Here is a 72,089-nt window from a genome sequence, read left to right as displayed (position 1 = left end):
CGTCTGATATTTTTATTATTGTCTTAATATACCTACCTACTTAATTAAATGATTAAATAAATTATTTAATTTATTTTATCTATCTAAACCTGTCACAATTTTAGAGATATATTTATTATTATTATCCAAATAAATAAAGCAATAATTGTAAATTATGTGATAACATACTTATGATGATTACACGGTATTAAAATAACTTATTAAATTAAATACGCCCTATTTCACGGTGACACGTATGTACAAATTAAGAAAGCTATGGCGTCTATTTTTTGCTGATCGGGGTTAGTCAGTCCTATCACGTCGCTGCGGTACAAATCTCTTTCTACAAAGTATGTGAATGCATTAGCGTTACATACCCATACTCGGGACCGAATCAAATGACCCCATATGTTAGTAACAACGCTCGTTGTGTGTTGTTTAAAACTGATTATGGTAAATTTATAATAATTATTATTATTAATGAAGTTAATATTTTTAAGCATGATTGTTAGATGTGATTAAGTAACGACTCACATGATCATATTATTATTTTTTCTGAAAAATTACTCATTTCCTCTTTAATAAAATCATATATTATTATAAGTTAATGTATAATAATATGAGAATGTAGGTAGGTATGTATATTTGATAATAATTAATGGCTTAACCCCACCACCTAGAAAGTCGTCGAGCCGCCACTGGGTGTGGGCCTATATAATAACACCTAGTCCTAATTTATTTGACACATAAAAACTGAACACGTATGCGCAACATGACGTACATTTTTTCGCATTGTAGGTATAAAATTAACTTGAAGATCATAATAATTGCTACTTTTATGGTAGGTTGATAGTTAGGTACATACCGAATATAAGTATCTCTAACTTGAATGATATAAATACCAAATATTATGTTTTATAAATATTTGCATAACAATATAAATTTATAAAACACCTCAATACTTATACTTATAGGTAATAATACCTATATACCTAGGTATAAAGGTACCTACCTATCTACGTCCATAAGATAAATAACTATAGATACATAATGATTCTTTTCTATTGTAAGCTTTAGTTTGAATAATATTTATGATTAGATCGTTGCCTAATTATAAATGTGATATCATGATTCGGAATGAATGTGTTTATGTATTTTTTAACATACACAACCAGTAAAATCTTTTATAAACAAAACTCACATCTTGCTGGCACTACCCAACAAATATGGATAGATACCTACCTACTTAAGCTGAGCTGGATGAATAAGCTTGATTGCATGCATAAAAGTAGGTATACCTTGTAGCTTGTAGGTATGTTATATACTGTGGGTATTTACATTGGAGTTATTTACTTGTTTATAATTCCTAATAGCTAAGTATTACATAATTTAAAAGCTTTCGGGCATTTATTGAAAGATATAAGCGATTCTCTGCCGAGTTAATAAGTTGAATGTATTACTTATAATACGATGTACCTACCTATGTAGGTATATTGTATAGTGTAGGTACTTATACTCATCATCATCACTAAGCCCAATGTAAGTTTTTCCCGCCTCGAAAATAATATGCAGAATGAAAGGCAAGATGAAAAAGCATGCTATTCATAATCTCAAGAACAATAAAGTAACTGACAACTATGGTATTCTACCAGAAGTACCGGCGAGAAATGAATAAAAATTATATAATCTAATATATAAAAATTAATATTTGTGTGTTTGTTTGTTCGTATTGAATGCGCAGCCATACCGTTCATCCGATTGCGATAAAACTTTGTAAACTTATTGCTTGCACTTGCGCGAAGAGTATAGGCTATACTAATATATAAAAATGAATGTATGTCTGTCTGTCTGTATGTCTGTCCCGTATGCGTTCCTATACCATTCATCCGATTGCGATGAAATTTTGGTAAGTGGTTATATGCACACCCATAAAGGTTTCTGAATTAGAAAAATCATCATCTTCTTCTTCTTCTTCTTCTATTCTATATTTTTCTATTCGTATGGTTCCTATACCATTCATCCGATTGCAATGAAATTTTGGTAAGTGGTTGTATGCACACCCATGAAGGTTTTTGAATTAGAAAAATCATCATTTTCTTCTTCTTCTTCATTCTATCTTCTTTTATTCGTATGGTTCCTATACCATTCATCCGATTGCGATGAAACCTTCGTCAGTTGTTGTGTTAACACCCGCAAAGGTTTCTAAAATAGTACAATCATCTTCTTCTTCTTCTTCTTCTTCTTCTTCATTCTATCTTCTTTTATTCGTATGGTCCCTATACCATTCATCCGATTCCAATGAAACCTTCGTCAGTTTTTGTGGTAACACCTGCAATGGTTTTTGAATTAGTACAACCATCTTCTTCTTCTTCTATTCTATATTTTTCTATTCGTATGCGTTCCTATTCCATTCATCCGATTGCAATAAAATTGTCGTCAGTAATTGTGCCAACACCCGCGAAGGTTTCTGAATTAGAAAAATCATCATCTTCTTCTTCTTCTATTCTATATTTTTCTATTCGTATGGTTCCTATACCATTCATCCGATTGCAATGAAATTTTGGTAAGTGGTTGTATGCACACCCATGAAGGTTTCTGAATTAGAAAAATCATCATTTTCTTCTTCTTCTTCATTCTATCTTCTTTTATTCGTATGGTTCCTATACCATTCATCCGATTGCGATGAAACCTTCGTCAGTTGTTGTGTTAACACCCGCAAAGGTTTCTGAAATAGTACAATCATCTTCTTCTTCTTCTTCTTCTTCTTCTTCATTCTATCTTCTTTTATTCGTATGGTCCCTATACCATTCATCCGATTCCAATGAAACCTTCGTCAGTTTTTGTGGTAACACCCGCAATGGTTTTTGAATTAGTACAACCATCTTCTTCTTCTTCTATTCTATATTTTTCTATTCGTATGCGTTCCTATACCATTCATCCGATTGCAATGAAATTTTGGTAAGTGGTTTTATGCACACCCATGAAGGTTTTTGAATTAGAAAAATCATCATCTTCTTCTTCTTCTTCATTCTATCTTCTTTTATTCGTATGGTTCCTATACCATTCATCCGATTGCAATGAAACCTTCGTCAGTTGTTGTGTTAACACCCGCAAAGGTTTCTGAAATAGTACAACCATCTTCTTCTTCTTCTTCATTCTATCTTCTTTTATTCGTATGGTCCCTATACCGTTCATCCGATTGCAATGAAACCTTCGTCAGTTTTTGTGGTAACACCCGCAATGGTTTTTGAATTAGTACAACCATCTTCTTCTTCTTCTTCTTCTTCTTCTATTCTATATTTTTCTATTCGTATGCGTTCCTATTCCATTCATCTGATTGCAATAAAATTGTCGTCAGTAATTGTGCCAACACCCGCGAAGGTTTCTGAATTAGTACAACCATCTTCTTCTTCTTCTTCTTCATTCTATCTTCTTTTATTTGTATGGTCCCTATACCATTCATCCGATTGCGATGAAACCTTCGTCAGTTGTTGTGGTAACACCCGCAATGGTTTTTGAACTAGTACAACTATCTTCTTCTTCTTCTTCTTCTATTCTATATTCTTCTATTCGTATGCGTTTCTATTCCATTCATCCGATTGCAATAAAAATTTCGTCAGTAATTGTGCCAACACCCGCGAGGGTTTCTGATTTAGTACAATCATCTTCTTCTTCTATTCTATCTTCTTCTATTCGTATGTGTTCCTATACCATTCATCCGATTGCAATGAAACTTTGGTGAGTTGTTGTGCGCACGCCTGCGAAGGTTTCTGAATTAGTACAACCATCATCTTCTTCTTCTATTCGAATGCGTACCTACACCATTCATCCGATTGCAATGAAACTTTGGTGAGTTGTCGTGCGCATGCCCACGAAGATTTCTGAATAAGAAAATCATCTTCTACTTCTATTCGTATGCGTTCCTATACCATTCATCCGATTGCGATGAAACTTTTGTCAGTTGTTGTGCGCACACCTGCGAAGGTTTCTAAATTATTATTATATAAAATACAAAGTTTGTTGTTTGTTTGTTCCATCCAATTTTGTTTTTTTTTTACTACATATTAATAACATTAATAACGTTTTCATATTTTGGATTCGATTTTAATTTAGTGTTCTTATGTTTGACCTTTACTCCTATTAGAATTATTTTCATATTGCCATATTGTATTACACTGATATTTTAATATTAAAAAAATAATTACCTTTTATTATTTTTCAAATATCTAAGATAAATATAACCACGAAGCGACCCTGTGCGAAGCCGGGTACTTCAGCTAGTAATATATATTTTGGTGAATACCAAAAAACATTCAATAAAGAAGTGCGAAAATTACAGGACAATTCAGTAATTCGACATAATATCAGGAAAATATTACTCCATATCATAAAAGTAGAGGACCATTAACGGATTCTATTAAATATGTGACCCAATTATAAATATTTAGAAGCATGGTTCAATGAGAAATGTGACCATTACCTAGATCTGAGACTGTGTATGCTTCGATGCTATGATCTCTCAATTCTTTTCCATGTTATGGAAGTATATAAGTACGCTGAAACTAGGAGATATCATGAAGAGTTGAGGCTTTCGAGATGCGGCGTCTATACTGCCATGCTAAGTAAAAAGATAGTGTTTTTGGTTTTGATGAAATCGAAATGAGAACCCAAGTTTTAAACTATCTTTTCTCTTACCTATATTAGGTATGTAAAATTATTGGACTCTTTTGACATAATCTCTAAATATACACTATCTATCAGAGATTATGACAGAAAAATCCAATAATTTTACATAAAGGGAAACGGTAGTTTAAAACTCTCATTTCACTAACATCAAAAACACTGTCTCTTTACTTAGTAGGGCAATATAAGCATCCTCAAAATTCCTTGGACTGACCTGGATGACAAAATTTAACATTCTCAATTGTATGGGAAAGGACCTACCTCGGCTACGTTATGAGACAACAAAATTACAGCAACTAATCATCTGAAGAAAGATCAAAGGTTACCATATTAGAGGACGACATTGCATTTTGTAAACGGCACGTGTGCAGCTCTAACGAACTGTTACTGTTAGCAGATGGTAAAGCAGAGATTGCCCTGATGGTGGCCGACCTTCATTTTGGGATGGCACCACAAGAGGATGTTAAACTACTTACAGACAAGGCGCACCATGTTTGAGACCAACATGACGTGTTTGCAGCTTATCAGATATTATATCTACATATTATTTATTAAATAATAGGTACCTATTGATTATTGTATAGATATACCTACCTACTAAAGACGTTGGCAAAATGATACATATAAAAATCACTAGTTACTTAGATACCTACTTCGATAAGTAATTTCTCTCCAATCTGAAATTATTATTGAGACTCTCCCCTCCGAAGAAAAACATACTTGAAAACTATCATAAACAATATCCATTTGTAGAGGGCGTATGTACGACCGCTACGAGTATGTAGCTGAAGCACAAACAATAAATGATTTACCGTCTATTTACTTATCGGTTGACGCATAAACATTTTCTGGCATTTGTTTTGTTTTATATACCTATGTTCAGGGTCCACGGATCGTTAATGTCGGCAATACAGGCTTTATGTGAGCGCTCATGAAATATTTACCAATATTTTATGTATGAATATCATAGAACCAAAACAAACGCAGTATTGTCTTCAGAAGATTTAATATGACAAATGTAGGTAGGTACTAAGATTACTACCCTAAATTAATACTGAATAAAAACCTAGCTATTTTAAATACCTATTAGATTAGTAATAGGTCGGTACTTACACATAAATTATCTATGTTGTAAATAAGTATCCTAATGAATAATCATCAAGTATTTAACATGAATAATTAAAACATACAATATACCTACTTAGGTACCTACCTAATGATCGTTGGCATTTTCAAGAGCTTCAGCATTTAGTTGTTGATAATTTATGATCATTTTATGAAATGTGGGCACATTCCTTCATTCAAGACCTTTAGTGGATATTTAAACAAATTTACACAAATAAACCAATATTCAATCTACTTAAGAATTACTAGTTCCTACCTATAATATCTTGTGTTAATGGGATCAATTTACTGAATTGATCGGAAACTGTTTCAAAATTTGTTTACTCAATGCTTCGATGTGTTATTTTTCAGCTATTAACCCATAGCTGGGATCACATCATTGTGATTGTAAGAGCAACCACTAAAAACCACTGCGAAGAGAAAAAAAATCCTTATGTATAAGACGCGAATGCTTCCTCGGGCAGGCTCCATATCAGATATCCCAACCCGTAGAGAGAAAATAACCAAAAATGGAAAGGGCGTCGTAGATATGTTTATGTAGGTTGTAATTTACTTATTATACTTATAACACTGTTGAACACTTATCTGTATTTACGCAATAATTAATTATATATGTATAGTATATGCACCTAGATCCTCCTCCTTATACCTAGTCATAGTGGTAAAAATAAATATGGAACAAATAAATACACTGACTGCTGCATACGACCAATAAGTATCTACTACCATAACATAACAGCTATATACTTAAGAATAAATAAAAATACTGCTATCTTTATAATAAATACCTGGCTATTTTCCGAATATGTACCGATTACTTGGGCAAAATTCATAATATTATTTCTTTAAATTGTGTTTATAGATTACTTACACTCAAAATGACAAAACATTTTAAAGTAAAGAGTAGGTTTTTATTCACTAGATAGATATGTAAAAATTAGGTAAATGGTTATCTACCTACATATCTGTTCCGAGTGTATTTATTAGTATGATTGGATGTTTATAATGAATGATTTGAAATGGAAGAGTATAAAATAAATCGTAAATACAGAAAGTGTTGCATGAACAGTACCTATCCTCATTGATAAAATGACGCCACCACGGTGATGATTTTTGTGTGATTATTCATTTAGAAATGTTGTCTTTCAGGCTCCCCTGCCCGTTTGCTCAAAGTACACTCGCCAGCTTGCGTCAAGGTAAGAAGCAAAAAATATTACAAAATATTTTATTCATAAGAAATGCAATGAATCATTCAAACCGATCCTCCTGATATATTTCCATATAAATCTTGGATTTCCTTGTCTTATAAAACCCTTTCGGTTTGAAGTTTAAAAATTTACATAGATATACCTACCTACCTACAGCAGCCCAAGATGTAGAAAGTAGGTAGGAATAAATGACTTTCAAAAAATAATTTAAATAAACTTATTCCAATAAATGTTAAACTTACAGTCACGAGTATCTCAATAGGTACCTAAAATAAGTTGATCAATTAGTTGTATTTTATGAGATTTTATTACAATAAATTTGAGAGAATACGATACCACGTACTTATGTAGGTACCTATATACTAATTTATGAATAATATGTTTAATTTACGCAAGTATGTTTTTTACATCAAAATACGTAGGTAGGTATCGAAGGTTTGTAGTGTAGCTTCCTAAATAAAACATCTTTCAAAAATTCAAAAACCTATTTTTCAATAAGTAAAATAAGTGGTTAGTCATTATAATACCTACATACCAGAGAAGGTATTTACTAATATAATTAAGTAATTTAAAAAAAAATACTAAGATAAAATAGTAAAAAAAATAATGAGACGCATAAACAAATGAGCTGGCTAGATATTCTACTGTACCTATCTAGGTGTGTTTTTGTAAATTTAAGTTGGTACTTACATTAAGTTTAACACGAATAAAAAATGTTTTATTGTAAAATTAGTCAAATATTTGGATTTTACAATGTCCAACAAATCATTTTTAACATTGATGAAGACATAAATGCATGCTGCCACACTTTATTTTGAAATTGTTTTATACTGTTGTAAGAATACGTTAACATTGATTTATGGGGCTATAAAATATCTATTTGCTTTTAATGGTTTAAAATAAAAGCGCGCCAAATTTGATAAGCCGACGCACACATACACACACATATTAAGCAGAAATATTTTGTTAGATCCATTCCGTTGGTTAAAAGTTAAAACATTCACAATGTACCTAAGGTACTTACCTGCACTACCTATACCCACCTATCAATAATGATTTCAACAACGTTTTCCATATAATGAATATAATTATGTAGGTAGGTAGGTACCTACTTGATTATGAAATGCTATCAATAGTACCTGATAGAAATAAAAATAAGTAGGTACATCCGATGTATTACAATTACATCGTCACATTGTCAGCTGTGATTAATACCTAGGTAACATACCTACATATTTGAAATATATTATTTTAATAAAATTAGTAAGCAATGACAATGTTTGGTTAATGTTAATAACCTAGCTAATTAGTACCTAGGTATAAGTACCAACCTAATTACTTACTTTTACATTATGTAGTCGATTTGTGCAATTTTCAATAACTTGGCAATAGAAATATAGATTTAATCATACAGAACAATGACATTAAAATAAAATTAACTACCTAGGTAAGTATTATAATCTTAAGTGGTCTTTATTGGTGATGATCGCATAGTTGGTAAGTAGGGACATGCATAAAGATAAACTAAGACACCATCAGTGTATGACTTATTTGAGTGTATTATTAAGTAGGTAGATAGATGTATATTTCCATATTTCTAACGATTCCAGTAGGTATCTACGAATATATCAATAAAAATGTAGGTACATTTACACATTATTATTATGTATAACCTACCTAAAATGGGTACCTAGGTACCTATCTAATGTGTGGAAATTTTAAACATAAACAATCAATATGTGTCAAAAATTATCTATTTTTTAGTTTTTATATATAGTTTACACATAATAACACATACCTACATAACCATGTCACCCAACTTTAATATCTAATTTTGTTTAGATTTAACAAAAATATTCCAACTGCTTTATCATCACAACGATACGCTGCTTATAGTCGAGACGACGTCGTTGGTTTGAAGGGCTTGAAAGTTAGTAATTTCTTAATAAGTAGGTAAGTAAGCCGTTTTCATTTTATATTTAATTTGATTACACATATTGGTTGCTTACATTGTTTTGGAGGATACCTACCGCTTTGTTTATCTGAAAAAATATTACTTCAAAGGCTCTTTACATTTTACAGTCTATACAATTATTAACGTTGTCGTTGAATGTATGTACCCATTTCCATTGTTCATTCTTCCAAGATGACATTTAACTGACATAAATGTAAATAACTCGTCATTGGTTTATAATAGGATTACATTATGGATTTAATAACTTAGTGTTTTAGGGCAGTTAAATATACCTATATAATTATATATAGTAGGCACTAATAGGTATACCTTTTGGGTAGAATAAGTGGGAAACCGTAATAATCTTCATCAATAATCCTAATATGTAGGTACCTACTTACTTATACGTGGGTACCTACCTAAGTCTACAAAAAAAAATATTGTTATGCTAGAATAGCTAGATCATCAGGAAGTACCTAGGTTCTTACTGTTGGCATCTACCATGATCGCTCCCTATTTATGTACCTATGTCTAAATCCGAAAAATCAAATAAATAGGTACTTATAAACAGCTACGTATTACATAATTGCTAACAAAAATCTATTTACTGAGCTCATTTGCCATATATATATATATAAGTATACTTACTTATATATTGTAGGTAGGTACCTACTGATTATAATTATTATGCATTAAAAATTAAGTCATTATAAATTTTAGTTTATTAGATTCCACCATCATTTCTTATCGAAAGATTTCTTCATAACAAGGGCTCAAATAGAATATAATATATAGGTACCTACTTAACTATCTACATACATACATATGGAGTAAAATATAAGTATCAGCCTATTTAAGTATCTACATGAATAAGTTTTCTCTCTTATGTGTCACGTTTTGTAGATGGCCGTCGCTCTGCCATGCCAAATTTAATAAAACGCTAACAGTTTTGGTAATCCACCCCCGCCTAAATCACCGACTTTATCCGGAGACACAACCAGAAATCACGCAGCGGGGATCTAAACCACCCCTAGGAGCGTTCACCCACCCTGACGGGGAGTCAAAACTTGTCGGTTTTCTCATGTATTACGTTAGTTTAGAGAGAATTTTGCTGGATCCCAAATACGTGAGGTCTATCCACTGAAGGGACAGGATCACCCCCTTTCCGCCCGTCAAGGCTTTATGTTTAATACCCTTTCAGGCGTGTGAGCTTCGCGCGAAATCGGAATGAGGCATTTACTTCCTCTAGCTAAGATAGCTGCACAGATATATTATATACCTACCCATACCTAAGCGTGGGTATAATATACCTACATATCTTATATTATATGCCCTGCTTTTAATGTTGATGAAAATAACTTTAGAAACTTTTAGTATGTATGCAAACATTTTAATTAAAAAGTGTTTCAATTTTTCACGATACCTATCTTTAACAATATCTAGATACCTACCTGCCGACAGATTTTATTGCGATTCATATCTACACAATATAAGTACATATACCTAGGTACCTAAAAAGACAGGTACCTACCTATCTACCTAAAGATTTATTGAATATGCTTCGTCATGTTTCGATGTTATATATTTGCCTATTTTCCACGGTACCTACCATTTACAGATAAAAGTTAGAAACTGTGATATCTAGGTGCCTATCCTACTACTGTATTATACCTAATATAAGATAATTATGTACCTGCCTACCTTAATACCTACATACCTATTATATGAATAGTAGGTAGGTATAATAATTATGCAGTTGAGTTCATCTAGGATCTAGATACGTGTCTATAAATTTTAGTGAAGGTAGGTATACGTACCTACTATTTTACCCACGGCGGTTTAAGCGTCGGTTTATAACGTCGTGGGTCCCAGGTTCGAATCCTGGGTCTGGCAAATACACATATTATTTTTCATTTTCAATAAAAGAGTATGGACCTAATAGGTTGGGCAAGTGGCTAACATCCATTTCTCGTAAAAACATAATCTGTTAAAACAAACATCTATTGTGTGGACACGGTCAGTAAAAAAGTAGCTAGGTACCAAATTTATTACTTATAGGTTCTTATTTATAAAAATAAGTATTTTAAGGTAAATTTTTGCTTAATTAAAAGATCCACCGGTTTAGCTAGTAGGTAAGTAGATAAAATTCTTCAAAAATACCTAATTAATGATATTGTAGGTACCATGTATAAAATATTAGAAAATAGAGATTGTTTAAAATACTTTTTTGCGAATAAATAGATATTCATATAGATAAAAAATGAAATGAAGTAAGCATTTAGCCGAATTCACGTGGCTAATTTAGTCATTGTTGGTCCCGCCAAACCCCACCCGAACCGCACCACATCCGGTCTTAATTGGGCGTATCACGAGACTTACGTTTGGATGTAAAGCATCAGTATTTTTTTTTACGAGGGAAAGTCTTAGTAGCAGTTACCCAAGACATATGTAGGTATATCGCCATGCATTCAAGTGAGATTTGACTGCATTTACACGACTGTTAAAAGAGACTATGACAGATAGGTGCACATAAAGGCAAAATTAAAAAAAAGGTGAATAACAAAAACTATTATAACACTGCCGAAAATTTAGTCAATCAACCTACTACGTTATGTAGGTATCTACATGCTTCAGCTTAGGTAGAAAAATGGTAGGTAGAAATGTACAATTTAAAGGACAAAATGCTAAATTAATGATTTATAATTTGTAATCTTGATAATGGTGTTTCAACCAAAATATCTATCGATTTAAAGAAACAGCCTCTAGAGTTTAATATAATTTATATTATCATTTTGTAAAATGGAATTCTACAAAGTAGGTACTAAATGCTGACTCAATTAATAATTCAATGTATCTTGCGAGCTTTGTCTTTTTTTTTGTTTTCAAGGTAGGTAGGTACCTAGATATGATTAAAATTTTGAAAATTTGAATAAAAATATCTAGGTAAATATATCTACCTATAGTTCGGTAGGTACCTACATGCATAAGAAGGTACGTACCTACCTACTCGTGTTTTTTTAATGTTCATTATGTTTTGCTTAAAATATATTACGTAGGTTTCTAGTAGGTACCTACCTAGGTAGGTACTAACTTGTTAACATAGCGCCAAAGAACATGCGTGCGATTAAAGAAAACAGAAATTCATTACAATTTGTCAATTCTTCAGTTACCTGCTTATAAAGGGCATTTTTATTGCCTAGATAAAGGTGTCCCTATCGAAGGGGTCGCTATTTAAAAATAAAAGTAAAGTAAACACGCATGGCCTACAACAAAAGGGTGTGAAAATTTGTTAAGTTTTGTCGGTTGCATTTGTGTCTGTTTATTACCCTTCACAAAGGGTGCACCTAGGAAAATATTAAGAGGCACACAAAGGGACCAGATTTATCACGGTGTAACACTGTTTGAGAGTTGTAAATATAAAAGATGTGCATATTATGATAATGTTTTTTTTACATTGTGGAAATATAATGCGGTTTAATAACATCAATACCTATCACACACAGAAATTTATACATGATCAGAATACGGATTCACATCGAATACCATTAGGTATAAAATATTGATAGATTAAATAACATCTATAACAGCTACATAGGTAGGTACGTACCTTCGTAGGAATTGATATTGTTCCAACCCATATTATCCCTAGTACTTATGTAAACTAAGTAGGTAGATACTATACAAAAAAATCTTAAGTAAGTAAGTACCTACCTTTTACAAATTAAAATTATTCAATGAACCTTGGCCTTTAAAAAAGTACACACATACTTATTTAAAAAAAATGTATTTCAGTGATTTGTATTAACCCAAAGATAAAAAAAGTCTCATGAATAGGTGGTAGGAGGTACCTACTTATTGGTACATACTGTATTTATAGAAAGTATTTTTATGTTTTTCAAACCTCCGTTCGACTTAGGTACCTTCTTACGACTTAAATGATATGATGGTTTTCTAATAACTATTATATTTCATATAAGTACTTAATTATTATATGATAGATAATAAAAGTAATCAGTAAATAATATTATGTACAGAATACGACTGATAATGAATAGCTCAGTGTAGGTATACCTATATAGATTTGAATCGGACGATTGTTTCCTATCAAACTGTGTGGTTTCATTTTCGTAGTAAAATCAAAGGACTTGTGTAGGCTTTTCCGTAGTATTTATTCTATTCCAACGATGTTGGAGTGCCAAAGTCTCGGCTTTGGCTCTCCGCCGATAGATGTCAGTCGCGCATGCGCGGATAAGTGGACAGGGAAAGAAGGAAGGGATCTCGACCGAGGGGGGAAAGATCGCGGGGTCCCGGGCGACGGGAGATTTTAGTCTGTGCCACACAACAGGCGAGAATAGCCGCGTTGTATCAAATCAAAAGCCCGGCATCCGAGTACGCGACGTGGTTACGAAAGAAAAATAAATAAAAACAATATATAAATATCGCGATATCTTCATCCAATTAAATCACAACACTGAACTATGTGCATGCTTAGGCTCGAGCATCTAAATATTTCAATAATAAGTCAATAGACAAATGTTACTAAAATAGACGTTTCGCGAAAATAAGCCATAAGCCTTGGAAAACAAGGAATCAATCTGAATATTGAATGACTCATAATTTTCCGCCTCCAACCGGTAATGGATAGGATACAAAAAAATAAAAAGGCCCAGGCAAAAGTTTTGTTTTGTTTTGTAAACATAAATAAAAGTGCACCGAATTGACAGTTGTTTTCCAAGAGGGCATTGTGTGGGACAGACAGATCTCGAATTATATTGAAATTTTAAATAAGGAAAAAATCATGCAATGAATTTTTATTTAAATAGAATATTCCAAGAGAAATGTGTTTATAAAAACGTGGGTACAGACAACGTCGATACCATGCATTTGCATTCACTGTGACAGTTCGTTGTGCTTAATTATATTGGACTAAAAAAACTTTTCAAGTAGCCGCTCACACCCCGGACAGCATTGTTATTGTTTCTGAAGAAACAAAAAGGGTTACGATATTGTAAAAAAATGTTCCAGATATTTAATTGTTCTCGTGATCGTAAATCATTACGAAATAGTAAATTTGGGTCATTCGAAATTTGAATATTATTAATAATACTACTCAAATTTACAAAAAATATTTCAAAAGTAATAAAAGTAAACTGCTGTAACAGTGCATTTCGTGAACAATACGGGACTAAATTCGAAAAACTCGACACAAAAAAAAAACGTTTGAAAGTATGAGCGGATTATGTATATTTATTGCTACGTCAGTGCTTCTACGCGTGTGTATGTATGTGTGAACTGTCGGCTGTCAAAAAATTGGCTTAACATTTTGTGCAATCGGTGTCTCGAGACGAGTATCATAACGTAATCAGAAAGATCTTTTGGGAAGGTGTCTCGACGCCGATCCACCTGCAGCATCATCAGATCGACGTCCGCGTGACAGTTCGTGGGTCATCGACCTCCGAATGCGCTGGGCACTATCGCCTCCCTGTTCGCCGAAGTAAGCGGTCATCATTTACTAACTCGTGCTTTTCTTTTTCTTTCAACTCTCTTTACATGCGGCTGTGCGTCATCTGCGGCTGCTACCCTTCGACTGACGCCCCTTCGTCCCTCGCCTCGCCCTCCTCCCGACACCCTTTCGACGCCTGACGACCCTCTCCCTCTGCACCGTCTTCCTGTACGTCCTCTCTCTCTGGCGCTTCCGGAACGACGTCACTTATTCAAACAATTCCAACTTGCAACACATTGTTTTATTTTCATGACCAATTCGTATTTATTTCATTATTTATCAAACACAATATTTAATTTTATATAAAACAATTTAATTTTAATTCTAATTTTGAATTATTTTTTGCATAAAACTATTTAAATCCTTTCAAAACTTTTCTATATTTGTCATAATCGGTCTAACACACACGGTGCTGGGTGAAATCTCTGACCGTTTCATTTTGATCGCGATCGACGTCGCGCGCTCCCCTTCCCCGCGGGCCTCCGCCGCTCCACCATCACCATCCTCACCCCCGGCGACCCCGTGGCGTGCTCCACCGCCGCCCCGGCCCTGTACCCTGACAATGTCGGGGGCGCGGGCGGCGCCGGTTCGCTCTGCAACATGGCGGGATCCCCAGCGGCCGCATCCGGCAACTCCTCCGGGCCGGCCTGGTGGACGATGATGAACGGGGGCCTCTACGAGGAGAGCCCTCCGTCCGTGATGCCACAATCCGGAGCCCTCAGTCCGAGCGGGCAGGGAGCGGGGGCCAGTCCCGCTGCCGCACCCCCCGCCGCGGCACCCGCCTCCACCGCATCCACATCCCCTGCCTCTGTCGGCTCCGCAGGAGCCTCAGGTCCCCTTCACATCCCCGCAAAGAGACTATCCTCTTACGGCGACTGCGTGGAGCCAGGCGTCATCAGACACGCTCACCACGGATCGCAGGCCTGGAACTACTCTCCTGCCGAAACGCATCACACCGGAGCGGCGTTCGAGCCGGCGTCCCTCAACCACCACCAGTATTCCAACACACCGACCTACTATAACCTGGCAGGAGATCCCTCCAGAGACCGGAAGTCTTCGTCGTTATCTTTCTGGTCTCCCGCAGCAAGCGCAGCAGCGGGAGGCACAGGAGACTACGGAAAATATTCCGCATCGGGAGGTGCTGGAGGCGGGGACGTCGGAGCAGGATGTCACCAAGGCTTTGGCGCACAAGCCTGTTGGAACTACCCCTACGGAGCTGGGAGGCACGAGCATCCCGGTCAGGTCCCCTACCTAGCAAGTGAAGACCGCGGGAGGGTCGCAGGAATGGCCGCAGCGGCGATGGCAGCGGCCGAATCTGCTGCAGCGGGCTTCGGACACGACGCCTACGGCCTAAGAAACTACGCTCCCGAGCCTGTGCCGGCAGCACCCTACCCCCCTCCAGGTAACTGTTAAAGCTTTTGACACAATGAATAATTTAATAACTATAATTACCTGGTTGCTTAGAGCGAATGTGAATATTTACTGGATGCAGCGATTTTACTATAAAAGGGGGCGTGGTAGATTTTCCATTTTACAAAAATCTTGTTTATTTTTCTAAGTAGGTAGGTACTATTTTTGTACCCACGTATAGTTATCTTTATAGTGTAACTACTGTAACTAATCACTAATGTAATTCGAGTATTTTTGGTTAATTAATAGTAATGGATTGACAGGTAGGTAACCATGTGGTACCTGCCATTTAATTTTGCATCTTAGATTTATCACGTTGGCATGCTCAGCTCAGCATTTACAATATTTGGGTATGTAGACCAGATATAAATGTATTGCTTTGACTTGATATGTTTAATATTATTCAATAATACCAGGAGTTGACATTTAGACCTCAATATATAGGAGTAGATAACAGAAACTATTTACTTATTTTATTATTTTGTTCGACCTTCCTACTACTTACCTAATAGATACCTTCATAATATTATGCTTATTACCTACCTAATATAATTTATTACGTTGTAATTTTAAATATTTTTTAATTAAGTATTCAGGGATGATAACTATTATCTTATGACATTTATTTATTTGGGAAGGTAAACAACCAGACGTTTATTTCAATAATATGTATTGATAATTATTTTAATTAAATTTGTAGGTACCTACATAGATAATTAAAATATGTAAATATGATCAATGTCTTGTACCTACCTATATAAATGGTTACCTAAACATGCATAATGTAGGCAGAAGTCACAAAAGATTCGATAATCGTTTATTCATTAAATAGTCAAAGGTTACGAATTTTTATTAATTTTCTCTAAACACCTACATAACTAATTGGTTCAGTAAAAATTATTAATATTTCCATTCCTTCCAGTGCAATTAATATGGTAAACAATTATATATTATGTTCTTGTATGATTAGATAAAGGTAATATCTATACCTACTTACTTACTTATAGGTATAATATTATTTAAAAAATCTGGTACCTATTCGAATTTTTTTTGCTATTTTGTTGCATCGCTGTACCTAGGTAGATAATGTGCCAAATAATACTTGATTTATAAAATGCATGAAAAAATATTAATTTCATTTTAAGCATGTACCTACTTAGATATTTAATTAGTACCTACTTGCCTAATAAATTTTATTCGATGCCCACTATGTAAAATAAATTCCCAGGTAGGTACTTACTCTACTAAGGTTTATAATTATTTATATTGATAATAAAATTGTTAAAAAAACTCCTAAAGGTTAGTTTGTAATATTCTTATTGCAAAATAAATTAAGTATCTACAAATTTCAAGAAACCTACCCACATACTCAAATAATTCAACTTTATAATTGGTGGCCTAAAAAACGACTTTTCACAAATTTATTTACTCAACTCAACAAATAAAATATATAAATATGACTTACTCTCTTTAGGTAGCAAGTTGAGGAAGTCAATAGGTAATAATTGTGCTACCACAATAACGTTTATCGAGTCATATTGCAATCATTTAAGTATATAATAACAATAATAAAATACCGCTACTGCCAGCCGGTTCGTATCAGAGTTACGTCCCTGCGATGGAAAACCTTTTTTTGTTTCACACACCTAAAAATAAACTCCCGGATTATTCCACAATCCGTATTGTCTTCCTGTTTACGATGTGTAGGTAATATCTATTGTTAATTGAGTTAGCATTTATATAATAGAATTCTATGCTACATCATGATAGCAGGTACCTACTCATAAAATATACCTATTACCTATTACTAGGTATAAATTACATTGAAAACCCTACATTAGGCTGCCCGTCCATTAATGGCGTCAGGTAGTTGCTGTTCCATTTATCCCCCGCGAAGGCATACTGCACCGACCGGCTTCTACATTTTCTACAGCGGAAAGGTTGACAGGTGAGCGGGGGGTCAGACGCAGCGTTCTGTGGTTCATGTATATTTTTTTTATAAATGAAAATTATGAGAACCAATATAATTATACTTAAGAAGACGTATATACCTTCGTACCTATCTATAAAATAAATTGATATTCACCACATATAAACATTAACAATACGTGATATCGTAATTCGTAATAGATAGGTAGGTAACTACTTCACATAGCTTACGTTTTCACTCAATTAAATTTGAAAGGATTTTCCGAAATAATATTTGAAAAACGTATGTAGTAAGTATTAAAAACACTAGACTATTAAAGTGATTTTTTTTTAATTTTAGTGTAAAGTCAATGGCAGGTGGCCTTTGCAATTACATGGAAAATAATAGAATTATTTAGTGTACACATTGAGGTAGATACCTACTATTATTGTGGAACCAACACGCCATGAAAAAAATATAGCCCCAGATTACGACAGAAATCTCAAACTTTTTTGAGTGAAAAATATGATATCATTTTCCAATAATTTCGAGTTTCCCATAGATATCTCAAAAATAATAATAAATTATCATGTAGCATTTTCAGCCCGTTTCAGAATTAGTTGTCAGCTGGCGAAATTCATTTTTTTGTGTGCCGCTTGCAATAAAGCGCGCGCCGCAAAAGAGGCCGTAAAACGCCGTTACATTCGGGCCGTTCCGATCGCGACAAGTGCCATTTTACTGCCTGTCGCCATCTCTTTTTATTGCCTTTTAATTCGGTCGTGCCAGACAAGGACGCAAGGCATTCCGCGTGGTTTTCGCGAGAAAACTTTTGGCGGGAATTACTGATTGACACATAATAATATTATTATTCATACATACCAGCTGATTGAAAAGGAACTGTTTGTATTTCATTAAAATATCCAATAAAATTGGTCTAATCGGAAAATTACCTACGTTCCTCTAAAAATAGGTACGGAAAACTTAGGATAAGTACTAGGTACTTATTTCATAGGTACTTAGAGTCTGTTTTCTATAAGCTGGCGTGCCGGTCCCCCCCCCCCCCCCCCCACTTCACCATCCATCTCGTTCCCTCCCATTGAAAACTGCGATGGCACAATGCTTTCCGTGTGACGTGTAGGTATGCCAGTTTATAGAATACAGACTCTAGGTAGGTACTACATACTGTAAAATAAATTTACAATATCATCATTTACAGTATCTACGTACCTATTAACATCAATCCATTAATTATTGTATTATTCATTAGACCATGTCCGATCCTAATAAGATCATATTTAATATGAGCCTCTTGAGGTTTGTATTAACAGATTTTTACGAGAAATGAATTTTGGCCACTTGCTCAACCTATTAGGTCCATACTCTGACTCCAAACACAAATTGAAAAACGATATGTGTAGGTATTTGCCAGACCCAGGATTCGATCCTGGACCCCATGAAATATAAACCGACCCATAAGCCATTCGGCCATCGTCAGCGTCATTCATAATTCATACGTACCCACCAGGTAGGTACCTAGTTAAGAAGAAAAATTTAGCCAATGAGACACTTTAATTAATTTTGCCTGTTGTAGGTAATAATGTAACACATACATGTTATTGTTAACTGCATATTATTAGGTACCTAGGTAGGTACCTGCCTATTAATTTATCAAATTTGTATAGTGAATTTTGGTAGTTGATACTTACATATTTATTAATAATATGTACCTACCTACCTTTCTATAATGTACTTAGGTATAATTAGGTATAGTTAGGTCTTCCAGTTCACAAAGCAATTCTCGGAAGGTCATAGATATATTTGACTAGTATTGTTACCTTATCATATCTTATTCGTTCATCAAAATTACGCACATTTATTTAGGGAAGTATCTAATGGTTAAGTAGGTACCTATTTAATTTATGGTTGCTATGGATTGACGGTTTGTTTACCTAATTGCGTAATAATTTTTTTATAAATAGAAAATATTATAACAATTATAATGGAGATAAATTATTTCGTAATTGGCGGAAATAATATTAAAATCGCTGTCAAAAATACCCAATCACTCAATAATATACACAATGGGACCGGTATTATTAGGCAATAATTTAGCAAAATACAAAACATGGTCACGGTCTATGGAGATGTAAATAAATATACACGTGGAACCTACTTATGTACCTACTTACCTACCTACATTTACATATTTCATTACATTCAGTAGATAATATAATATTGAAACATTATTTATTGTTAATTAACGTTTTATTGGATAATCATAAAATCTGTATTCGAAATATGAAAAACTATCATTGAGTTTTTTTAGTTAGATGCATCGTCATCCCAGCAGGTGCAGTGTAAAGCACTTTTCTAGGACAATCGATAATAATGCTCTCTGCTTCTGTAGGATAATGCAATACAGCGACCCTTTTTCTGAGCAGTAGCGTTGACTAAAAATCAACGGAATAGGGGTGGATAGAGGGGGTTGATTAGTACATACGTAGTATGCCAGTGTCTGCACCACGCGTGCTTACTTTCTGTTTGAGATAACATTGAGACGCTTGATTTTATTTACGCTTTATGGGTGTTTCTATAAAAAAACGAAATATAAAAATAAAATAATCGTATTGGGTAGTGCACAGGGACTTATTTATGACCGTCACTTGTCTAGATGTAAGTATTTATTTTTGAAAATGGGATAGATATTTTTTTTAAGCTTTGATATTTTTTCACTCAATCTTATATGTAGGTACAGGTACATATATATTATATACCTACATATATTTATTATCGCAAAAGTAAGATTTACCAATAATATAAAAGAATAGGTAGATAGGTACGTTCTTATACATAGGTCAGCTTCAATTTGCGTAGATATTGATTAAACGTTTTCAAAAAAGATTGAAATAAGTAGGTAGGTACTGGCTTAGTTGATTAAATATTAGGTGTTTAGTATAAACGTAATATTAATTTAAGTATTTGATTGTTATTCTTTATTGGAATACCACTGTAGTCAAAATAACCATTGGCACCAATATTAATTTTGTTTTTTAGTACCTACGTAGGTATAATTATCTACTCTTATTTTCTTCACAGTATTTTCAGTTATTTGTAAAAAAAAAAATAGTATTGACCTCGTCGTTCCGTAGGTAGGTACGTTCTGTTACCGATTGGTAATACAACGTGGAAGAAGTACATTAATTAATAACAAAATTCCTTCGTAAAATATAATCATTAATTATGTTACAAAATAAAAATATAATGATATTATTCGTTGAATGCTTTTTTCTATTTTGAATATGGTCCGCTAGATGTCGACTCTAGTCCGTTTTTACGCGGAAGCAAACAAACGCGGTCTCCCCACTCGCCTACGAACGCGTGGAATAAAAATTATACCAGCTGATACCGTGATAAATAAATAGCTGGCAGCCAGCTCGCTCGTTCCACAGGAAAGCGTTCGGCCGCGAGAAAGGCACGACATTGTAATGTGGGTGCAAATAACAATAAAATAGTAAATTATTATCAGTAAGTAGGTACATACCTATATTAAGTAGGTATATTGTGACAATTTATTATATACTTTACGAGCTCTCACGGCCGATGACATTAGTATCGTTAATTCATTGTTTTTATTATAAATATGATTGTATTAAAACTAAGAATCACAAGTCATTACTTACTAGGAACGACATGGGCCAGTTCTTTATCATGTGAACTAATTTATTATAATAGGTTGCCAAATGTCACATACTGATCTTATTTGGATCGAATATGGTCCAAAAAGGGTATCTACTTAATTAAATATGTGTGTTGGTAATGTTGGTATGTAGGTACCTAGATAATATAATCCTACACACTTTGAAATAGGAAGTCCTATAAGTAGGTACCTACCTAAACATTTAAAAAAAAAAAACAACATTTTTGGTAATTTTTAATTATTGATGAATAAAAATACAAAAATAGGTGGTAGATAATTTTCCGAGTTTTTTTTATTTATAGTGCAATACCTATACCTTTTTTTGCGTATGGCTAGGCTATGGTGATCCTACAAATATTATAGATAGGTACTAATTGCAGATGTTGTTGATTACTTTTTAAAACTCAATGGAACACTGCCTAAACCAAACCACAATGTGCCCTAGTCATGTAATTTACTACAAGTTATTTATAATACTCTCACAAAACTGCTCATGAAAAATGATATTGGTCCGACCTTTCTGTCAGAATTTTAATTCCTATTTTTGGGGGAAAGTTTTTCTTGGAGGATTGTTAGATATATCTATGTGTTAGGTTTTATAGTTTGGTAGGTAAATACTTACCTTCTTTCAGATATATCTACATATATTATATATGTTTTAACATGAAAAACTTATTTTCCCTGACGATACAGTAAAAATTGGAGTAGGTGGTGATAAAGATTATCTTTTAGTGAAATAGGAATATAATTTTGGAAAAGTAATAGATACTTCATAATCCTCTTTTATTTGAGCAATATAAACCTATTAGGTAGGTATATAATAATATTATGTACTATCGGTTTTAAAAGCACGATTCTTAAAAAAACTGATTTCAGTATACTTATACCTACTCCCATTACTTTCACCAGTATATTTTGCACGTAAATATTTGGTTCCAATAGCTTGCCCTATAGGTATTTTCAAAACAATTAATTTACACGAATAAAAGATTTCTTTCCATCTCCACAGTGTTTTCTTATTCATTTTTAGGCGTTTTTTATAAATTAACCAAAGAAGTTATATATTATTAAGTATAAAAAATATTCTTATTGGAAGTTTTCTCCATCCCACAGTTGCACTTTATTTATAAAATCGTGTACACCATAATTTGCGTTAATGAGTTACAAGGTTTGTAAAACATTCCTCCTAAAAATAAAGTCATTGTTTTAAAGGCGCTCATGCTTGTTGAAGAGCGTGTTAAAATGTCATTATTAGTTCGTTGTACTCGACTGCAGTCCGGAGTAACCTACTTAGACCGGGTGCTGGGATCGAATACGTACCTAGGTATACATAATTAGAAAGACTCACTTTCTTTGTGATTAATCTACATGAGACGATGGTATACACAAAAACTCACGGTGCCATACCGGGTAAAGGTCGTGACTTCAACTACTCACCTCTGTAACATGGTAGGTACTTGATGGGCACCGGACACATGCCTAGGATTCGTCTTCATAATACCACATACGTAGTTACTTTTGCAATTATTCATTTATCTGAGACCATAAAATACACGAAAAGTCATGGTACCATTCCAAGACGTCGTCGTGGCTTCTATCCACGCCATAATGACGCCACGTACTCGTCTCATTTTTTTTATAGTAAGTATTATGATATTATATCTACGCACTTTGACTTCTGAAGTGTTTTAAGTATAGACATTTGTTCAGCGCTCGAAATGGAAAATTTTACGAACTGGAACGCTCGATAATTTTATGAAAATATTAACGTTGTTATCTAATTGTGTATGTATTTTATAAAAATAAGTCTGTTAGAATTTTTATTATATAACATATCTAGCTCAGGAGGTCAAATTAATATTTCCACGAGACGGAGGGATAATTTTGGAGATTTTATAAACCGGAACGGCGCTCCGGTTCGTTCCGGTCCATTTCGAGCCCCTCATTTGTTAGAAAAATTCTTCTTCATTGGAACTTCGTGACACTGACGAACGTGGCCCAAACGATTTAGCCACCAAGAAAAAGCCCTCTCCACGACTGATCTCTACCCCTCTGGGCATCCAGCGATACTTTGATCATTGTAAAGGTGAGAAGTGGAAGCTACAAATACTTTCGGGCTTCGCGCCACGATTTTTTTTCTATATTATGTCGTAAACGACTGACAAAATAAAGTGCCTCTCTCAATTATGTAGGTATACGGATACGGTCTCTCCACCTGGACTCACTTATGAAAATCAGCGTTTGTGACCAGAAAAATTAAAATGCACCATTTACCACGAGAGTTGTGTTTCAATTACATAATTTTTGACACATGCTTAGGTATGTAGTTTCTTCCAGACTATGCATACAAATATCTGTTTTTCTTAATGAGTTTAGATAATTACCCACAACAATTTAAAATATAAAATTATCAAATTATTGTCTCAAATTGAAAGCTTTATAATTTTCCGCTAGGTGACTTTTGATAGGCTGAGCATTCTCCCTAAGACCTTGTCATGTAAAATTTAAAAAAAAAACACTGGAAATTAAAAAGTGATACTATCGGTAGGTAGGTAAGTAGGCACTAACATAACTTAACTATTTTCCTATGCTTTCTATTAGGTAGGTACCTCGGTACCTATTACTTAATATAAATTACCAAAAATATCTTGGTACCTACATTTTTTATGTAGAATTGGACGAACATTACATATTTTACTGTAACGGTTAAGGAAATATTATTAAAAACCTCATCTAGCTGCCTGCCATTTACCAAGATGGCATCGTTTACCCAAGGATGCGAAAGTGGCACCCGACAGATTCATAATCACAGCCATAATCGATCAACGAACCCTTATACCTCGACAATATCAGTTCTGGCTACCTGCCTATATAAATATAATATGAGTAGCTTGATATCAAAGCAGGCCAAACACCGTTTACCCAGGAACAAAATTTTACAGGAGACCCACAAAAATATCTATGAAAACTACCGTCTTTGATACTTTTGGTGGATTTTTTGAAAAGAGCATCACTTGCACTACAATAATCAATTAAAACATACATTTCGTTAAAAATGGCGTTTGGCCTACTTTGATATCATATATACTTACAGAAGTATATTTAAAAGAGATCTAAATAAGGTGCGTGTGTATGTTTACCAATTTGTATCATATTTACTTTCTCTTGCGAACATGCGAACGTAAGTGATTACATAATTAAATTGTAAGTGTGTTACGCTAACTCATACATATTGTATTCTTTAGCATTATAACAATCCCACGTGTACCATTTGGTCGGTAAGTCATGATCGTTTACCTTGACCTGCATTTAATTCGTCGGAATGGTTTTCCAGCGCTAGAAACGCGGTCCAACGTCATATTATCATCATAAAAGATTGCACCTCGCAGCCGGGGCTTATTACCGTTTTATGGACCCGACTCGCGTGCGTTGACTGAAGACCTGGCCATTTTATGAATGAACTTGAGGTATTTTTATAGACGACGTATCGGTTTATAACGTCGGCACTGTCTCATACGAGTATATGTACCCGCTGCGCGACTTCAGCCCGTAATGCGCTGGTTAAAGCGCCGATAATCGCGCGATACAGAATTATACGTCAAACGTTTAACGTTCAAAATACGTAGGAAGATTTTTTAGTGAGCTTTTATTGCGTGTGGATTTATTTTTTATACATTTTTTTTGCTTTCGTCAATGCGGTGTTAAATCATTTAGCCTGTTTGATCAATAAACGGAAGTTCTATTTTTATTGGTCACCGTCAGCGGTTGCTTTAAAGCTTTTGTTGCTTTTTTTCATTTACCTTCAATAAATTAATAGTAAGCAAAATCAATTTTAGTCTACATACTTTTCGGTCTAGTTATGACGAGTTTCTTCTTACCAAACTGTAGGTTAAGGGGGAGTGTGGTACTATTAGGGAATATACTATCGTCATGGCCCCCACATTCTGAAACGGGCCCCCAGGCTAGAATCTTTGAAAGGCTCCCCTACGTATCGCTAAGGTTAAAGGCAATGTGACACTATACTAGCATTTTCCAAATTTTTAAAGTGATTTTTGTTTTCTTGAAAACATCTAAATACCTACTTGGATTATGGAGTTGTCGAGTAGGTACCTGTCGAGTACACACAATAATCAAAAATTGTATCGCATAACCACATATGTATTTTAAAATGTTAATATCTTTGAAGTAAAATAGCGCCGCATGCGACTTTTTTACTATTAGAGCAAATTTTTTGTGTGCGTTTATCTCACTTATCTGGTCGACCCATCATGCCGGGCCCATCACCTAAGCCCGGGCACCCAGGCCAGAGCCCTGTCAGCCTCTCCCTTGTGGGGCCCATGACTATCGTACATATATGTAGATATTATCATAACAATTAATACGTATCGATAAACATTGAAATAGGTATTTAAAAAACCAGTAAGTTGTAAAATGAGCGTTCGTTGAAGGTTTTTTTTAATCTTATTAGGTACTGACCAAATTACCTAAGTAGTTACTTATTTTGTATACTATAAGTAAATCAAACATGTCCAACGAGTTGATTACGGAATGGATTTTGTTCGTTAGGACCACGAATTAAGTCGTGAAAATGTAAAAGGCGTATGCATTCAGATTCTGAAAGGGATAAATTAAAGATTCCTCTTTTTTTCATGTAGCCTGCCAGCTCAAGTGAAAATTTTCAAATTAACCGTGAGGAAACCCGTTTGACCGCGGCGTGTCACTTAATTCATATTAAATCACTCACATCTTGCCGCAGGAGTTAAAGAAAGAGACGGCGTGAATCTCTGCGCTTTAAACAGATATGTAGTTTCCTCTTACTGTCGCGCAGTAGGTTCTTTGCACACTAGAATAATAGTTCGACGATGAATGCAACGAGTGCCCAAAAACCAAAACTTATCATTTTAACGATGAATGGGAATTTGAGTATTTCTTCATGGTCAAAAACTAAACGCTTACGTATTTTTAGCCGAATGGGTATAATGCGTTTATTCAAATTAAAGAATGGTAATGAGAAAGTGTGATAGATCACTGCCAGTTTTGATACTGGATGGTAGATTACAGCCTATTTGAAGTTGGACATGCCATGTGTAGGTGCCTACTTAGTATAAGTTGTCTCTAAGATATAGAAGACATTTTATAATAATACACAGTTCTTGATTTACGCCTTATTTGGGGGATCTGCGGGTTTATTCTATATTATCAACCGCTAAATTGATAAATACCTATTATCAAACTTAGGGTAGGTTTGTATCAAAGTATTAGCTCTTCTTGTAACAATTACAATAAGTCGGTTGTAATTATAGCACTTATTGCAACATTTACAACCAACTTATTGTAGTTGTTACAATAAGTGATAATACTTTGATACAAATTTACCCTAAGTTTGATAATATCTACGTATCACGTTATCACTTTAGCGTTCGATAAGTATAGAATAGACCCACTGGGCTAATGCGTAGGTATGGGGGCCCCAGGAAAACAACTGCCATTATACAAAATGTTGAATATATTCAATGTCTTGCTTTTTAATTATTGCTTTTTGCTGTATGATATCTATTGCGCGTCTTTCAACCTCTCTACCAGCTACTACAAGGCTAATTTCGTAAATGTTTTCAAATTTTATTTTAGACCCCGGTGCCCGACCAATTTGGTGGCCCTGATGTATAAACCCCTAACCCTGTGGTAATTCCGATATTAATAATTCGAAATGGTTTAATTTAAAATTGATTAATGAAATCTGAAAAATATTACTAATGTTTGACTTAAAATCCTGTACATTGCTAAGTACCTAATTGATCTTCAGTAGGTATAATGTCACAATGCCTAGATACCGAATATCGGTTCAAAAATAAATAAATTGCATTAGAAGAAATCAATGAAATTATGATATTAAATTGATATCTATCAATAATTATTATTAATCTGTGTAGCTTCGGAAAAATAATTAATATTGTGAATTCAGTGTAAACATTTTCATATATATTGTATATTAAATGCAGGTTAACGGCATAATATCTGTAATCAAATTAACAATTTATTAATCAAAGTAGCTGATAGGTATCCAATACACCTGAGTATGTTTTTGTTGAATTGTGATTAATCAGCGTAGTAAAGCGAGTAAGATAGATTGTTTTATGTAACGTTGAGTGCACGAGAACATATTGAATGAAAAGCCAAACGACAACCCGTAATAAATTTATAAGGCAGTATTATTATATGCCTTTAACGACTGATACGTAGGTAACTGGGCCGTTTCACAGTTAGTGTAGGTATTACACGGTCGATCGGTGCCTCTGGCTTCAGCTCGGCATTGCTCGCTAACTCCAGAAGTATGCATCATAAAACTTTAAACACATTTACAACTCTATGTGCGGTGATTTTTTTATGGACTGTATAATCCGTCTAGACTACAAACTACTTCTTAATTGATTACCTCATAATAAACGAATAAAATAACGCTAACCGCCAATAAAAAAGGAAAACGTGTTATATTTTTACAGCGTCATTTAGCAGTCTTTTTAAGTTTTATGCCGACTCAAAGTTTCGTCTCTGTGACGTCGTGTGACGTCACAGAGACACTACAATCGCGTGTGTGTGGCGCGCTACTTTTTAAAGTTTTATAGTCTTTTAAAAAAATATTAACTTTTCCTTGTCGCAGATTAATGTTCATTCACGAGGCGCACACGCTAATCGTAATTTTATATCCCGTATGTTTACTGATTTTAATTTATAGGTCTGTGACTACAATTCACTCATATTGTAATGACATTTTTATATTATTCGTTCACTAATACGGCAGTTTTATGAGCTTCTTGACATTGTTTTATATTTTATTATGCAATACTTGTCTTAGGTCAGTTTAATGTGCAGCTGGCAAGTTACCTACCTACATACCAATCATCTTTTTAGGACTACTTGAATAAACATAATACATGTTTATGGCTACGCCAATTCGTATTTTTAACATTTATTGTGTTATAAAAGATTTATGTATCCATAAAGCTTTGCGGTAATTACTACATGACCAACCTATTATGAGTTATGAGGAACATAGTGTAAGTCATAATATGTAAAACTAAAATAAATGTATTATAGTAGTATGCACTGGTGTTGCCAACCGTACTATTATTACAGTAAAATTCAAAAAATGTAAATAGATGTAAAAATACTAATTTTTTTAAGGATTCAAGGCGAAAAATATTGGCGTTAGGACTTCTGGCATTCCAGTCACAACGAAATCACTTTGGAACGGTGTTAGTGTCGTTTTAAACTAACAATACCAACACCCAAATGAGTCGCCTGCACTGCCATAAGAATCAGACACCAGTCTACCTACATTTATTACCTATATTTGCTATAAACACGAATTTCAATAGATAGGTAGGTATCTACCTACCTAATTATTTTACAAACAGATATACTATTCAATGATAACAAATTAGTATACCTACCTAGCTGACAAAGTTTAGTGTACACTATTTATGTCGGATTTACACCGCCTACCTCCACCCTTCGCTAATAATGTTACCTATTAAACTCAATGTTGAAAATGTCCCTTTGAAACGAACAAAAACGATCCTGATTATTATTAACTTACCTAAGTGGAATTAGGACCACATACAGTCCTACAATATGTTTTGTTTCATTTTAATTACCTAATAGGTAGGTACTTACAATGTATTTCCACCAAGAATTGACATATAATGGGTAGTCAGGTAGGTACATACTATCTACCGACTTCATATCTAATTATCAAATGTGGTTTGTCATCTGTTAAATTCGACCCTGTGTCGATAAGACTGCCAATTGTATGGACGTAAATGGTGGAAAATGGTTGTCCATACTTGAACGGTTTCAAGCAGTCATGTACCTAAATACTATTTAGTATTTATAAGTAATACAAGATCATAATATTTATTTATATTGTAGGTACTAATAAGATATAAGTAGGTATAAACACATACCTACCTATATAGGTAAGGTAAGGATCTTGATGTACCTATTAAGAAAACAGCTAAAAATTCTATTTGCATGACCATGTAGGTACCATAAAATCTTGACAATATTCAATTAAAAGTAGTAAAACAAATGGTACCTATCTAGTATCTACTTACTTTTACTAAGTAATTTTAATCTGCCTACCTAATTCAGTTTCAACACAAAACAATGTTTCTAAAAAATAATTTATACTTATAAACCTATTAACACATAATTATAACTAAGTAGGTAGGTATTAAGTAGCTATCCTGTTTATAAAATGTAGTATTTAACAATATTTTCCGCTAGGTGGTGTGGAAGATTTTCATACGTAGCCTTAAATTTCTTAACTAAACTTCTTCTGATCTAAACTTACTTGCATGAATACTAAATATTGTTTCCCTAGAATTTATGGAAACGACTTGTTCAATTACTGACTTCAGCTAAACATTCTAATCCTTAACCATGTAGGTACCCAACGTATAATAATATTAGGTATATATTAGGTTATACCTAAGTATATAGGTATTTAATTATTGAATAATCATGTCTATAAATAAATAATCAGTGCACTATAATAATGTAGTAGGTTATTAGTTGTACCTACCTAACACTAGGGCCATCAAAAAAGTATTGATACTTTTCGGATAAGTTACCAGTGTTTGTTTGTTTTTCAATATGACGCCCTACTTATCAACATAATTTAATTTAAACTTGTATTTTTCTATGTTAATATTAAATAATCATTTAGTAACGAGTCTTCACCACATGGATTAATATGTTCTGTGGCCACTAATATAAAAAAAATGCCTATTTTATTTCATATTTCCTGTCTCCTTGTTTTCGCATTGCCTACCTAGAAGACGATTTAAAAAATGACCCCTTCGTAAAACAAAGCGTTGGCGTTGTCAGTGCTCCAAATTAGTATTTCTAACTTTTATATGCTTCCTCGCACAGATTGTTATCAAATTGAAAATAAATTGTTCTCACTCAGTAAAGTAGGTAGGTAGGTACCTACCTAGTATAGAAGTCAATGTTTAGTGGGACAGGTCAGTTTTTATTACGTGATTATGGTGGGTTTATTGGAGTAGATTTTATGTGTTGTTTGTAAGTGCATAAAAAAGTAAACGTTTTGTTAAGTTGGTGTTCGTGTTAAATAAGACTTTATATTATGTTATTTGCATAAACATTAGAACATCGTGTAAGTAGCTTTGATTGCTTTGTTCGATTCAGAAAAAATGTAGGTACCTATTTGCACATAGCAAGCGTTACATTTATAATGTACTTATTTTATTTTAATAGTTTCATGTATGATAGTATAAAATAATTATAATATATATGTAGTTATATATATATATATATTGAGTATTTTACTATAAAATGTTCCTATCCATTTAATTTCCTCAGATAAAAGTAGTGGGTGCATATAACTACCTAAGTCCTACCCAGTAAAAAAAATAAACTGGAACCTTTCTATACACAATGTGACGTCAATTTTACCAAAATATTATACCTATATAATATATCTAACTAGCGAGCTTGCGTGGGCAATAATTATTATTTACAGTTTTTCTATTAATTTATATTTTAGTACGTCTCTCTAATATTCCAATATATTTCTATTCTGTTATTATTTGTAAGACAATTTCATTTCATTTTTTCAAATTATTAAAATAAAATTTATCACAGACTGTGATTGTAATTCAATGTAGGTTCACATTAATAAGTGTACCTACTACTGCTTAGATATTGACATTGAAATATTGTCTCTTGATGAAAATAAAAATGATATGAAACCCAGTAATGCATACTAACTTTTAAAAGTGATGTGGGGTTCCTCCCCATCTGCTATTTTCCCCGCAGGATCCCTGGCGTCCATGTCGGTGGGCGTCGGCGTCGGTTGCGGGTCCACGAATCCTCTGGAGTGGGCGGGCCAGGTCACCGTGCGGAAGAAGCGCAAGCCGTACTCCAAGTATCAGACCCTCGAGCTGGAGAAGGAGTTCCTTTTCAACGCATACGTCAGCAAACAAAAACGGTGGGAGCTGGCACGCAATCTCAACCTGACTGAAAGACAGGTGAAGATATGGTTTCAGAACAGGCGGATGAAGAACAAGAAGAATTCTCAGAGGCAGGCCGCTCAGGCACAGAACAACAATAATAATAATTCTAATGCTAATAATCACAATCACCATTCCGCCCATCACCATGGGCACGCACAACACCATGGCATTAACCACCACGCGGCGAACGGTACCGCTGTCAAACACCATCAGTGACCCACGCCCTTCTCTGGGGCATTTCCGCATCACTATAGTCACCAAGGAACTGTGAGTTAAGCGCCCAAACTGAGAGAATAATCAACAATCGCAAGTCTACTTTGTTATTTTCGTTAATTTTAAATCCTAGTACCTATATTAAAGAATATGTAGGTAGGTAGGTAGGTACATTCCTACCTATAATCAATAAAAACCTATGATAACATACAGGCGATACAAAACCTCATAATCGATTCAATAAAATATTTTTTACAAGTGGGACAGTTGGGTACCTGCCTAGTGCCTACATCATTTTATAATTAATCTAAATTTTATAAAAATCATGACAGACGATTATAGTAATTACGATCATATACAATTTTTAACATTAAAGTTTCCTCCAACTCGTTCATTATGTACTTTTTTATTACATAAGAAACAATTTAATTATATAAATTCTATGTAGTGCAGTTTGCTAAATTGATTAATTATTATGAAGTAGGTATGTATTATTTATTTGATTGCCATCTTACATTTTATAGTTCCAATAACAGTTCGAATAATTATTACAATATTGCGGTAAACTCAAGTACTTATTACCTATGGTCTAAATTTAAACATAACAAAAATTAACGAACAATCACAAAGTAGCCTTGTAGATTTTTGCCACCGCCCAGTCAGGTGGTATATAATGCTTTAACAGTCAAGTATGCAACTGAATCGGTGAAGACTTATTCTATGTACCAGTGGCGAAGGGTGGAGGTAAGCTGTTAAGATTCGCTATAAATAGTGCACACTAAACTTTGTTAGTCATATGTATTTGTTTTTATTGAACTAAGACTACAATTTACAGATGGTATTAGTTAGTTTTTAAAAATCAATTAAACCCTGCCTAAACGAAACCATAATAGATTTGGTCTAATTTGGGCAATGCGACAAAATTGTGTACAATTTTTCATTCATAGTTATTTGTTTTCGTTGGATTAAAACTACATATTACACATATTTTTGCTTCATTTTTTTGATTCATTAAGCCCTGCGTAAACCAAACTATAATAAATAAAAAATATTATTCTATCTATAAAATACTCAAAGTTATGTATGATTTAATTGCATAATTTTAGATATTTTATAGATAGACATGTATTTTTTGACTATTATCTATTATGGCTTGGTTTCTCAGGGTTAAATTGAATTTTAAAATCTAACCTACACTATCTGTTAATTGTAGTCTTATTTCAATGATAACAAATATGTATGTCTGAAAAAGTTTAATGTGCACTATTTATGGCGGATCTTAACAGCCTACCTCCACCCTTCGCCACTGCTATGTACCTACTTCGATTGTCTCTCAATCATTGAAAACTCCGATTGTTTTGACTGTTTAATGAAACATTCTCTAATCCTCATACGATTTTCACGTGGTGCGTTAGGACACTTACAACATGTTTGACCCCAGGGAATTAATCGATGTAATATTAGAAACTTAAATTAAAACTATTCATGACATGTACGTTATATAAGTAGGTGCGAAAGCGTTAAGTACCTTTGTTTAAGATTAGTTTACTTACCTAATTGTTTAATATCATAGATAGTTCTTTTAAATACCTAGGGAATATAATTCAATGTGAAATTTTATTATGTGAGACTGCTTATTGTAATGCCGATAACGCGAATTTTGATTTAAAATTTAGGATTAAGTCAAAGTATAAAGGTACCCTGTGACTTAGTTAACGTTTAATTTTTACGTTCGACCGCCAAAAATAAATAATTTTGTTATGTTATGTGTTAAGGGCAGGTGCATTAAAATTTGTTATGGATTCAAATTCAATTTTACGTTTCCCGAAAAATATGCAATTCTCGAATCTACATTGAATATTTAACAGTTCGTTAAAAATCGATTGTACCTAAATGTTAGATTTTCATTATTTTGTTAGAAATTTATTAATTTTTGTTAATCGAAAAAACAATTGATAATAATTCACCCATATTACCGAATAAACTTTATTGTTAAAAGCTCCATAAATATTCCAATGCAGCAATATTTTTTCTCATTTAATCAAAACGTTTGCTGACGTTTGTAAAGTTTCTTTTTTCATATTACATTCTCATTATCCTAATCTGGCTCATTGTCAATCTACATAAGTACACCAAAGTACCTATGTAAGGTAAAAAGCTTTCCTAAAGAAAGTATTTACCTACCAACACGTTGTAAATTCACGGAAAGTAAAAAATACCGTATGTACTTAATATACATATTACTTTTTTATAATTCAATACAAATCGCATTAGTAAATACCTACTTAGATTTTTATTTAAACCTGGAATCATTTTGTATTATAATAATATTCAATGAAATGACCAGTTGATAATATGCTGCCCTACTAAGTTGCGAAACGTTTGTCATTCGTTCGTCGGTAATTTTATGAGTTAATTTATTGTATTGACAGTCATCTTACATTAAAGTAAAATTAGGGTTGAGTTATTTTATGTAAAACCAGATTAAAGACAAGCCCTCCAATATAAGGTAAATTAACTTGGTGTACAACAGTTGTTTATAAATAAGATTTATTTAGGTGAATATACCCTACGTACTAAGAAATTACTGTCAACAAACTTGTATTTTGCATATTAGATGTGTACTAGAATTGTAAATTGAATGTCATTAAGGCTATTAATTATAAATAAATACATCTGTAAAAGAAAATAAAACTTCTCTAGATAACCGAATTTGAAAATGATGTAGAATTTTTGAGAATTTATAATATAAATTAGATCTTCTTTTATTATACATACCTATATACACTATACCTATTTGCATAAATAACTATAATATCTAAGGTTATTTTTGATTTTGATGTTACTCTTCGTTTTTTTCTCTTAAATATGTGTCAAAATAGTTATTGTAAAAAGTATGCTGATTGATTTTTTTTGTTAATAATTCTTAGAGACAATTAAATTTTGAATACAGATTTTGATGTTTTAGATAAAAACATACCTACGTTACGATACACAAATGTTGTACTTATACCAAGTGTGTGTATTCTGTTAAACCAAATTAAGTTTAACTCTCACAATTTCATTATATATTTTGAAAGTGATATTGATGCAAACATCAATGTTTTTTATGTACAAACAAAACTTTGTTTAGGTATGCTATTAAATAACTTTTAAATTCCTATTCTTATTTCTTGTGACGTTGTTATTTTTTATTTAATCAAGTAATTACTATTAATTTGTTTAAACAAAACAAAAGTTATCGTTTTAATAATAAAATAAATATTTCATACATATTGTATATAGTTACTACTTAAATAAATCGATGTTTGTATTTTGAAGCTTAAAATTAGAAATGATGAAAGTAAATAATTCTAAGAATTTGATAAATCCTAAATATTACATAGAAAGTTCTCGGATCTTTGATAAACCAATGATGTTTCAATTTTCAATTTCTACTTCTGAAGTTTTTTTAGAAGATACTTGAACTATGAATAATGTTTTATAATGGAATATAGGTATATCTATATACCTACATACTTTTGTTTTATAGTTATAAAATATTTATTGATTTATCTGTAGCTAAACTGAATCAAAAAGAATATCATGATAAAAAAATAAATTGGCCAATGTTTTATTGACTTCAGAATGAAAATGCCCTTTAATTACAAACCATTTTTTTCACAACAGAAAAATATTTAAATTAAGTAAATAAAATTACTCTCCATTTTATTAGATATTTTGTCATCAGTGATAGGCCATATTATTAAACTTATGTTTATGAAAATATTGGAATTAGGTACCTACCTACATACTTTTTATTTTTAGTTACACGTGTAATAGAATAATAATAAATTAAATTCAATTTCAATCATTTCTTAAGAAAATTGTGTTTTCGTGTTAAATATAATAGCCAGAAAATGTAGTCAATTTAATTTTTTATCATATATTCTTTATTACCTACTTATTATTTTGTGAAAGTGTCATTTTTATTTTACTTAAGTATATTTAGATGAGAAGAAAACAGATATACGTTTACCCGGACATGAAAATCAACAATGTATTCAATTCCCCTGTTCTGGAACCACATCTTGACTTGTCAGTAGGGCAGTACCAATTGCCTGATCAAACCCTTGGCCATGGAGGTCCATGGAACTCTTTCTCCAGCTTTAGAACTGTTTACTTGGTGCCAACAAACTGAAATGTTTGATTGGCACAAATATCGTTTAATATTTATAACTCCATTGTATTATAAGGTAAATCGATTGGTTTTACTTTACAAATGTTCTATTAAAATATGTTTGTATCAGATTCTAATTATCGTTTTTTTTAAAACAAACACTATTCCCTTCATAATTGCCTGGTGACTGATAATTATGGAAGAGACTCTGGGAAGATACAAAGAAACATATTTTAAAATGATATTTGTAAACTTTAAAAAATAGGTTTGCCTGATCATCATTATTGTTTAAAATGTAATCTGTACTTACTTACCGATCTATTAATGCATAGGTATTTATAATTTGTACAAAGAAATCTGTAAAAATAATTATATACTCTTCACACGTAAATGAACCTACATATTCATAATTACTTCATTGTCAAAATTATATAATGGTGTCTGAAACCAAATGTTTGCGATGATTTCAATTTATTTCTTCTAGTTCGACATAACTTTAGATTAATTTTAATAAAATCTTCCAATTTTCTTGCCGTTTACCTACTCGATTCTTCATTGAATAGGTACCTTAGGTATCAATAATGATAATAATTGAATACACGGGTAAATATGAGTTTACTTTATGACTTATTTGATTTGAAAACCCAAAATTAATTGTAACTGAACTTGACGCAATATTAATATGCTAATATTGGGTATCAAATTACAAAGTATTATTCACCTTGTGATTTTTAAAAATAATAAATACAAATAATGTTCCTTATTTATTGCGAATACTTGATAATATTACTTTTTGATAATACAGATAGCTTAAAATATCATTTTTTGCTATAAAAAAAACTGTATATTTGTACCTAATGCTTGTTTTGTTTATTTCTTATATATTTTTATAATCATTCAACGAATTTGTTTGTTTCAAATAATGTTATCTTAGTATCATTTTTTAGTAAATATTAATGATATTGGTTACTGAATTATTAAGTAATTATTTTCTATTTTTATCACTGTTCAAATTTACCTTTGATGTATAGAAGAAAAAATATTTTAGAATCTTTAAATCATCCTATTTATATTATTGTGAGTCGAGTTTTTATATAAAAATAAATGTATTTTTTTTTCAACAGTAGGTATGTTTATCTACACTGTGTATGGAAATGTCTTAGAAATAGTCATTGATATTTAGAATACACTAAATAGATTTATTGTATGATTGAGTTACTATACCTACAAGTAGATAATAAAATGTACAGCTACTCTTTAAGTATGTTAATGTGCTCTATAATACAAAACTACAAAAGAAAATTTGTATGAAACAATAATAAAATTACTTTGAGACGTGTGTCAATATTATTTATTTATCTCAATTAGTAAAAAAAACTTTCTGGAACTAACTTCGTCATCAAAGTTATAAGTAAGTATTATTATAAGTATATAATATTGAATACCTCCGTTAGCAAAAATTGTTAACATCACAGGATTTTTAAATCATAAGAAGCATCAGGAATAATTTTTTTGTATGTGCTATTTATTATTATAAAAAAAATTAAATATTAATTGCAATGTAAATTAAATTTCCTTTGAGTTTGAGGGATATATTCAATAATATGTCGTTTATTTATTTGGTATCTAAATCATATTTTCTCTACTGAATTGTTTAATTAGGTTTATACAATATTATATAAGTACCTAATGAGGATGTTTTTGTATTGGTTTAAAAGTTTTTTCCATCAGCTAACCAGTCTCAACTTGGCTTCTAGGTTATGTTAAAATATGTCCATGGATCAATATTTCAATGAAGTTTTTACATCTTTCACAAAATTGCAATTAGATTTTTTTTGCTTTTTAAAAATAATCTAATAGGTACCTATGCCCTTTAACTAAATTTAAACTGAAAACTACTTTAAATCTATTTTACTTTTTTTATAATTCTATAACCATGGTCTTTTGATCAATCAAAAATATCTGCCCACACGTCAGATAAAAAAATAAAATTTATATCAGTTATTCAGAAGTAAGTAGGTACCTACATAATAGGTTTCACCCTTAGGAAAAAAATGCAGTTGCAGTTGGAAAATAAGAAAAAGGTAAGTTTAGCAGAGCACGCCTATATTTTTAAGAAATATTTTTTTTTATATAAGTGTAGGTATTATTTAACTAACTTAACGAATATATGAAAGCATTAGTAGACACACAGGTTTTACAATTATTATCCATATTATAAAATTTTAACTAATTCATTACCTACTAAATACCCTGAAATTACATTTTAAAGGAACATTAATTATCAAGAAGATATTTTAATCTAGGTACCTACCTACCTATTAAATACTGTTTGCAGATTACTATCCACAAAAAATCAGAAGTTGGTAAAGTATATATTTTTTTGTTATTTCAAATGTGTTGCTATAGATACCTTATACTTACTTATTCTCATTAAAACTTCATTGAGCAAATCAAAAAAAAAAATAAAAAAATGTGTCCATAGAAGGACTTTTATTTTAGGATATTTATTTTGTGATCAAATCATATTCTTCAATTTCAATTAATTGATACAAATTAAAAATAATTAGTAATAAGTAGGTACATCTAATAATTCAATTATTTTTATAAATCATAAAAATAAAAAAAAATAATAGTTTATAATACAATTAGGTTAAGTGGGTTAAATTTAAAATCATTTCAATGAATTGGTAGCAATTAGTTACTTACTTGTCTTTATTTTATAAAGTTTTAACAAATATGTAAGTAGGTACTTTCAATTTTACTATTTATTATCTACAACTCTTGGTCATCTTTCATGATATAAATAAAGCTAAAAAATTGTAGGTTTATGGATGTAAATTAACAAAAGAGGAAAATACTACCCGGTTAGTGTTCGTCATGAATAACTAACCGGGTAACCGGTAAAAGCCGTTTTATTAAATATTTTGCATATTTAATTAAATTTCAAATATGTAATTATCCTTACTAATTGCTTAACAATATGTACCTAATAAGTATACCAACTAACAAAAATAATTACTTTTAATACCTACCTATACTTAGAAGATAAATTTCTATACTTGCCTAGAATTAAAATAATTATAGTTTTCGATAAAAAGGGATAGTAAATGAAACTGAAATTTAAATCAAATAAAATTATGTAAGTACCTAGATAGGTAGGTACCATGTAGATAAAATTGATCATATAAATTAAAAATCATATCATACATACAACAGGTAGGTATTATCCCATATTATGTATATAACATATTATGTAGGTACCTAAATACCTAAATTCAAAAGAAAGTAGGTAAGTACTTAAGTATTTATTTTACATAATATACTGAACTTTACAAATTATTAATTTATTCATTGCTTTCTTATAAAATAAAATTAATAAATAACAAAATAAAAGAATAATGCAAAACTCTCGAAAACTAAATAATACCCACATATTATTATTAATATACCTATTGCACTTTCAATTTTATTTCATTATGCAGATATCGATTAAAACTAAGATTTCTATAGACACTTTATTTGTATTTACTTCAGACGGGTACTTAGGATTTTTAATTTTCCGACAGGAGCGTAGCACGGTGTTTTATCACCCGGGGCAATAAGTAAAAATTGCACCCCATACGTAATATAAAATTTCTACCTATACCTAGATAGTAGATACTACCCATACATACTATATGCTAAATGCATGCGCTCAAAAAATCAAAGAACCGTGATTGCTAGTATTGCAATCATATAATTATTATTCATTATATTTGCTGATTTATGGAAAATATAATTTTTTTAACATAAATTATAAATAATTAAACAAAAATGCTGAAGAAGCAATAATAATTGACTACGGATAAATATTATAAGGAAGTGTAGGTACATATTTTTTTATCCATGTTCGATCTTATGAAGATCATATGGGCCTCCACAGAATGGAGGTTTTGTTTTTACGAGAAATGGATGTTGAGGAGTAAGTCAATCTATTTAGACCATACTCTGAGTTCAACATGTGAACTTTTTCCAGTCCCGGGGTTTGAACCTGGGACCCATGATATTCTGTCTCGAAGTCTCGTGCATACCGCTCGGCCGTCGTGAACTTGTTTATGTAGATAATAAACAACAAATACCTAATATTATTGTAAACAGTCATTTAGCAATAATATAAAAATGCAAAGCTAACAAATATTTGCGCCGCGGGAGATTTTTATACAACAATACAATTTGATTTTAAATCGTATCGTAATCAAGACAATTACTACACAAAATTTGTTAACTTCATAATAAAATTTCCCTTTCACTCTTTACGCTTTCTAAACCTAAAAATTCCCGAGATCTGGGAGCACTTCACTCATGTTTGCTAAAAAATAGGATTTAGGGCCGAATCCTCGGAATGAAGAGGCAGTTGCACGTCAATAGTAAACTCCTCTTCTCTTGGTATCGATTTCACTAAACACCTGACAAACATTTTTTTACTAACTGTGCAACTATAAATACCATAGGTAAGTACCTAATGTGTTAATTATTTGTAAAAAAAAAATGAAATAATTTTAAATACTGGTGGTAGGTACATACGACTACGTACTCTGTTTGGAACCATCTTCGTTGACTAGTTGTTCTGAATATCTATTAAATTATCAATATGTACCTACCTATCTATCTAGTTCTTGACTTACGAAACTTTGTTGGAGCGAAGGTACAACATTAAAATGTGTTTCGTAATATTAAATTTAAGCCATGAGTGCATTTAGATTTTAAAATCTCCAATCCATAAAAATAAACAAGGTCCTAGTGCATCTCTTCTATTAATCCATTTTCTTTTCTCTTGTTAATTTCTCCCTTCACTCATTCTACTACTATGTATATAATATAGCCATTACATATAAATTTAATAATCTATTTATTTTTGTAGGTAGGCGCTCGTTTAACATAGAATTAACCAAAATTACTGTGTTTAAAAACCATTGATTTTATGGGTTATGTTTTTTCTGAAATACTTTATGAGGAAAGTACCTACCGACAGACTACAAAGCATGCAATTTAATGAACAATTAAAATTTTTAAATGTTTTAATTATTCGACATTTTTTTTTATTATTAAGTTAGGTACTGTTCGGTTTTCAGGAATACAGCGGAAAACACATTTTGAAAATAGCCGATAAACTGTATTATTTATTAGGTTAACCACTGGCGGCTCCCTCTATAGATCATTCGGTCATTGACCTGCCAAAATAAATACCTTAAAGTGCGGCCACACCGGCAACAAGTCGCGCGACAACTCGTTAAATTTTACGATAATTATCATAATTGCTTAAGAAATTTTACGATAATTATCATGTTTATCGTAAAATTTAACGAGTTGTCGCGCGACTTGTTTTCGGTGTGGACCCGGCATTACAATCGACATAATAATATTAATAATATGTGCAATGTCATATATAATAATATTAATAATAATCGGTGGATTTGAAATTATAGGGCGCGCGATATTGTGTCAACCCAGTCTATTGGGCTTTTTTTGTTTGGGCGATAATTCCCCGAACAAAAATATTGTGTTCGCCGGCAGTCTGAAAATTGACCCAAATTGAATATTTTTATAAAATTTTCTCTCTCGTTTCTCATACATAAGACAGAGATCGATATAACACAAAATACGAGATCGAAGCTTGTAACGGTGCGTGAATTACTGTAATATCGGCAATGCCCGAGTGAGAGACAAAAGATTTTTTCACCCAATTAAATGAAACAGAATGATAACACTGACTAGATAATTGGTCTCAAGACGCAACTGTGTATGCGGTTCGGATTCGTTGACAGGTTTTGACGAATGCCTTTGGTTATTTTAATAATATATAAGGAGTTTTTGGTGATTTATAACATTTTTGTGAAGCAGTTAGTACGCACGCAGTAGCAATTGAAGTCTGTGATACAATTATAATGGAAATGGAAGCACGATTTGCATCCAACGATCATCTCATTATATCCGATTTGTTCAATAAAGAAAATTACACTGATTTTAAAAATAATTTTCCCACACGTCAAGTAAATTTGGTAAAACTGTTAGAAGAAATAAACATAATCAAGTTAAAAAATGAATTATTGGTGTTTTATCAACGAGATGATTTGCATGGCGCTATTGGTGCAGTTTCTCTTCTACATTTTTTACTCAGCAATAATTTCAACGAAACATTTTCCGAGTCGATCAAAGTTCTCCAATTTATTTGCGTCATACCAATGACAACAGTTGAAAGTGAAAGATGTTTTTCCACTCTCAAAAGAATAAAAACCTTTCTACGCAATAGGGCCAGGATAGACTGACCGCTCTTGCAATGCTCGGTATTGAAAAAAAATATGTGGGAAAAATAGACAATTTTTATAATCGTGTGATTGATGATTTTTCAAAAAGCAAAGAAAGAAAAGTGGACCTGATTTACAAAAAATTATAACGCGTTGTGTGCAATTTCGGTTAACGATGGGTTGGCGTTATGAAAAACGGACATTTTTTGAAGGGTTAGTAGGTACCGACCTATAACAATTTCTAGCACTTATTCTATAATGTATAAAAAGTCAATTTGCAATACGTCTTTTCAGTATACAACGAAAAGGCAAATTAAAATAATATATTCAAAATTGACCTGCTAGGTTTTTCCGGATTAAGCCGCCAATGAGGTTAACCTAACCAAACCTAACCTAACCTAACCCAACCTAACCTTACCTAAACTAACCCAAACTAACAAATAATCCAGTAGGTATATTGGGTATTTTCAAAATGTGTATTCCGTCGTATTCCTGATAACCGAACAGTATCTACCTTTATTATTTTTTTTATTTTATCTATTGAACAAATAGTTACATTTTGAATAAAAAATATGTTTAAAAAATAAATCGGTGTGTGTACTTATGTACGCGCGTTAGAAGTTATACTTCTTTGGCGTAACAAAACAAAAACAAAACTTGTGACAAACTAGATTCTTTAACTAGCTCTTAATTATCTTGTTAAATTACACACTCAAGAAAAATGACCGCTTATTGGAACGCCGTTGGTTTATTTCTATACAGTTTAACTTATATTATTAAATAATATAATGGTTTCTCATTGTTTTTATTTTTAAAGTACTAACTGTCACTCTGACGTTTAAGGTTTGTTTACGTTAGGCATTGCAAATGGCCGACAGTAATAAATTCGCTGCCTAGGCAACGGAACAATTCTAAACTATAATATTATACTGTATAATCGTCACGATTGAAGTATCATACTGTGGCGTAAAGGTAGTACGGCTAATAATCAAGCAATCGGTGGTTCGAATCCAATCGAGTGCGTTTTTTTTCGTGTGAAAAAATAAATTATGTGTTACATGTCACACGCCAAACATACACTATGATCTGATTTCCCAAACGCGTCAAGTATAACTTAAAGAAGTATAACTTAGAAGTATAAAAAAGAATAGTGAAATTATATTGCCACCAACAAAGTTCCCATGTATAAATTATAATATAGTTAAGCCTAACAAGAATAAAAAGTGAGAAAGTAAGAAGAACATAAATATAACGAAATTACATATGAAAAATGAGGAATAATTATAGACAAAAAAGTTATATTATGTACATACATTTTAAATTTGGTTAATAACCATTATCCAAAATTTTGGAGATACCGCGTTTAAACGAAACGAAACATATAACATAATATTAAAAATAATAGCCCAAAGAAAAAATCTACATTTTTAAAAACAGCAGTAGAGTAGTACAGTAGCAGTGGCAGATGCAGTAGAGGTAGGCTGTTAAGGTTCGATATAAATAGTGCACAGTAAACTTTGTCAGTCATACTTATTAATTGTTTTCGTTGAACTTAAATACAATTTAAAGACGGTTCTGGTTAGTTTTGAAAATTCAATTAAACCCTGCCTAAAGCAAACCACGATAGTTTATGTATACTAAGGGCGATCCGACAAAAATAGTTCACACTTTCTCAATAATATTTATGTGTTTTCGTTAAATTAAGAATACATTATCACAAAAATGGTGTTAGTTAGTTTTTGTTATTCATTAAACCCTGCATACTCCGAACCATAATCGATAAAAAATATTCTTGTATCTATAAAAATATCTAAAATTATGTATGGTTTAATGGTATAATGTTGGATATCTGATAAATTAACGAATATTTTTTGACTATTTTCTATTATGCAGGGTTTAATTATTATTTTTAAAAGTAAAAAATACAATCTACACATTGTAGTCTTAGTTATGTGAAAACAAATACGTTTGACAGACAGAGGTTAGTGTGAACTATTTATGTCGGATCTTAACAGCCTACCTCAACCCTTCACCACTGTGTTGAAGGGTCTCATCTTAATATTACCAATTTAGGTACATTGAGTCAAATGATTTGAAATTTGCTCTTTATTTTATGAAATTTTTGTGAAATTCCAGGAATTTTTATCGATTTTCTTAGACCCAGATTGTGAACAGGTAAGTACCTATAATATAGTTTTAGACATTTTGTGCTCTCTGAGGAAATGAATGATTCTCCTGCTTTGTGGTAAACTGCAACTGCCCATCAACGTACGAATAAAGAAATTTAATGGGAAAGGTCTGAAACCTAAATAATATATTTTTTTTATCTTTGCAAGAAATTTGAAGTGAACAGATGTTAATTCATTTAACCATTTTTTCTTTTATTTTGTTAATTGTCAATTCATGGTGGAACTGCATTGTATTGTTGTTTTTATTCAATAAAACGCATTTTTTTGTAGTACTTATTCCACTTTTAATCAATAAATTAAGACCGGTTTCGTCCGCCTCAGAGGGACATTTTCAACTGAAGTTACTTCGAAAACGTTAACTTACGTTACTTACTTACGAAAACACTAACTTACGTTAACTTACGAAAATTTTCAACTTTCAGTTGAAAATGTCCTTCTGAGGCGGACGAAACTGGTCCTAATTTATTGATTTAAAGTGGAATAAGTACTACAAAAAATTGTGTTTTATTAAATTAAAACAACAATAAAATCATTTAACCATATTTTTTATAAAAAATATGTTTTAATTTTTCAAATAGATACCTACCTACCTACTTATATATTTTATTCTTTGCTTGTTTTGTTGTAGTTTTTTTTGTAATGCCCAAAACGGGATTTTTAAGAAATTACTTTATTTTATTCTTTTTTATTATAAACAGTATGAAGTAGGTAGGTACTGCTTTTTATCATGATATAGGAGTTGAAAAACAAAATTATAATATGGTAATAACTCATTTTAACCAAATTTAGCTCTCGTACGTAGATTCATGACAGCTATTAAGGTTGAATTCGATTTTATCGTTGGAGGGAGGCTCAAAATCAGCCAGGGAGTTGGGCCTCTGCGTGACTAAACGCGTCACTGCCTCCATGTGGAGTGGCGAGTTTAGGGTCGTAGAGGCCCGAAGCTCTGATAGATTTTGAGGCCCTTCACAATTAAAAAAATAACAAAATGAAAAATTCCAACTTAGGTAAGTACCTACATAGTACACATATTAATGTATCTCTTTCCTAGAATCACATTTTGTAACTGAAAATGATTATTATTGAATATGATAGTGATAATATATAACATCTATATATGTGGCTCAGTTTTTTAGTACAAGTAGATACCTATGTACCTAGGTACATTTATCTGCTTGAGTGATTGTCTTATAAATAGCCCTCTTTGGTGTTAGTTACAGGGATTTGTTATACCTTTGATAAAAAAAATTTACATAATTTATAATAAATATTTACACATATCTTGGTATAATTCATAATTGTATCACTGTTCTGAAGTCCCCTTTTAAATCCTCTGGCAAATCGACTGCGTCACCTGCATTAAAGAAAATCACCGCTGTAGGCCTGCATATGGACATCTACGGACTTACAATAAGAAACAAATAGGTAACTAACCCGATGTTAAAAATATTATATTAATTTTACAAAACTTATCGAAAATTATTTAACTATGTATAAGTAAACTACGATTCCCATACCTTAGGTATAATAATAATAAAAATATCAGCATTACATATTGCTAAAATAATTATTGATACATTAGGTTTTATTTTTCCTTCAAAGTTATTCCGTAAACGACTTAAAGCATAATTTAAACTGATTCTTTCATTGCAAACAAACGATAATCCTATGCAATTATTCCATATATTTCGATCGAATTTCCAAGCCTGATTAAAATCAGGCGCCAGTGTTGAGAATTTTACCATGAACCACCTATTAAACATCGCTAATCTAGATACCTACCTACTGGCCTATAAATTCAATCTATATAAGAGCATCCGATATATTGAAGAATTCAGTGTCCCCGTGAAATAGGTACCAGATAATATCTCTAATGACCCACTTTCGCAAAGCCAAAATACTAAAAAAGTATATTAATACAATTTTAAATATAATATTCTGTAAATAGGTAGGGGAAAGGTGGTATGAAGGCTGAAGGTGACACTTTTTTCTACAGGTTGTAAAAAAGTTAACGTGAAATTATTCCACATATTTTTTTATGTTAAATTAAATATACATTAGTTAACTCCACCTTGGCATTTAAAAAGTTTTTGTAAAGAAACCCATTAGATGATTTTTTATGCTTTTAAAAATAGTTTCACGTTGGTCCATTCATAACTAGCCGGTTATGGAGCACATGATTAGTATTGAAAAGGTCACAGATATAATTATTAATTAAAAATAATAACTCTAAATATATTTTTTTACGATTCAAATAGGTAACATATACGCTATTCGATATAATATATATATTATTAATAGCCTAAAACTTATCTTAAATTGTAATATTATTGTTTTAAGTCGAACAATGTGGGTATTCACGATAGCAGGTTATTTCAGGAGATTCTTACGAGGAACGGTTATTAGAAGTTCTCGTGTTCTCAACTTATTTTGTAGGTACCCACAAGATATTTAGTAAAATAATACCTAACTTTAAAAAATTGAGCCAATAACCGTATTACAACTCGCGACCCACGAATTTAAAAGTAGTCGTTCTGCCACTACTCCACTTATGGGCGTAATTAGAATATCAAAAATGTAAAACTCACATAGAACGATATTAAAGCTACAACAACCATTGTTCGATACACGCGTCATAATACGTACATATGGAATCAATCAAAGTCAATAATCATAGACTCAATATTTTTATTTTCGGTCACATTTTAATTAAGAAGCATATTTGGGTTATGCTGTATTGTGACGTTGCAGACGTCACCAACGGGCTAATTAACAATTGTAATTAGTGGAGAGGTTTTTCTCTTGCGGGCAACACAAAAATCCTGCGGTTGGCACTTCAAGCTTCCGGGTTTGATAAGTGGTGGGGGAATCGATGTCGGCCGATCAATTTCCGTTCGGATCCATTCCTTTTTCTGGTTGACCCTTGACACGAGAGGACGTTAGAGGAGCGAGTCCCGCTTGGCGGAATCGCCAAGCGGCTGTAAATACATTTCATTTTTTATTATTAATTAATCTTAAGTATTTGTTTTAATTATAACCTCACTCACATGTGGATATTTAGTTTAAGCTAGGTTAAGTTGCTGAGGATTTATTGTATAAATATCTTAGTTTGCAGACGTTAGTTCGTCTTTTGTGTAACGTAAATATTCGTTTATGTATTATAACATCGTCGTTTATGTACGATGGTGATTTCACTTCGGCGTTGTACCGACCTTATGTACTTTCGTAATTAGTTGTTATTACAATATAGTACCATTGACTTTTAATTACAATGTCATATTAAATACAGTGAGGTTAAATTATCACGGTGTTTCATTTAATTTAATTGTATCCTATAATATTATGTTCTTTTACGTTCTTTTCTTTCACAGAAAAGGCTTTGGCGTCCAATTCGAGTTTAGTTTTCAATGCTCGCAATTAACCGCTGTAGCGATGTGATAGACATTATCCATCGGATACCAATTGATTCCGATGGTCCTTTCCATAACAAGATTGGAATTCATCAGAGAGATAGTGCGAAAACCCTGTACCCTGAGCTAGCGGTGCCTGTTATCCACATAGACTTGGATAACAGTGTTAAATGGATCGTTAGATGTTATATTTTTTCTTTAACAGTATCATACCGTTTAGAATCTAAATGAATTCTAAACAGTCTAAACTTTAGACCAGTGGTTCCCAAAGTTCACTGGGCTCCGACCCATCTAACAAAAATTTCCAATCTTGGGACCCACCTCTTAGCTGTCTTAGAGAAAAGAGGGCATAAATATTGGCAATGCTCAGATTCCCTAGTGGCGAGTCGTGGAACTACTTAATGCTGTCTATTTGTTCTAATTGAAATAATTTTTTTTTTTTATAAGTGTTACCAATATGAATGAAAGACTGTTGAAATAAGAAACACAACTGAAATTTAAAAAAAAATATTACTTAAATACCTACACCTGCAAGGTTTTTTTACAAAGTTATTTCAATGGGAAGGATGTATTTGTTTCTTATTTTTCTTCATTACAGTTTTAGCATTAACTTCAACTTTAGTTACTTTTAATCGCAGTGAGTTTGATATATCTAATTTATTTCGGTATTTAGTTTTAATGTTAACCATAGCCGAAAATCCGACCTCACATATATATGAGGTAGTAAAGAGGAGGAGGACTTTCATAGCTTCATCGACCAGGCAAGGATAATTATCAGCAACTGAGAGACAGAATTTCTTTAAAACTATTTTTCAGTGACGTATCTTCTGATAAATCAATGAGTTCTTCACTTGCTTTTGTTGACATACTAGTTGGTAAGTCGTCTTGAAATGGGTTACAAATCCAACGCAACGAATCAAACTTTTTCATCTCTTCCCCAAAATAGTCGTCAAAGTTGTTTATCAACAGTGATAACCGATAAATGACTGGAAATTTCAGACAGTGCATGTTCATCTTAGGCTGCACTTGGTTTTCAATAATAAAAGTTTCAAGTGTTTCAAAACTATTAATTTTTAGGAATTATAAATAACTGAGTGAAATATCAAATTTATCACTTCCTATTTTTTTTAATTCATGTATACAGTGGCGAGGGCCCACTCAATATTCGCTCGCGACCCACTGGTGGGTCGCGACCCATAGTTTGGGAAACCATGCTTTAGACTGTTTAGAATTCACTTTTAAAGATATTCTGTCAAAACATAAGAAACTATGACCTTAAATATTTTTTGATGATATTGATATATAGATAATTGTAGAAGAAGTCATAATAGAGATGACCCTTTCATAGCCAAGACTAACTGCACCCTTCATTTAATATAGCTAGGTAGGAAGGAGAATTTTGAAAGTATTAAGTATATTTACTCAAGCTATAAATTTAATTCATTCGTATAATATAATATACAATCACCCATATAGGTACTACAAATTACATAATAAGGCAAAACTTTCTAGTTAACGATTATACGAGATATAATAAATACATTGATCTATGAATTATGAAAATATTTTGGTAATTATGAAAACAATTGGTGACTTATTGATAAATTGACATTCTTTCTTCATTGAATTTGTGAATGCCGCATACATTCTTTAACAAGTTGCCGCTAATCTTCATACCTAAGTAGGTAAGTACACAGGCACCCGATATGAAATAAATCGGGATACGTTACGCCGATAAAAATCTAAAAAAATCGTTTAAAGCTGGTTGTCGCAGCGATCAAGTAAGAATATTAACTGCACTTTGTGAAGCAATAATTATTAAAAAAAAAATAACTAATGTACCTATCCATCTACATAAATTAAAATGACATAGGTACTTAGTTAAGTATTCATAGTGTCATCCGCGTCCGACAACGGGTTTTGAATAAACGCAACACGAAATAATCTTTCCGAATCTTGTTTTTTAATACCTAAGAATACGTATAACAAACTACTCTATATAGGTATCTTCCGGGTTTTTAGGGTAAAAATATTTTTGTTTGATGCATTTAGATAAATGAATGGACCCTCCATTTTGGTAGAAATGAGCTTCCAGGAATCAATCAAGCTACCACGTATAAAAATACATATTATGTTGGTATTTTTTTTTGCTTTTGGATATGGGTTTTATTATTATTTATATTTTATTTAATTATATTTGGAATTTCGGCTTTCCGGAAGTTGGTCAATCCTGATTTTAGCTTCGGGAGTCCAGATTTTGGGACCCTGAGCCTGGATAAATATATTTTTTATCCAGACATCCTACCTATTAAATATAAGTAGGTACACAACAGCCTGGAAGAATTCCCCACAGGAGCAAATGTGCAGTGTGGGATTTGTTATCTGCTAATGAAAAATGAAATTGATAAGTGGGTAGGTAGAGTGGAAATTTCAGTATAAGTAGACAAGTGTAATAATACATCTATTGAAAAATATTTTTTAAATAAGTTCATAATATTAAGCTTACCCACTTCACACGCATTTTATGTTAAATGGCAATTCATAGACCTATACTGGCCAAAACTTAATACATTAAAAAAAATCTATAGGTACCCAAGTTATTCTGATGAACTCAGTGGCGAAAGTTGAAGGTAGGCTGTGGAGATCCGACATAAATAGTGGACGCTAAACTTCATCGGTCATACTTATTTGTTTTAATTGAACTAAAAATACAAATTGCTAATGATTAGTTTTTAAAATTCAATTGAACCCTGCATAAAAAAGCAAACCATTATCCTAGATATTAGGGGAAAAAATCTAAAATATCTAAAATTATGCCATTAAACATTAAATCATACCTACTCAATTTCAGATATTTCAAAGATAGAATATTTTTCGCCTATTAAGTAAGTATAGTTTGGGTTAGACAAGGTTGAATTTAAAAACTATCTGCAATTTGTATGCATAGTTGAGAGAAAACGAATAATTATTAGGTACCTACTGAAGAAGTGTGCATTATTTTTGTATAATCTCCCCAGCCTATGTAATGGTTTGATCTACGCAGATTTCAATTGAAATTTAAAAACCAACCTACACTATATCATGTGTATTATTGGTTAAATGATAACAAATAAGTATGACTGAAAAAGTTTAGTGCGCACCATTTATGTCGGATCTCCACTGCCTACCTCCACCCTTAGCCACTGACTGAATCAATAATATCTTGTCTACTCCACATGTAATTTTGTTAGATTAGCAGTGATTGTCAGAATTAATTAAGCTCAGAAAAATCGAATGAAAAATTCATAAGTAGATGTAGTGGCACAGCCTCGAGGGTTCTGTCGCCGTGGACGGCCTTCCCTCACCTCACCTCAGCGGTGCTACAAAAGCGATCTACACGCTGCAGATCTGTCATGGCGAAAGTTGGCGATGTACCGAGGGAAGTGGCGCGAACTTGTGCTTGCCCTATGCCCCAATGCTGGATCGTGACAGGGTGAAAGAAAAAGAAGATGATATAGAAAATACATCTACAAAAATATAAAGGTTATACACAAATACAAATACAAAAAACGAAAGAAAATCCAACAAACACAAAAATCTTAGGGCACCCAAATTGTTAATAGGTTGTAAAATTAGTAGAAACCAATAAACATAAATTGAAATTTTGAATGGGAATGGTTACATATAAAGATACAAACACATACATATCCTAAAATACCCTTTAATTAATATACTATGATTAGGAAATATAGTGTTAGGACAATACCAGTAGATTTTATTCTATATTAAAATACTATAAGTAGGTACTGGTATTAAAGTTTCATTATTCCTTACATAGGAGCACCTTGGTCGATATTTTCAAATCCTAGACATGTCTTTAAAAATACGCAATTAAACTTTTTAATTATACCTTGATGTTCTCATTAAAAATGGCTTTAAAAATCAATAGCCATAGGATACTAATTACTGGTGACATTCCTATCTACCTTTTCATTTAAACTGTTGTGGAAATGTCATTTAATTTTAAATGCCACGTACCTGACGTATCTAGTACTAAGTAGGATAGTATACCCAAAATGGGTGCTGGACGAAATCCCGAAGGCCGAAATCCCGAATGCCCGGAATCCCGAAAAATAAAAAAAAATATTGTAAATATTATTGCAGAACAAATGGTTTTTGTCTCTCCTGTAAAAATTGCGCAATCTCAAAACTTATCTTGAGTTGCGCAAATTTTACAAGAGAGACAAAAAAAACCCATTTTTCCACAAAAAAATAGTTTTTGTCTAGTTAGTGTTAAGATAGCGCAATTATTAATGTTTGTATTTTTTTTATTTTTCGGGATTTCGGCCTTCGGGATTCCGGCCATTTGGGATTTCGGCCATTCGGGATTTCAGCGTTCGGGATTTCGGTATTCGGGATTTCGGCCATTTGGGATTTCAGCATTCGGGATTTCGGCCTTCGGGATTTCGGCCCCAACCCACCAAAAATAGACTGTCGAAGTAATGTTGGTAATATTTGAGTGTTGAAAAGATTTACTTACTTACATGAAGTACCTAAATAGAATAGAGTATTTTTTAGTGAATAGGTAGTAACGGTATTAAAACTTTTGTTTAATTCTTTAGTTCGAAGCAGGCTTGAGAGTGGGTGTATTGTTTGGGCACCGTATCAGTTGAAGCATGGCCTCATGGTTGAGAGGGTTCAGAAAAAAATCTTGAGACTCCTTTACTTGAGGTTGTATGGATACTATGCGTGGCTTTATCCAACTGACTTTCTCTTAGGTATGCTTACATACTGCAGTCTGAAATTTAGAAGAGATCTTTATTTAGCTACGTATTTTTTTCGACTTATACGAGGTACAAATGAGAACTCTGCCATCCTGGGTAGTGTAGACCTATGTGTCCCTGATAACTATCTTAGAAATAGAGAGCATACGCTGTTTTTTCTCCCAAGGTGCAGAACCAACCTGCCACTGGTAATGCCAATAATTGGGAGGGCGATAATTATGTTGAACGAAATTGCTTCGGGTGTTGATATATTCCACTTGCGTGAGGTGAGTTTAAATGGACGCTATTTTATAAATTCTTAAAATAGGGTCTCCTAAGCAAACTCGGTGTACTTCTTTGAAATTCTATATTATATGTATAATTGTAATTTCAATGCTTTTGTATGTTTATATTATATTATTCTCTTTTTATATTTTTATCGTTTTTATTACCTTTTTTCTTTATAATTATGTTTCGTGTCATGTTGTGAACATCTTAAAATTATAATTTGTAATGTCCACAATATGTTAAAAAAAAAATTGAAAAAAAATAATTTAATTGTACCACAACATACAAAATATGGATAAGTATAAATTTTAAATTTTACTAACACCTAATACCTACACAACTAAAGATAAGTTCAATTGGGACTTCAAGAATGCATTTCTTATATTATTTATAGGTGGGTACCTACCTAGATACCAAATGAGGGAAATGCTACAAAACTTAAGTGGAACATCGATAACAGGCATATCGAAGCTGATATTATTATCTCCAATGTTGGCTATCTTTATGTTTATCTCGGCTCCTGCGTAACTAAAATAGTTGTATATAATTTGACAATCTTGAGACATCAGACGAATACGGATGGTAAAAATGCTTTTTAGAACTTTAGACATAAATCAGAAGAGTACAAATATAACTAGAGAGATTGGAGGACACGTAGTAAGATTTCTCATCTTATTCATACACCTTACGGCAAGGACACATAGACACCAAAGACTGGAGGGAAGAAATGGATGGACGCTTTGAGATGTGGTTTTGGAGGACGATGCTGGCATTCGGACATATGTACAGCGGAACATATGTGTCCTCAATCATGTAGCTAGCTGCATATCTAGGATAGGCTCTCGGCAATATGGGGATAGAGACATGGGCTAGTCAGTTTCTAACATATTTTTAAAGTATTCTTTCTTGAACGTTTTTTTTCCCATTGCTTGAGAACCTAATTATTACCTATATTATAAATCACTAAATCACCCGGCAATTAATAGTTATGTACCTACCTACAGCTCACATAATTTATTAAAAGATGTGACGAAATTGAGGACTTAACGAAAAATGTTTACCCATCATTGATTTGCTATATATGCTCAGCTCTTTCTCACTGCATATAGGTAGGTACCTAATTAAATAAAAATATCCATTGATTATTTCATTTCCTCCTCGGATTTTCAACAAAGACTGATGAACACATTTCAACAAAGTGTAGTCGTTAGTTTCAGAAAATTTACTGAGAAATCATTTAACCTGGATTTGTGCCAGAAATTCTTCACATCAAGATCTTTGTCGGCCAATTAGTTTTATAAATTCAGGTAGTGATTAGCATGCAACACTACAATTTTCTGATATCCATATTAAGTACTGGTAATAGTAGGTAGGTTCATATCGAAACACAGTATTAACTTTATATAGAAAAAGCGTATACGGATTTAGGTACTTACAATAACTAATACTATTGGAGGGAAGAGTTTATCCAAATGAACCATCTAAATAATCTAACCAATAATCAGATCGAGACGAGTAGGTATAATAAATACTTATTAGGTATTTACATACTAATTGCTCTCATTTGATAAACATTGAAAAATATTAAGTATATTCAGACATACCTAATCTACGATTAACTGTTTTTTTTTTTGTAAAAATTAGTTTCCGTAATTACGTAAATCATTGAATTTTAATTACTTATGTTAATTTTATTAATATATAACCATGTTTCCTGGAATTATTTGGTTATAGTTCCCACATAAAAGTTTGTAATTGTATGACGCTAATAGTAGGTGCGTGAGTAGCAGCTTGCCAGACGTCCCGATTTTTGTTGGACGTCCAGCAATTTAAGCAAAAATTAATCGTCCCGCGCGGGACAGCTAAATTCACGATTATTCAACAAATACAGATAAGACCTTTTAGTTAGGACAAAAGAACGCGATTGATGCGTGTAACACAGTTATGTTTCATAAATAACAATGAAAAACGAAATGAGTTTCTAAACCTAAAGTATAGAGAACGCGGTGTCTATATTAAATTTGACCGGAAAAATAGATATGGACCTGATGTATGAAGAATTTAACTAGCTGAAGTCTTCTATTGATGACACATTTGCACAGATATGACATCAGTTATTCAAGTTATTCCCGGAAAAAAAACCTAAAATTTTTGGAAGCAATTTCATTTACTTTAAGCATTCCAACATTTATAATAGCTATACCGAACGGGTATTTACTGAGATTAATATTTTGGACGCTGAAGACACACCTGGCGCGTAATGACCAGGCGGCCGATCGATGTAATTAACGTGCATTTTAAAAGTGGTAATTAAAAAATCATTATCTATTCAGCAGCGAATGAGCAAAATGCACAGATGGAAGAATTAGATGTTCCATCGAGTTGATAAAATCGAAATTAGGCTTGTTCAATTAAACATGATAATATACTCATGTGCTGAATTTTACCAATACATTAAGCAGCAGAAAGGAACTCTTTAGGAAATAAAATCTTCAGCAATGTATAGGTAAATCATTCTACATTGGCACCATAGGCGATTCTCGCGTGTATTGAATTGCTTGCGAAAATGCCTGTTTCAATGCTAGCAAACAATACCACTACAACTGCAAGCCGCATTTGCCGTACCCATGGTGCCACTGTAAAACGATTTACCTATACAAGGGAATGGAACAACTGGGCGCCGCATTTTCTAATGAAATAAATAGACGTTCGTTACCATTTTATACAGAAAGGAGACGAGGAATTTTAATCAGTTTCTATCTACTACTTAGTACTTAGTTTTAATTCAGTTTGCTCTAAACATTTTTCTTACTGCGGATTGAGAATTATCATGCCTGAGGCTTTATATAAAAATAAAATAAATCTCTTCTCGTTGAAACTTAAAAGTGTGCATATTTTAATTCTCACCAAGTATTAAAAAATAATATAATGATATTAAATATATATTTTTAAAGGACTTAAAATTCACGAGCATCTATTTATTTTCGAATATCATTCGATTGCAGTGGCGCCGAGTTGTCCCGGCGCCGAATCGTCCTAGACCCATGAACAAATAGGCGAGTGTCGGGAAAAATAATATTTTTTAATATTGTTATTTTGATAAGAAGTTTTGTAGTTTGTGTTGTCTCTTTTATGATTGATATTATAGAAATAAACATTTTTTAAGTTGTTCCGCCTTTTGCTCTTAAATCCCGATTTTTTTTATTTCACATTGTCAAGAATCCCGATTTGGTAAATAATTATCTGGCAACGCTGGTGAGTAGGTTCGTCGAAAGATCTCGAGTCACTGGAGTTACCAGTTGAAGAGCTAATGATTGTCGGAGTTGCGTAGTGCAGTAAAGAATGGCGCAGGATCGTCGAACACAATGGACCTGTTGCAGGTAGGCACCTGGTGGAGGCCGCGACCTAAAATAGCGAGGACAAACGACTCCGAAGGATAAGAACGCATATATAAGCAGGGAAGTCAAAAATAAGGAAAGGTTACCTACCTTCTGGGTGAGGTTGTAAGAAGGTATAATTTTCGAGTTTAGACAAATAATATTTTATTTATTTATTTAAAAAATAAAAGACTCGTTGAGCACATAACAAATTATTAATTCGAGGAGGAAAAAAACAAAGTAAAAAATAGTTTTATATAAAATAAATAAAATAAAAAACAACAATAATTCAAAAAAAATACAAATTAAACAATAAAATAGAATTTAAAAAATAGAATACATAATGCATCACTAATAATATATTTAATAATCGCCCACGGTGGCCGCGCGGCTTAAGCGTTGGACTATAAGACCGTGGGTCCCAGGTTCGAATCCTGGGTCTGGCAAGTACATATATTGTTTTTCAATTTGTGTGTCAGTGTATGGAGCTAATGCCGGGTCCAAACTGGCAACATGTCGCGCGTCAACATTGTTAAATTTTATGATAAGTATGGTAATTATCGTAAAATTTAACGAGGTTGTCGCGCGACATGTTGCCAGTGTGAACCCGGCATAATAAGTTGAGCAAGTGGCTGACATCCATTTCTCGTAAAAAACAAAATCTGTCAATACAAACCTCTACTCTGTGGAGGCCCATATGATCCTATTAGGTTCGGACATGGTCGAAAGAAGAAAAGAAGAATAATATCTATATCTCTAGACTCTAGAGAGTGCATTGACCAGCCGCACATCCCTCACTATTGATGCCTGGTGAGCCTGACATGAGGAAATAGCTTTCACCCAAGTTAAATAATATTAAGTTATTTTCAATATATCCAATTAATATTCTATGGTTGTGCCTATGTAGACTAGGTACGGTAAAAAGAAAAAGTATGTAGGTACAGGTAAGTATATACCTACCTATGAGTGTTCATACATAATAAGAACCTTTATTTTCTACCCAATAAGTGTTGTTTTTTTGAACACTCAGTTGTATAATTAACTGCATTCTTCCTTGAAAAATAATGTTCAATAAGTTGAATGGAAACAAGATACGAGTATCTCATGAGAAGTTATTTGACATCCATGTCGGTGAAGTCACTATGTAAGGTTATCGTGATAATTTGGTTGGAAATATTTATCGTAATATTAATATCGTAGTCAACTGTTTACATGACAATGTGAGTAGGTATGTAGGATCTTTTAAATAACCACTTAGGTATGTTAAATCGGGTGGGTAGGTTAGTAGATACCTACGTTAATGTTTCAATTTATTTATACGGATGCTGTGGTTGGTTACATTGTAAGAAAATGTCAGCCGAGTTCCATTAAATGAAAACTTTATGATTTTAAATGCGATAATTCCGTAATTTATTCGTATCCCTGCACATATTGATATTTACCATGACAGCGGATATTTAAATTTGAAGAAGTCGACATTCAGTCCGCCATTTCGATTTTCACGCATATAAGTATTATATACTTATACCTACCTACCCACTGATATAAAATCTACGACATGTAATTAATGCCTGAAATCGATAATTGGAAACTTTAAAATAATTAGAACGACGTTGAAAATATCTATAGGACAAAATCGTAATTTACTCTGACTTCTCTCAAGAACCTACACACAGCATAGCAAGCACCCAAGTGCTTCGTTATAAAATAATCTTTCTGACCTCGGCAGACGGTCGGCAATTAATCCATAGAAAGAGAGTAACCGTGGCATCTTTCGCTAGGAAAACCAACAAAAACTTAATGGAACAGATCCGAGAGACAGAAGATATTTTTACATGTCGTTGAGAATATTATTTTCAATAATAGGTACCTAGTGGGAAACACACCCCGAACCGAGATTGGTGGCCAAAACACAGTGGCGAAGGGTGGATATAGGTTGTTAAGATCCGATAGAAATCGTGGACTCTAAACTTGCTCAGTCAAACGTACCTATTTGTTTTCTTTGAACTAAGACTACAATGTGTAGCTGTAGATTGTGTATTGTTAGTTTTTTTTTAAACTCAGTTAAACCATGCCTAAAAAACATAATTGTTTAGACATGCTATAGGTATGCGATCCGATAAAAATAGTGCACACTTTTTCAGTAATATTTATTTGTTTTCGTGAAATTAATAATAAGTACATAAATTACAGATGGTGTTGGTTAGTTTTTTTTTTAATTAATTTAGAACTGCCAAAACCAAAACATAATCGATAAAAAATATTCTTCCATCTATAAAATATTTAAAATGATGTATGTTTTAGTGACATAATTTTAGATATTTTATAATAATTTTTATGAATATTTTTTGACTATCGTCTGCTATGGCTTGGATTAGGCAGGGTATAATTGTATTTTAAAAACTAACAAACACTATCGACACATTGTAGTATTAGTTGAATGAACGTTTAACTGACAAAGTTGAGTGTGCATAATTTATGATGGATATTAACAGCCTACCTCCACCCTTCGCCACTGGTGGGTACCTACCCACTTCCCAACTAGCTTATAATTTAAAAAAATGTATGATTATATAGGTACTTACTCCTTGATAAAAAATATACAGGTAGGTAAGTGTACAGGTAGATACCTGGTTATGTAGGTACCTACATGTGTTTCAAGAGAATATATAAAGTATCTGCGGGCACATCACTGTTGAAATGAATCGAAACTATGTTATTCGCCGAACGACTGACACTTATTGACATTTAAGTAGGTACCTAATAATGAAATGATCCCATTCGCTGACCAGGCCATGGAATCTTTAATGCAATCTACTCGGAGAGGAAGGTAGGTACCTATATTTAAAATGTTATGAAGATATAAACTTGGATGTATATTGCTGAATTATTTTTGTTTAGTGATAATAAATTTTCTAATTTAATTTACTTGCACGAGTTCAGTCTTTATAAGTTGACTTGTTACAGTCTTAATTATGCAGCATTTTATGTGTAGGTATCTTTAAAAGTTCATTAGAACAAATTAAAATGGGCATTATGTATAAGTGGGTACCTACATATCTTCTGCGTGTAATACATATGTCATATATTTATATAAGTATTACCTATGTAATATGTACCTAACTACGTACACCCCATCAAATTAATGTGGAGGTGTTTCAACAGATATTTTCTCAAAGGCGGGCTGCTTCCTAGGTACATGATGACTTGTTATGAAGTTCTTATCACCCTTTCTTACCTAATCTAATTAAATGTGGGTCCCAAATTTAATATCTAGACTCAGTTCATAATGGTGAACATTTTCAACTAATCGGTTGACAGTGTCAGTCTCTAAGCAACAAAAGCAGATAAAATCTATTCTGATTGTTACCTACCTACCTATATAAGTAAAGATTCTTTTAATTAGGTACCTATCCCACATAATAGGTACCTACTACCTACCTATCCAATTTTTATTTGGAACCTATTTGATGTAGGTATCTAGGTACCTACTTAGGTACCTTATTTTCTCATGTTCATTTAGTATGTAGGTTGGTATATATTTTATTGAATAATAGGTAGGTATTACTCAGATAAGAAACATTTAACCTTTGAAAATTTAGATCTTATATTAATTCATATCAATACGTTTTCCTAGATTGAAATTTTATATACATATGACCTACACATCTTTCACCGACATCTAATTAAATATACTTATAGCCTTTATTCTACACTACCTAACTATAAAGTAGATTTTTTGAATTAATGAAAAATATTGTAGACCTAAGACACTCAGGCGCCTGATTTCAATGAGAAAACTCAATCTGTCTGTGTCGTTTTAATTGAAAACAATAAAATTCTTGCAGCGTTGCTGAAATCCCGGCCGTGATTACGCCATTAATTGTGCGAATTAACATCAAACACTTAACACATCCACGCGCACCCCATCGGTATCCGACCGCCCCCGAATCAAATCACCCTTTCCCTCGCCGCAACGCTAATGACAAACATCTCAACGGAATGAAAATAAAAAGAACGGAGGAGAAAAAATCGTCAGTAATGAGCGCAGCGCACACGGTAGGGCGGCGTGCAATATCATCCCCCAGTATACGAATTCGCCCCTACGGGTACAAAACTACGTCCCGCCGTTAAAAGTTTTACAACCGAAAAATAGTATCCGCGTTGTGAAAGCGCCGACGTGTATCCGTAGGTCGTTCTCTTTTTGTCTGGCGGCGGGGCGTAGCGGCGTCCCGCTCGGATGTTGCTCGCCCGTGCAGACACGTCCCGGCGGTTTGATGGTCCGTCTTCCAATGCCGACGGGGATGGCGTCTGGGCCGCCGACTGCCGAAGCCGTCAGGGTAACGCCTCTGTTCGCGCGACGCAGGAACGTCGCCGGGTTTGTGGGATGTAACGTTTGAAATGCGTCAACAAAAATGGCGGGCGATGTCTTTTTCACTATTATTATTGAATAAAATCTATACAATATTAATTTATAATATTAGAAATTTGTAGAAATAATGACACTAATTATGTTAGTTTATTTATTTTTATGTTTTGTACTTTTCACATTTACATCCTACTCGTCCGACTCATCCTACGATCACAATGGAAATGATGTCTTAACGTCATATTACTAAACAGATCACGGTTTTATAATATAAATGTAGAAAATAACAAATAGGTACCTAGGTATCTAATAAATTCAATCACCCAACTAACACACTCGGTGTTTGCTGTATATTTCAATAATATTACAACCAAATATAAGTACCTATTAGGCAATTCAACCTTAGAAAATAACAAATATTTTGACCAACTGTTGTCAGTAATAACAAGTTTTGCTATTTTCTGATGTGCAAGTATTAGAATTAGTTGAATTAGACGGGCTGTCGTAAGTCCCTATCTATCAATATGGGTAAGGCTTGTGTGAGTCACACTTAATTAAACTAAATAAATAAAAAAGAAATTACCTAAGTATCATTATGAGTTCCTTAATAAATGGGTATCTACACAGTTAAATATCTATGTGGATTACATAAATCATATTATTAGTTGGTTTGGTAGATTTAAGTTGAGCATAAGTAGGTAATCGTAAGTTTATCTACTAGGTATTGAACTTCATCATTTATTATATTACCAGGCAAGCCTAGGTGCGTGACCTTATTCGTTATGTTGTACCTATTATAATTTTGGGCAGTGAAATGTTTTTATCTGAAGGAAAAATATATAATTTACCACCTCTTGTTAGGAAAGGATACTTTATATACTTTATATATTATAAGTACTTATTATTCAAGATTTTTTTAGTTAGGTAAATATTAAGTATAATGTGGATAACCTGTCAGGCAATAATAATTATTAGGTAAGTACTTGCTTAGCCTTTTAACTACTTAAATATGTTCAGGTTGTTAGGTACATATTGAAGTAGACATATATCAAGATGACAGAAGGGTACATTTATAATATGTATCTTTCATTTATATCATTAATAATGTTATTGGGAAGCAGATAGTGTAGATATTTAGAGTCAACGAAGATTGGTTATATTTTTGTCTTTTAAACTAGGTATTTCCATTTTTTTATATTTCACTTAAAATTCCTAAATCTACTTAGGTATATCACAATCATAGTCGATCTTAGAATTATCATTGAATGGAACATACTTATTTTCGATCAAAGTAATAAGTTTAACTATTTTTTTCCATTTTTGATGCTCACTGCTTCAGTGTATCTAATAATTTATTATGCTCTGCGCAGATCTGCAAATATCTAGGTATAGCTTAGCTAGTAGGTACCTATCTTCTATGTTGGTAGGTATATTAATAGTAAATTTAAATAAATGAACCTTAAGTTTCTGTAGATATATAGGTTTCTTTTTAAGTACCTAGGTAGATACCAACTACTTTACGTAAGCGTATGTACCTACCGCGGTGAATAAACCTATGTTTTTTATTTTTACAAAAAGGGAAATAGGTATTGGGTATTTGTTACTATCGAATTGTTGATCGTGTTTGAAACAATTAGGTATTGTAGTTACCTACCTAGATTTTGTGAAAGTTTAATTACGTTTCAACAGTAATATGAATGTGCTAGGCAGTCTTGATTTAACTTCAAATTCAATACTTAGGATGACAATAATATAATATAGGTATCATGAAAATATCTAATCACCAAATTTTGGAATAATACCTATACAATTTAAATTAAGTATTTGAGTAATTAAGTATCTATCAACCTACCTACATGTTTAGTTCATCAGTGTTTTTGATAGGAATGTGCAACTGGTACTTATATACCTACTTACCTACAATTAAAATATGAATAAACATTTTTTTTAGTACTAGTACCTAATATTTTAAAAGTATCTAGATCTAGAAGACTTTATTAAATTTGATATAAGTGCCTATGATTGTTTTAAAGTAAAACTTTCAATAATGCCAACATGTTGATCCAACCAGTAGCTTTAAACTTATCATGGTAACCTAAAAGTTTATATGAAAAACGCTTTTCCAACGTTTTAGCGGTTGCGAAAATAACATGAAAAATAAACTATTTTCGCAAAATGCAGAACAATGTTGTATGGAACGTAAGACAGAACGCAATTCAAAAGATTAATGTAATAAAAATGTGCAGCAAGGCAAAACCTGAAGCCCGCTCGAATACCGATTCTACCAACGACCCATAAACCGTATCCCCTCTTTGTCTGCCGCTGGTGTTCGTCGACGTCGCCGAGAGGGACGGACGCCCAAACTCTAATGGTCTATTTGAAAAAATTCACTCAGCTTTATATCTGTGAGCGCAAGCATGGTGACGGTTGATACACGGGATATATGTCCGGGCCGCCGAGCCATTCGCCGACTTGACAGATCTTATCATGTAATTAGCATTCAATACGCGGATTCCGAATGTCGGTCACGTCGCGCTGCGTCCGCGGACATTCAGTTTTAACATTCAAATTCGTACGAGAGTGCTCATTGGGACGGGGTGGGTGGTCCGGGCGGCGTAGCGACCTCTAATTGGTAAGCTCATCTTTGTTATTTACCTGCCCGGTCGGTTGCCGTGTCGGCCAGTCTGCCGCATTTTTGAAATGCCCTTGTTTTAACGAACATACCGACTCTGTGCATGGCTGTGTGCGGATATATACCTACTCACCTACTCGGGTACTCGCTCGCTTACGTAAACGTGCGTGTTTGCTGAACGCTTTCAGCTGTCACCACGCAGACGTTAATAAGCACACTGGCAATGTGTAGGAGTTTTCATGTTAACTGATATGTATGAAAATATAAAGTATGTACCGACCTATGTTTACGCTAAGGTACGTCTTTCATACCACGTTGTTATGAAAATGCCAGTGAAATGTCAGTGGTGAATATAGATATAAATAACTCGTGATCATTTGTTTTGTTTGGGTTCTATGGTTTTTTGATACTCGTCGGTAAACATAAGATATTATTCGTCTTTATGTTTTTTAATGTCAACACTCGAGAGTGTTAGGTTTTTGAAGTTTAAAAATATTATTTTCACCATAAAAATATTATGATTATTAAGTAGATGTGTATCAACTCAAATATATAAGTAGAATAAAATCTAAATATCTCCGATTTTTCAAGACAACAATTCAAATGATGTTTAAATATTATTACTAGGTACAATGCAAACGATGTGTAGGGATCAACCTACCTGTTATTGAACGGTACGTGGGGTATGGGTATGAATAATTATAACAAATTCATGCTTTTAAATAAACAATTACCTACGAGTACCATAAGTAGGTACCCACAAAAATATGAAACAATTGATTTGCTAGTGAACAATATATTTGTTTTGCTTATTTTATCATTTCATATACAAAAATATTATGTTTTGTTAAATATGTACCTAGCTACTGGAATAATTATTATACTTTGGTACCTGCTATTTTCATTCATTGATTAATGTTAATAAAAAATAACAACTAGGTACATACCTACATAGTACCTATATTATGTCTGTCATATTTACCTGACTGAAAATAATAATATTCTCTACGTGTAATAAGACGTCTACGGCGTAGACCCTTAGGCGTAGGTACGCCATTATTAAATATCATTTATTTGGTATCTATAGTTATTAGAAATGCAAATAATTATCTATATACCTATTACGTTGTGTTGATTACAGAAATGTTATTTATTCGTTTATTTATTTACTGTTAGGAAAAATATAATAAGTAGGTACCTAGTAGTGTTTAGTAGGTGTTTTTAAAAGTTTTATTTTGGTTATACGTATACTTAACGTAATTTTACTGCGATAATTTATATTTAGAACAAAACATTTACAAACACCGTATTACGTATATATTATTATGCCTATGTCTAAAACTATGCCTAAATAGTGTAAAACAAATATTTACAGCAAAAGTCGCTCCGCAATGAAGCTTCTGGCGCATGTCCAAAATTTTACAGACAATCTAGTTAGCTTTAGGTACTTGTAAATAAATAGTATGTAAATAAACAAATCCTTCCTAAGCATACAGTGATATATCTACTTATACATATTTTTAACAGAAGGTTCTTCATCGAGTACCTACTATTAATTATAATACCGAAAGCATATTCTTCTTAGGGGTTTTAGGTAGGTATATAAAGCACATTCAAGAAATCTCCTTACGGCTTTGGTATAATACGTCAAGTAGGTTAGAAGGCAAACGGGGACAAAGGTATAACGTAATACCTATTACGTACATCTTTCTTTTTATTTATACCTACCTATAGTTGGAATAAATATTTATAAGATTTATTATTTAATATCTACATACGATCTTGCAAACTTAACCAAGGTGACCAACAACTATCTTTATAGGTATTTAAACATTAATTGATTATCTAGGTACTCACTCCAATAGCTTTGACCTTAAAATACCTCAATATATTTGTTTAACTAATTTTTGAATTCGTAATGTAATTTAAACATATTTTCAATTTAAAAGTAGAATCATTCTAGCCCCATTTCGAGATACGACTTTCGGTTAACCTGCCCGTCGCTACTTCGTAAAATATTAAACCATGCTTTCAGAATCATTATAATATAAAGTTTTATAATTGAAAGGTTATCGATGTAACTTTATTTAAGTGTCTAAATTTATTAATAATTCGATATGATAAAAATATATTTGAAATTCAAATCAAACACGGACGACCGAATAATATTTTTTTATATAGAGATACTTAAGTACCTACCTGGATAAATAATATGTAAGTATAGAAAATTAACAATGAGTATATTCTTTGAATTAAACTAACAAGTAGTTGGTAGGTACCTACCACTTGTTACCTTACCTACCCGTCAGTATTATACTTATACTATATGTGGGTAGGTATATATATATACCTATGCATATTATTGATAAATAATAATAATAATTACATAGGTATGTCTTAAATAATAAAAATACTTGTTATAATACATGCGTAAGCGGTGTCTACTGATTTTAGTTGAAATCAGCAGCATCCTTGTTTTATTAACTTAATCAGTAAACTCAGGAAACACAAACATAGAGGGGCGTGGGTTGTCTCCTGAGCAACTAGGTTTAAATCTCGAGTGTAGAGAAACAAGAGATAAATTTTAACTAGTATTGAATAATATATTATTTTCAAAAATCACTTAGTTACCTCCTAGGTACCATAAGAGGTATTAAAGCTTGTCACGTGAACTAAAGTTTTGAGGACTCTCGGGCACTTTGTATTTTATGGGTTATGTTAGCTGACAATCATAAAAGTAATCCGCTTCAAAGCATTGGTCCATGGTGACTTTCTTTTACTTGTTTATCTTATTAATCTGTTCAGTGGCGTTGATAGTAGACACCTACCGCATGAATTAAAAAAAGGTACGTAATTTTTGTTTATACCCACTAAAATACCTATAGTTGATCGTTATTAATAAATAAATTGGTACGTACAGGGTACACGTGCTTATTAAATTAACACTCTCTAGAGTAGAAGTGTCAACTAATTTTTATATGAGACCTACTTTGGAGAAGAAAAATCCTCTGCGATTTACCATTTATGAAATTAATGATATAGGTATATTGCAGTGGCGAAGGGTGGAGGTAGGCTGTAAAGATCTGCCATAAATAGTGCACACTAAACTTTGTCAGTCATACGTATTTGTTTTCATTGAAGTAATACTACACTTTACAGGTGCGGTTGATTAGTTTTTAAAATTCAATTAAACCCTGCAATAACCATTCCATAATAGATAATAGTCAAAAACTACTCGTCTATCTATAACATATATATAATTATGCAATTAAATCATACATAACTTTGGATATTTTATAGACCGAATAGTATTTTTTATCTATCATAGTTTGGTTTAGGTAGGGCTTAATGAATTTAAAAAATATGTGTAATATGTATTCTTAACCCAACGAAAACAAATAAGTTTGAATAAAAAAGTGTGCACAACTTTTTCGTATCGCTCAAAATATACCAAAACTATTATGGTTTGTTTTAGACAGGGCTTAATTGCTTTTAAAAAATTAACCAACACCATCTGTAAATTGCATTATTAATTCTACAAAAACAAATACGTATGACTAACAAACTATAATGTGCACTGTTTATATCGGAACTTAATAGCCTACCTCCACTCTTCGCTACTGGTATATTCATATATAAGTAAGTACCTTCCTATAGTACTTAAATATATAAAAGATATAATAAAATATAATCTTATTTAGATAATTAAATAAAGCGTTGTACCTACATAGGATGTATAATAGATAAAATCCCATAATAGTTCCAAATTATGATGAAATGAATTAATAAATATTTTTGGCGATCGACCAGAATTTATTTCGCGATCCACAAGTACCTAGATCGCGATCAACTTTATTGACACCCCTGATCTAGAGAATACAATCCTGGAAAGAGTATTTAGTTCTTAGCTGAATGGTAAAGTATTTCTTCAATTCCTGAATTATAACAAAATACTTAGGTAGTACCTAGCTAAGCTACAACTAAAATTTTCCACAAAAAAGAACTGTTCTGTACCTAAATAAGAAGGTATTAACAGAACAAATAGATACCTACAATAAATCACATAGGTAATTGATAAATAATTAGGTTTGAATAGATATTATTTCTACAAATCCTGTAATCAGGTAAAGGTAATTTTGATTTACCTCATCTAACCTCTTTTAATAAATTCTCCTTGTTTAGATAATTTTTTTTAATAAACCTAATATCAATATTCTTATCATGGAATCCCGGAATACCAAGATTTAGAACTCTGGATTATTGAGATCAAAAAAGAGAGCTAAATTCCGGGACTGTACAAACCCTAGTAGTTAAGATACAAGATATAAGATACCCATCTGCCTAATCATTAAGATACCTAAAAATATACAACAGTAAGTAATTTGATAGGTAACCCACCTATAAGGAAATCTTCGTGATGAATGAGATAATTTACGATAAATTATCTTTGAAAATCAAAAACCCCACATTCTTCGAAAGCATCGCATAAGAATGCCAACAATGCCGAAGAATGTCTAGACGAATAATTCTATCTCGTTTATTTTTCAGCCGCCGAAGTGAGAGAATAATTTTATCAAGATCACGTAAGTAATGCAGTGTAAAAATACTCAATATGGCATAGAGTTGTCGTATAGGGTCGCCTTGCCCTTTCTAGGGAGTGTCCGCAGGTCACCGCCCTTTGGCAGAATGATTCCGTTCTCTACAAGTAATACGTAACCATAGAGATTTTCCTATAATACTTACATCTACCTATTTCATATTTTTCACTTTCTTGGAAAACTGAAAAAAATTTAACACCCTTTTTGATGCTTGACTTTCCATAACTAGTATTAATTAATCCTCAATAAGAGTGAAAGTGACGTAATAGAGTCGTGCATAGTACTTACCTAAAATATTCTCAAATCATCTTAATATGTAGGTAGATACATACCTACTTAGGTAGGTAGGTACCCATCATACATGAATAACTAGATAAAACTATAAAACCTAAATCATTAATAATCAGTATGTAGGTAGCTAATTAGGTGTTTTACATATAAACTAGTAAACTAGTAAAGTATTACTAGTACCTGTAAGCTGTAACTATATAACTCTTACATACTTTTTTTCTCTTTATAGATTGTAGAAAATGAAGACATAAATTGTCTTCTTGAAGCTTCACCTACCTACCTACTTACTATTAAATTTTGTTAATTATTATTGTGTCCTTTATCCATTATTTTCTCAATGTAATTTAAGTATTAGATACCACAATATCCGATCGCAATAAGATCGTATGGGCCTACACAGAGTGGATGTTTATATAAACAGAATTTTGTTTTTACGAGAAATTGATGTTAGCCACTTGCTCAATTTATTAGGTCCATACTCTGACTCCAAATACAAATTGAAAAACAATAAGTGTATTTTGCACAGACCTAGCATTCGAACCTGGGGCCCATGACATTATAAGCCTACGGGTAAGTCGCTCCGCCACCATGGGCATAAATTTCCATAAATTTTCTATTCCTATAAATAATCCTATTCCTATACTAAAAATAATAAATACCGACAGAAAATACAGCAATTTGAACCACCAAATGTACCTATAACTATATCAGATTAAATTGATGGCTTTATACCTAGGTATAGGTATTGAGTGTCAGATAAACTGATGTTTCCTGAAAATCATTTAATAACGAATTTGCAAGAAATGCAAAGTACGATTTATCAAAAGATTACATTTAAAAGATTTTAATTAAACAATGTCTATCAATGTCAATGACAAGGAAGAAATAACAAAAAATACCTAAGTATATAATTTCAAAGATAAAATTCAACTGTTGTTAGATCGAGCGTTATGTTAGGCTTCTTTCGATTATATTTGGTAGGTGCCTACTTAAATATTGTTTTATGGTTTTATGATTTTATGATTTTATGATTTTATGATTTTTATCAATGAAATGTTATTTAATAAATTTTTCGTGGCCGTAACATAAGTAGGTCTACTCTTTTTTCCCGATATCATTTTAATATATATGTAATCAAACTACCCTTTTGTTATCATTATGAATTAATTATAATTTTGAACTATATATTAGCGATATTTTAAATTTATTTAGATTCTTATAAGAAGATATATCTTATAGTTATATAGCGATTTCAAATGAGATTTTATAAAGCTTATTTCTTGCAGTTACAGTGAAATGCAATTTTTAGTAAACCATACGTTGGTAATTCATACATATCTTGCCACTCCAACACCAAAAGATTTTAGAGTAAATAAGTGTATATGTACCTACATATCTGTAGGATTAATAAAACTCATAAATTATTTTACCATTAAACACATTTTCCGGCATGGAACAGCATTATAGTATGTACACAGCCTACAAAATAATATCTACTCACAATATAGCTATGATAGAAAGTAGATGCCTACCTATGGACCGAGGCAGCTAGTTATTTGAAGAGATTTGTCTAACATCGTTTCAGATAAGATGGGATTACCTCCTTGGGCCATTTTTTATCACATCTTTTTTAAGGGTATTTTTTGATATAAATATGGGGAGCGCAATGAACACAAAGGAATTTTCGTGAGACGTTTTTATCAGTATTAGATATATTTTCAAATAATTGATTTGGACACAAAGTTAAATTGAAATCAAAGCCTTTCGTAATGACATTTATGTTTAAAAATATATAATATGTAGGTACCTACCTACCTACGTTATAACTTTATATTTAACTTAAAAATAATTCACATTTTACTTATGTACCTACCTACATGTACCTAATATTAAATTTATTAGAATATTTGTATAAAATAAAAATTCAATTGTACCTAAATATTCACCTGTCACAAATATTAGTGGGTACGTAGGTAAGATATGTATCTATTTACGGGTAGGTCACGTAGGTGTAGGTACGTAATAAAATGGTAGGATAAAATTAGTTCATCATTATTTACTTATTAACTCGTTTATTTATGTATGTAAGTACATTTTAATTTATATTGATAGCTTTCAAAATCTACGTTATGCAAGAAGTAGGTATCTACATAGGTATCACATAAATATCATATCTAAATAAAATATCAGAAAATAAGGATTTCCTTTAAAAATATAGCAAATAATATCTAAGGTAAACGGCTGCAGTGGCGTTAATCATAACATTAATTTGATGAGATATAATAACTTAACAGATTAAATTAAATGGCTTATTTAGGATGGACATCGCAAATGTTTATGTAGGTAGGTACATGTCTACCTTAATAGGCACCTAAGGACTAGTTAGGTTTAACTGATAGGTATAACTATTTCACAATTAGGTACCTACCTACATCATTATGGGAATATTCATAGCTCCCTACCTAACACAGATACATTTAGGTATACCTACTATAATTTAAATTTAGTAACCTAATCTAGGTACTAGTTTGAATTGAGTTGAGTTGAGTTGAATTTTTGTAGCCAGAAAAAGTACCTACATGTATTTATCTTACATAATAAGTATGTAATGTACAAAGGCTTTCAATAGAATACATAAGGTAATATGAAATTATTTAATGTCACATACGTAACGAACTATTTTTTAAATAATTACAAGAATTATTAGAATATTAAATTGAATTAAAAAATAATATAAATAAAAATAATAATAAAAAAAATAAAAAATATTGAATTATTAAAGAATAATTACAATTTTTTAAATTTTCTGTTGAATTATTATGCTCAATATGCTCAAACTTGTACTTGATATGAATTAAATAAAAAAACATTTCATTTTGATTTCCATAGTAACGCACGTACCTATATATTAATAAGTAAGTTGCTAGGACCACCTCCTTTAACCAATAATAGTCTTTTACTTTTTACGGATTTTTCTGAAACAACTTTCCATACAAAATAGAATTAACTGAAAATGAATTTAATTCTGCTTAATGATGGCTAAAAGTATTAAAAGAATGCATTGGCATCGTGTTCTGATATATTCTAAAAGTTTCAAATATCTAGCTAGTCAGGAAGTTAGTTAAAAATCGATTGCAACATATGTACTGGACAAACAGCCACCGGACAAACAAGAATACGAGCTAATAACAACGTTGTAAAATAAAATCGTTGTTTGGAAGAATTTATCAGATATATGCTTAAAATAATGATTGTAATAAAACTTTGAAATTATAATTAACTATCCAAATGCAATAATGTACCTAGTATAGATTATATGCCAAAAATATAATTTATTATGTAAGTACCTAATAACTTACCTACTTGTAAAAGTAGACAATAATTGGCAAGTACGTAACTGTAGTACCTAGCAATGTTCTACATTGTAAGTTAATAAATATTTCTAAGCATAATTTACTACTGGCTAGACATAAATTTAGCATGATAAAATAATAACGTACCTGAGAAGAGCGAACCACTTGTCAGCCATGGACCTTTGTGGCAGGAAGGTTACTTTGCTACCAACGTCAAATGTAATATTATTTTAAATATCACTTAATTAACTATTGTTAGGTACAATTATACTGACAGGTAATAAAACTTTATATATTCACATTTTTTCATTATCAATTCAAGTTGCACTGACTGACTCCCTTAAATTCACACCTCTGTTTATAACTTCTGAATATTTCGCTTGACAATTTGCCTAGTCGTTTTATATTTTTAAATCTGTCTATAAGTATACCTACATCTACATGCCTATGTGTTTTATTAATTATTATATTTTTAACGCGTTCACTATTTATAGGTATCTAAGTAGTAACGGTGCAATGTGGATTGCAATAATTTATGAAAGCAAAAATAAGCAGCCTATTACCACCGAAACTAGAGTAAAACTATTTGGATTACTTCTTTCGTGCGTGGTCAACATTAAATGTAAAAAAAATAAACGACCCTTCCTAATTTTCTATGCAAATGCATCCATCAATC

The 72,089-nt window shown here is 32.2% G+C and overlaps 1 protein-coding gene across 1 annotated transcript; it reads left to right on the top strand.

Annotated features, from left to right (window-relative positions):
• The first annotated feature begins 15,109 nt into the window (after positions 1-15,109).
• Positions 15,110-31,721, top strand: Abd-B (Homeobox protein abdominal B). The gene is made up of 2 exons (XM_085945073.1): positions 15,110-15,854; positions 31,270-31,721. The coding sequence occupies exons 1-2, from the start codon at positions 15,110-15,112 to the stop codon at positions 31,719-31,721; spliced, it is 1,197 nt and encodes a 398-aa protein (XP_085801199.1).
• Positions 31,722-72,089: the final 40,368 nt, after the last annotated feature.

This window comes from Rhyacophila brunnea, unplaced genomic scaffold (genome assembly GCF_057557595.1).
Source record: "Rhyacophila brunnea isolate RB1 unplaced genomic scaffold, BYU_Rbru_1.0 scaffold_18, whole genome shotgun sequence".
Taxonomy (NCBI): domain Eukaryota; kingdom Metazoa; phylum Arthropoda; class Insecta; order Trichoptera; family Rhyacophilidae; genus Rhyacophila; species Rhyacophila brunnea.
The sequence above is the reverse complement of the archived record's forward strand: the minus strand, read 5'-3'. Positions and strand labels throughout refer to the sequence as shown.

Bases quoted from the DNA above. Each gene is read 5' to 3' on its own strand.
- Abd-B (XM_085945073.1), top strand. From the start codon at position 15,110: ATGATGAACGGGGGCCTCTACGAGGAGAGCCCTCCGTCCGTGATGCCA. The intron at 15,855-31,269 runs GTAACTGTTAAA...AACTTTTAAAAG, and splicing joins AGCACCCTACCCCCCTCCAG to TGATGTGGGGTTCCTCCCCA.